The 61,666-nt window shown below is 34.1% G+C and overlaps 4 protein-coding genes and 1 pseudogene across 7 annotated transcripts; 4 read left to right on the top strand and 1 right to left on the bottom strand.

Moving 5' to 3' along the window:
- The first annotated feature begins 1,340 nt into the window (after positions 1-1,340).
- Positions 1,341-5,156, top strand: LOC132645548 (probable serine/threonine-protein kinase At1g01540). 2 transcript variants are annotated; one of them, XM_060362570.1, is made up of 8 exons: positions 1,341-2,004; positions 2,679-2,992; positions 3,504-3,608; positions 3,696-3,818; positions 3,902-4,072; positions 4,198-4,327; positions 4,423-4,623; positions 4,748-5,156. In XM_060362570.1, exons 1-8 carry the CDS (start codon positions 1,720-1,722, stop codon positions 4,913-4,915), a joined length of 1,497 nt encoding a protein of 498 aa, XP_060218553.1. In that variant the 5' UTR covers positions 1,341-1,719; the 3' UTR covers positions 4,916-5,156. The 2 variants fall into 2 exon arrangements, with proteins under 2 accessions (XP_060218553.1, XP_060218552.1); XM_060362569.1 differs by having other exon boundaries at positions 1,342-2,004; positions 4,423-4,632.
- A 19,253-nt stretch (positions 5,157-24,409) lies between these two features.
- Positions 24,410-27,148, top strand: LOC132645547 (protein BPS1, chloroplastic-like). 3 transcript variants are annotated; one of them, XM_060362567.1, is made up of 3 exons: positions 24,410-24,491; positions 24,572-24,635; positions 25,828-27,148. In XM_060362567.1, the coding sequence occupies exon 3, from the start codon at positions 25,843-25,845 to the stop codon at positions 26,899-26,901; it is 1,059 nt and encodes a 352-aa protein (XP_060218550.1). In that variant the 5' UTR covers positions 24,410-24,491; positions 24,572-24,635; positions 25,828-25,842; the 3' UTR covers positions 26,902-27,148. The 3 variants fall into 3 exon arrangements, with proteins under 3 accessions (XP_060218550.1, XP_060218551.1, XP_060218549.1); XM_060362568.1 differs by lacking the exon at positions 24,572-24,635 and having other exon boundaries at positions 24,468-24,491; XM_060362566.1 differs by lacking the exons at positions 24,410-24,491; positions 24,572-24,635 and adding an exon at positions 24,691-25,560.
- LOC132601025 (U6atac minor spliceosomal RNA) lies at positions 25,444-25,595 on the top strand (annotated as a pseudogene).
- Positions 27,149-32,051: 4,903 nt separating the features above from the next.
- Positions 32,052-37,980, top strand: LOC132645546 (mitogen-activated protein kinase homolog MMK2). Its single transcript, XM_060362565.1, has 6 exons — positions 32,052-32,419; positions 34,095-34,224; positions 35,408-35,545; positions 36,378-36,710; positions 36,979-37,162; positions 37,322-37,980. The coding sequence occupies exons 1-6, from the start codon at positions 32,256-32,258 to the stop codon at positions 37,492-37,494; spliced, it is 1,122 nt and encodes a 373-aa protein (XP_060218548.1). The 5' UTR covers positions 32,052-32,255; the 3' UTR covers positions 37,495-37,980.
- Positions 37,981-38,110: 130 nt separating this feature from the next.
- Positions 38,111-42,567, bottom strand: LOC132645544 (probable polygalacturonase). Its single transcript, XM_060362563.1, has 6 exons — positions 42,422-42,567; positions 41,712-42,065; positions 39,478-39,598; positions 39,190-39,364; positions 39,032-39,102; positions 38,111-38,933 (listed from the first exon to the last, which is right to left on the bottom strand). The coding sequence occupies exons 1-6, from the start codon at positions 42,422-42,424 to the stop codon at positions 38,227-38,229; spliced, it is 1,431 nt and encodes a 476-aa protein (XP_060218546.1). The 5' UTR covers positions 42,425-42,567; the 3' UTR covers positions 38,111-38,226.
- Between the last annotated feature and the right edge of the window lie 19,099 nt (positions 42,568-61,666).

Raw genomic sequence — 61,666 nt, 5'->3', positions numbered from 1 at the left:
AGCGAGTATTATTACTTTTCTAATTATCAAAATTAATAAATCAAAAAATAACATTTTAAGTGATTGATTGCACAAATACTTTTTTTCTTTCTTCATATTACTACTTTTTAAACTCAAGTAACTGATACGGCACATAATTTTAAGAATTCCAAATCGGGACACATACGTCATTTCTCATCATGAGCTGCCCATATTTTGTCTCAGCAATTATATGACCCCTTGACTTTTAGATATTGTATTTGGACCCTTCTTATAAATTTTGTAAGTATGTTTTACACTCACTTAAACTATTAGTGGTAGTTTCATTAGAACTGTCAATTTTACTTATGTTTTGAAAATAATAGCTGGCAAACCAACCTGCAATCTTAGGTTTCAAAATGTAGTTCAATTTGATACATCCATTTTAACTCAAAAATTGCACGGATGCTTCTATTGAGGTTAAGCTCGAGTTCTAAATTTGAAGTTAAATCTATGACATGTCTTTGTCTAACAATTTCAATTGTTATTTATTAGTGCTAAATTATTTTTTAAATTTACATTTAACTATTCTCTGGATAAGAAAAGGATAAAAGAATAAGAGCTCGCACGTCTTAGTCATTATTTCTCTACTCATAGATATTTTATTTATTAACATTTGAATGTGCGAGGATTTTATATGTATATATGTGTGTGTCAACTTTTTGAAATGGTTATCACTACAACAACACAAAAATAACAAATTCAGAGGGTCTGGAAAGGATAAGGTGTATGCAATTACCCCTACCTTTATGGGGTAGGGAAGTTTTTTCCTACTGACCATCGGCAATCCTACTCCTTTATTCGAATTTGAGATCGACAATGTGAACGAGTTCATACAGGCGGAGTTAAAGGTTGCTTTGGTTGGCTATAGGAAGAATTAACCATGGTATAAAATTCAACATCATTTCTATATACATCTGGAGCCACTAGGCACAGAAGCGGGTAACCCATATGCATTTTTTATTTAGTTGTAACGGAGGGTATTTTTAGCCTTTTTCCCAAAGTACAAGGGCATTTTTGACCCTTTTCCCTTACTAATATCTGCATTATACATTACATACATAACTAATTCATGTATAACTTGTACTTATACCAAACTTTCCCTAACTTCATTTTGAAGGATCACTTTAGGTGAGTGATTTATCCTTTCAAAGAGACGGATTCAGAGACTTTGGAAAAACCCAGATGGAACACTTTTTTCTTGAAAAGGGGTAGAGAGAAAACGACATTTTTCAAAAAGTAAGACACTAAATTAGAAGTTTCTTAAACCTAAGGGGGCTAATATAACAATCAGCCATACTGCTACCCAAGAAAAACAGACAATATTACTAGTTGCTAGGCTGGCTGAAAAAAACAAAAAAAGAGAAAAAGGGAGAGATTCTCACGCACTCTCCTGTCTCTTCTCACTTCTCTTTCTCTATACTCACCGGAAAACCAAGAATCCGACAGCATATCTCGCCGGAAAATCAAGAATCCGACCAGAATCTCACCGGAAAATCAAGAATCCAAGCATATATCACCCAAAAGTTGCCGGAAAACCCCCATTGTGCTTAAACATTCAAAAAACTATACTCATTGAATCTTCCCTTTTGTTAACTTTTACTCATCACAGAATAAAATATTCAAATACTAGTGTGAATTAGAAGTGATTGAAAATTGGAATATACACATGCAGTGAGGTGATTTTGATTACTGAGTAAGATGTCTATATACGATGCAGTGTTTGTGAACAATGAGTTATCGAAAACCACTTCTATTTTTGGATTGAAACTTGGGGTAGTAATTGGGATCTTTTGTGGAGTTGTATTTGTTCTCATACTCTTTCTACTATCATTGTGTATCACCGCCTCTCGCCGCCGCAATACCACCGGAAAAGGCAAACTCCACCGCCATGTCAATGGTGAGATGACACCTGTTGTATCTAAGGAAATCCAAGAGATTGTTCATCATGATCCAGCCCAAGATCACAGGCCCATTGTCCCTCAGGTGAATTCAAAAAAACAAGTTATCATTCATATTGATTAATGTTTCAATAAGGTCTTTTAGCTAGTTTTTAGGTTGTTATCATTGGAAAAATGTCATCTTTTGATAGCTTAGAGCTTTTCTGAATTGGGAGTTTTGCTTTATTTATGGACATAAATTTGATCTTTGATAGTTTCGAGATTTTTCAACTTGAGATTTTTGCTTTATGCTGAAACTAATGTTATAAATTAGGGACTCTTTGAACTGAGAATTTTGCGTTTTAATGAAAAGATGTAAACTTTGGTTCCTTAGATTGTTTTCAACTGGGAATTTTGAATTTTCTTTTTATTATGATCCCAAATTTTTTGCTTTGAATGTTCAGTTACAGTGGTTTTCTTATTTATTTACTATTTCAATGAGGTCTTTTAGCTTGTTTTTAAGATTGATATATGGTTAAATTTACATTTTCTTTGAAAAATTATAGTAATTAATTGATAGCTAAAATCTTTTTGGAATTGGGAGTTTTGTGGTATGTAGAAAAAAATGTAATCTTTGACAGCTTTTGAGATTTTCTGAATTGGGAATTTTGCATTTTATGGAAAAAGGATGAAAATTTTGTTATTTTAGATTATCTTCAATAAGGAATCTTAAGTTTTGTTAAAAACTGAAACTTGATTGGTATTATCTTTATGTATCAGGCAGTGCCAGAAATACAGATAGATATGGGGAAAGTGGAGCACAGAGTGGTGTATTCAGACAAGATGCCTGGGGCATCAAGTGGTGAGAGTAGGGCGACTAGTGGGGCTGAAACGGGTTCGTTAGGGAATAGTGGGCAATTGCCAGAAGTGTCACATTTAGGGTGGGGAAGGTGGTATACATTAAGAGAGCTCGAGGCTGCCACTAATTGCTTGTCTGATGAGAATGTGATAGGAGAAGGTGGGTATGGGATTGTGTATCAAGGTGTATTGGCTGATGGTACCAGAGTAGCTGTAAAAAATCTCTTGAATAACAGGTAAAAACCATTAATGCATGTTTTTATTATACAAAGATCTCTTTCAGTCTTTGCTGACTTTCTTTTTTTGATTTGCTTGTTTCCCATTTGGCTTTGCTAAAATTCTAAATAGTGTCTTCAACTTACATGCGATTAATGGCGCTTAGATTGTTGATCCTGTTAACAATTGTGATTTCTTCATGTGTACTCAATTCAATCCCCCTACCATTGTAAACGGAAGTACTTATTCGTTTCTTGGTTCTTCTGAATTAACATTGTTAAATTTAGGAAGAAACAGATTATAGTTGAACGCAACGTTCTCGTTTAATGCTTTTACCACATTCTCTTTGACAGGTGGAACCTTCCCTTTTTTTGTGTGTTTGGAGAACTTTTGAGCCTTCCAACTAAAACTGAAGATACTAATCTTATTTGTCAACAGCATTGTCACATCTTTCTAGTCTTTAGCTCATGATAGGAGCACTTATCTGGATAAATAATTTAGTGAAAGTTTAAATGGAATCAACAATCTCAGGGGTCAAGCAGAGAAAGAGTTTAAAGTGGAGGTGGAAGCTATTGGGCGTGTAAGACACAAGAATCTCGTGAGGCTGCTTGGTTACTGTGTTGAAGGAGCTTACAGGTACTGATTTCAACTCTATAATTTGAAGTCTGAATTGTAGTTTGCTTTGAAGGGTCAACAGACTGAGAGTGTCTTTCTGCTCTTTAGGATGCTTGTCTATGAGTATGTAGATAACGGAACTTTGGAGCAATGGCTTCACGGAGATGTTGGGGATGTTAGTCCTTTAACATGGGATATCAGAATGACTGTAATAGTGGGAACAGCGAAGGCGTACGTACTGTACTCAGAAACTTCTTGTACATACCAAGGTTTTAAAACATAACTTAACTGCTAGTTTTCTATGTATGCTGCAGTTTAGCCTATCTTCACGAAGGTCTGGAACCTAAAGTTGTTCATCGAGATGTAAAATCCAGCAACATACTCCTGGACCGCCAATGGCATACAAAGCTGTCAGACTTTGGGCTTGCTAAACTCCTCAATGCAGAGAGGAGTTATGTGACAACTCGTGTAATGGGAACATTTGGGTCAGTGAGTTCCTCCTTTGTTGCTTTTGATCCTTTTTGAACTGTGAATTGGGATTCTTCTATAGGATCAATCTAGTGATTGTCGTTAAGTGAAGCTATTACTTAACACATTATTTCTGTACCAGCTATGTTGCACCAGAATATGCTTGTACTGGCATGCTTAATGAGAAGAGTGACGTTTATAGCTTTGGAATACTTATCATGGAGATAATTACTGGGAGGACTCCTGTTGATTATGGTAGACCACAAGGCGAGGTAAGTTTTTCCCATCCTTTTATCAATTTATGAATATCATTATATCACTGAGTAACTGCTGTTTCATATAACTAACATTTGGAATACAATGGCAGACTAATTTGGTGGAGTGGTTAAAAATGATGGTTGGGAATCGAAAATCTGAGGAAGTGGTTGATCCTAAGTTGCCTGAAATGCCTTCTTCAAAAACACTCAAGCGTGCCCTTTTGGTTGCTCTTCGGTGTGTTGATCCTGATGCTCAAAAGAGGCCTAAAATGGGACACATTATCCACATGCTAGAGGCAGATGACCTGCTGGTTCGTGATGTATGTACCAAGTTCATTTTTTCAAAAAAATTAACAATCAGGATTTTGTTGCGTTGGCATTCCTTAAGTCTATCTTATGTTCATCTGTTAATCTGTCCCTTTCTACAATCTGTAGGAACGTCGTGTTGGGAGAGAAAGAGAATCGTCTAACTCCCACCATGACTACAAGCAAGACAACCAAGCTGGTCCCAAGTTATCCAGAAAACAATATGGTGAAGGAGCATTGGAAACTAGTGAAGGAGACAGTAGTAGAAACCATAATTTGCCGGCTAGTTGGAGATAAAATTATAATTGAAATATATGATCAATATTTATGTATTTAAATGCTTATGCAATTCCTTTCTGTACTTTGTGTAATTCTTTTTCACTAACCTGCGTATTACTTTTTCTATACTATTCTTTTTTCCCCTTGCAATTTTCTTGTTTAGGTCATTTAGGGTTTGTTGTTCACATACTGAAGTGCACTTATAATTTTCATCCTCATTATTTAATTTTTCTTTAATAGAAGTCACATATTTCAATTTCCCCTCGTGTATTTTTCTGTTTGGTTGTCTCAGTCCATTTAATAAAACTCTGGCCTGATTGCTAAACAGGTGTATACCAGAGGCCCACTGGCCAGCCATTACTATTCTTAAGGATAAGGATTCCTTCAGTGTACTTTTATAACTAGTGGACCCTGTTTTTTCCTTTGACAGCTAATTTTGCTGGATCAAAGCTCATTTGGGAACCCCTTATTGGCTTCTAGTTACTCTTTTTAATTGCTTTGATCTGTGTCTTGGCATGTTCTATATAGGGCATGGGGCCATTTGTTTGTTCTTGATTTCAGTGCATGAACATGTCAATTCACAGTATTAGAAAATGACACGTTGAAGTGATTTGGTGGTGTAGAGCTGGCAACTAGGAATCATTAGGGCTAACATGCTCACTATCATTAGTTGATGATACAGCTTTTACCATTTACAAAGTCCATGTGTTTTCTTGACATGTTCAAGTGTTATCTATCTTGGCTCTATTGTAACCCATTTTCTATAACCGAGAAATCTCCGAGGAGGCATGTGTTTGAAACTCGATGAATAATAGGCTCGTCTCTTTATTCTTGTGAAATGTTATTGTATGCGAGAATTAAGTATGGTGGTATGGGAAGGACATTATGGAATGGAATCTGCATGTCAGATTTTTGCTACTATATTGTTATTGCAAATTGAGATTGGCTTTTAATACTTTCTGGTGATTATTTAAGACATATTTTTGTCCTATGGGGTTGGTTGCTTGTTAGAGCAAGAATAGAGTAATGAATGGAGCAGGTCTGGGCTGGGGAAGAGACATTTATGAATTTGCAGCAAGATTGCTTCTTGCTGTTGGAAGTTAGTGTGCATTCATGTGATGCTTTTATTACGCTATTCTACTACGATGTTTTGATAGATAAATTTGAGGGGCCTTTTGTTCCTCACTTCCTCCCATTTTATGCTGCATCTGTTTATAGTTATTGTTTTTGTGTTTTTTCTGGTTACTTGTTTCTTTGGAAACATTATATTAGGCTCAGAGTATAATCTAAGGCATCTACCCCTGGCAGAAAAGAAGACGGAAAGAAAGCTTGGACCATGTCTCCCGAACAATCTCAGTACATATGGTGCGTGTGTTCAGTACGGAGGAAAATGTTTTTCAGGAAAATAAGTGAGTTTCGTACTTATTTTTTTGTGTTCGTTATGTGTAAGCAAAAGATATTATCCTAAAAACACTCGTATATAATCTAGTCAAATGGTATGGAAGGTTGGGGGGGGGGGGGGGTGGGGATGGGGGCTAGGGAGTGGGGGTGAAGATGAGGTGTGTTGGAGGGTGGGAAAGACACAATCAATGGGAATGCCACTTACGGTACATGTTTTTCCTACTTTCATTACAGAAGTTATTTTTCTCATTTTTAAGGAATTTTTTTTCGTAGAAAAAATATTTTCCAAAACTTTTGATCAGTCGAACATGGAAAAGGTGGTATGATTTCCTTCATAACAAACACACCCTTCGTTAATTTGGCAAGTAAGGACCAGATTGCCAAATCTGATGGTGAAATCTGGCCCAATATAAGGTTGGAGGCCCAACTATCCCTTTTTGGCCAAATCATACTTGCCAACTGAGGCTATTCAAGATTAAATGCGATGCTAATTTAGCCCACAGAAAAATATTGCGGGGTCAAAGGACTTGACGTGTTCGAGCAGAGCTCGGAGTCAAAATGGGTTTTTTTTGCATACATTGAACAAAAATGGTATGCTTTTTTTTTTTATAGACCCAAATGGGCAGTTCGTGATACAATCCACGAAAAATTGATTTATTATTTTTTTTCTTTGCATTTCGTGTATCAATTCACGAAATGCCTTTTTTTTTTATTTATTTATTTCCTGAATAAAAAAGAAAGTAATTTGTATATTTTTTTTGCATTTCGTGACACAAATCACGAAATAGGTTTTTTTTTTTTTTTTTTTTTTGCAATTCATGAAATAAACTAAAGGAACAATTTATTTATTTTTGGCATTTCGTTGCATGATTCACGAAATGACCCTTTTTTGTTTTTTTTTTGCAATTCTTCAAATTAAAGAACGAAACTGTTTTTTTTTTGCATTTCGTGTATCAATTCACGAAATGCCTTCTTTTTTTATTTTTTATTTCCTGAATAAAAAAGAAAGTAATTTGTAATTTTTTTATTTTTTTTTGCATTTCGTGACACAAATCACGAAATAGGTTTTTTTTTTTGCAATTCATGAAATAAATGAAAGAAACAATTTTATTTTTTTTGGCATTTCGTTGCATGATTCACGAAATGGCCCTTTTTTTTTTTTTTTTTTTGCAATTCTTCAAATTAAAGAACGAAACTGTTTTTTTTTTTTTTTTTTTTTTTGCATTTCGTGTATCAATTCACGAAATAACCTTTTTTGTTTTTTTTTTTTTATTTCCTGAATAAAAAAGAAAGTGATTTATATATTTTTTTTTATTTTTTTTTTGCATTTTGTGACAAAAATCACGAAATAGGTTAATTTTTTTTTGGCATTTCGTTGCATGATTCACGAAATGGCTTTTTTTTTTTAATTCATTTTTTTTTTCATTTCGTTGCCCAATTCACGAAATAGCCTTTTTTGTTTGTTTTTTTTTTTTGCATTTCGTGACACAATTCACGAAATAGCCTTTTTTTTTTTATTTCGTGAATATTAATTAACTTACCTGTTTTTTTTTGTTTTTTTTTTATTTTTTAGCATTTCGTGAAATAGTCAACGAAATGGGTGTTTTTATTTTTTTTATTTCTTGAATAAAAAAATAAATAGGAAATTATATTTTTTTTTTTGCATTTCGTGTATTAAAAAACGAAATAGGATAAATTTTTTTTTATTTTGTTCATATAAAAAGGAAATTAGAAAATATATATATATATATATATATTTTTTTTTTTTTTTTTTTTTGCATTTCGTGTATTAATGAACGAAATAGGTTTTTTTTTTTTTTTTTTGTATTTCGTGTATTAATGAAGGAAACTGATTTGTTTTTTTTGTTTTTTGCATTTCGTAATCTAATAAAAGAAATTGTTTTTTTTTTGTATTTCGTGAATAAAAAAATGAAATAGGAAATTATATATATATATATATATATATATATTTTTTTTTTTTTTTTTTTTTTTGCATTTCGTGTATTACAAAACGAAATAGGAAAATAATTTTAAAATAGGAATACATACATACATACATATATATATATATATATATATATATATATATATATATATATATATTTCATTCATATACCAATGAAATAGGATGAATATATATTTATTTTTTTGTATTTCATTTATATAAAAACGAAATAGGAAAATAATATTTTTTTTTCGTTTATATACCAACGAAATGTTTTGTTCCATTTCGCAGGTATATAACGAAACCTCCCCCCCCCCCCCCCCGTTTTTTTACCGTTTTTCTGCTCTCCATATCGCTATGGTTTTAATTTTATTTTTTTGTTTCATTTCTGTTGGTTCAATCAGTTTCAGACGAGCATTGAATACTTGTCAAAATAATATCTTTTACATTTCGTGACTTAATTTGCGAAATTTTTTACCTTTCTTCATTTATAAATATTGTCCTATCTTTACTTATGGTATATCCTTAGTCTTTCAATTTTCTTTTATCCATCTCATATCTTTCATCTATTGTTTTCTCTTATCTGTTTCATATCCTTCAACTTTTATTTTTTCCCTCATATATTTCATAAAATATGACGAAAACTCATGTTAAAGTGTATTTATTTTGGGGTGGTGAAGTTGTGTATGAAGCTGGTTCAGTTAGATACAACCGTGGTCCTCAAATAGGGCAAAGGTTTCCAATTTCCCTAAAATATGATCGTCTGCAACGCGTCTTAAGGAGTAAAATGTTCGTAAATGATCCTGAACTATCGGTGGTTATAACCGGACGATGTCCAAGTTCATTTACAGCCGATGGTTCACCAATTTATGGTGAGATGCCAATTACGGACGATGAATCTTTATCGTCATTTCTTCGTTGTCCTGAGATTTTTAAAAATCACATATGCATAGCGGCGCTTGACATGTATGCTACAGTTCAACGCTCTACCCAGGTTGAAGTACCGACCGACAATGAGTTCGATTTTGGAGGTACTACCTATCTCCCAAGTTTGAATATTGATTTTTCAAGGGGTGTAGTTCAACAACAAACAATTGTAGGATTTGGTAGTCAGTCAAATGATACAACTAATTATGGTACACAGTATGATGGTATGGCTTCAACGCATGATCATAACTTTGATTGGAGTGGACAGAATCGTGAGACGGGAGGACCAAATAATGCTACTACGCAGTTGCATAATTTAAATTGTAATGTACGACACCCTTCACATCCTGGTCCAAGTGAATTGGACAGTGATAGGTAAATATAATCATATTTTATTCACTTTATTCATGGATTGTATAATTGTATTTGACTCGTAAATTCTATGAATTTTTCTTATTTATAGGCATAACGATTTTGAAGATAACCCAACGTTGACTCAACTCACACAAATTGTGAGCAATAACGATTTAGCTAATGATATAATAAATGAGTTGGATAGCGATAGTCCATTAGATCATGACGAGACGGACGATGATCAATCGTCTGCTGACGGTGACGATTCTGATGAAGATGTTGCGGCCCCCAGTAATGTTAGTGATAATTATCATTCAAATGTGATCCCATATTTGGATAATACAGAAGAAGTAGAACCGGAAGATTTTGCATACATGAGAGATAATGGGTCTGTTCGGGCTGCACTTTGGAATTCTAGTAATCCTAAAGTTATCAAATCAGGTTAGTTTCGTGCGACTAATTTTTGTAATAATATATTATTTTTGAATTTTGTGATTTTAATTGGTGTAATTAGGAGTTGATATTTTTTCTTCGACATGCAAATAGGTATGTTATTTCACAGCAAGAAGCAAATGAAAGGTGCAGTGAGGCTCTATAATATAGCTCACAAAAAAAAATATAAAACAGATCAAGCCAAAGGTACGTTTTGGAAGGTTATTTGCAAGCGGCATGAAGAAGGTTGTAGTTGGATGATCCGTTTTTCGTTGATCGGAAGTGGTATGTGGAAAGCAGGAAAAATGATTGAGCCACATAATTGTGATACGGATGATTATACAGAGGATCATTTCAATTTGAATAGCAACATGATTGCTACTTCGTTGATACCATATGTTATGATCAATGCACAAATCAGTATTAAGTTTGTTCAGGAAACTATAAAAGGCATCCATCACTATACTCCTAGTTATAGAAAAGCGCAAAAAGGGCGTAAGAAAGCTTTTGAGATGGTGTATGGTGATTTCGAAGGTTCTTTTAGGGCATTGCCTCGATACATGGCTGCACTAGAACATTTCAATCCGGGCACTATTGTTGAGTGGACACACGAGTCAACTACAATGCAAGGCGAACACATCTTCAAGTATCTTTTCTGGGTCTTTAAACCAAGTATCGATGGATTCAAAAGTTGCAGGCCGGTCATCTCAATAGATGGCACCCATGTCTATGGTAAGTATGAGATGAAATTGTTGATTGCTGTTAGCATTGATGCAAACGGAAATATTTTTCCACTTGCATATGCTATAGTAGCACGTGAGAGCTATGAGTCATGGACTTGGTTTCTCAGTTTATTATGGAGACATGTTGTTTGTCATAGAAAAGGCATTGGACTAATTTCTGACCGTCACCAAGGGATCTTGCAATGTGTAATGACACATGAATGGTTACAGCCACCCACCACACATCATAGATTTTGTGTTCGACATTTAAAAAGCAACTTTAACAAAAAGTTTCTTAACTCTGATCTTGAGAAGCTAATGTGGTTGGCTGCTACAGAGCACCAGAAGAAGAAATACCAAATGAGGATGCAACAAATTAAAACTTTGTCACCTGCAGCGCATATGTGGTTAAGCGAGCTTCCGAAGGAAAAATGGACATTGTATAAGGACGGTGGTTATAGGTGGGGGGGGGGGGGGGGGGGGGGGGGCTATGACGACAAATGTCTCTGAGTTTTACAACGGTTTATTGAAGAAAGCCCGTGGATTGCCTGTTACTGCCATGGTTCGCTTGACCTTTAAAAATCTTATTGATCATTTTGTTAAAAGAAGCGCCCTTGCTGCTCTGCTAATGGTAAATAAGAAGACTTGGCCGCCCAGTGTTGATAAAAAGTTCCATGAATATTGGGATAGGGCCGCTATGCACACTGATATGATGAACTATAACATTGTGACTGGGGTCTTTGAGATTCTAACATTTGCACACGAAGGTAAGGGTGGAAATGTCCATAAAGTCTCTGACAATGGAAAAAAATGTTCGTGTGGGAAATGGAAAAACTACCACATGCCATGTTCCCATGCAATTAAATTTTGTCGGATCCGTAAAATTCAGCCTAAGGACTATGTTAGCAAGTACTACAGTTGTAGGTATTACAAGCAAACATACAGTGAAAAGTTTTCTCCCTTGGGTGATGAGGCATATTGGCCTGCAAGTCCCTTCTATTTAATTGCAAACACTGCATACGAGCGAACTTCTGGAGCCCAGAGAACAACTAGAAGGAGGAATGAAATGGATATTGCTCCTGGTCGCATGGCTAGGAGGTGTGGAACTTGCAGGCAAACCGGTCATAACAAAAATCGTTGTCCCAATCGTACTCAGCAGTTATTGTTGCTTGTTTACTGTTAAGTTTTTTCATGAGTTCTATGTTATTGTTATTTTTTGTAATCTTTGTTATCTTATGTAATCTTCAATAATATGTTGTCGTCCTTCAATAATATGTTGTCGTCCTTACTTTAAAATATAAACGGTTCGTATTGTAGAGTTTAATTTTGTCTTTAATTTAACAGTTATTGTTGGATAGAACTTACACAACACTTTATTGAATGAACATAAAATTACAATATAATTGAAAATTAAAAAACATAACATAGTTGGTATAAGGGAGTTCGTTAGGCATGTCATCATCCGATTTTGTAAAGTTCGTGTGCTAAAACACTTGCTCTTTCATGTTCTGTTAGCGTTCGATTTGTTGCTGCAGCTTGTTCTTCAGCGAGCTTAAGGATATAGTACCTACAACGTCTCACCAACATCCTATTATTCTCCTTTCAAATTTGTTTCACAGCTATCTCATATTCTACCATATCCCTGTGTTCCATCCACACAGAGAATCGACGTGGCTTGGGTGCCCCCAGTTGCTCAAGCTCATTCATGAGCATATTTGACTCATGGTACCTATGCTCCCATTCACGGCGTAATCCGCAGTGGTACTCACATGGATCTGATTTTTTCAGCATCCAAAAATCATCCTCTCGTTCGTCAAGCATGTGCGGGTTGTACATGTCCATCTCAAAATCATATGGATCCCATGTTCCCCAGTCGCTGGTGGGTGACTCTGAACTGGAGCTATCATTTCTGTTTTCCGGGAATGCCCAAGCAAAAGGTGAGGAAGAGCTTCCAGGAGTGTTCTTTTTTTTGTTCGACATTTTTTGGATAGTAAATGGATTTTTAAGTCTCAGTCGAAGATTTTGGATAATTTGCGAAATGCAAAATAAAAAAAAATGGCTCTTGCTTGTAAACGCTCACCTGAAGATAACAATGACCGGTTAGAGTTATTTATAATGTAAATTTTGTTGCATTTCGTTGCACATGCACCGAAAATGTAAAATAAAAAATTGGAGTAATCCAAGTTTATAAATAACTTTTCGTCATGGACTTGTCAAATTTAAGTTTTTTATATGATGATGCTAACCTTGCGAAATGCAAGGATAAAAAAATGTCAGAAGCTAGTCAATAGCTTTCAATTTTTTTTTTTACTTGGAAATTAGTTCTTTTCTTTTTACATGGACAAGTCAAATCCATTTTTTTTTAAGAATCTTGTCAGAAGCTCTTTTTCCAAGCTTTTATATTTCGTTACATACTTTGCGAAATGCAAATCTAAATAATTAGACAAGTCAGAAGCTAAAAAGGAAGCTAGTTAGTAGCTTTCAATTCATTTTAAGAATCTTGGCAGAAGCATTGTTGTTATATTTAATTTTCTCCAAGCATTATTGCATCCGTTCAGAAGAAGCTAAAAAGGAAGCTAGTTAGTAGCTTTCAATTCATTTTAAGAATCTTGGCAGAAGCATTGTTGTTATATTTAATTTTCTCCAAGCATTATTGCATCCGTTCAGAAGAAGATAAAAAGGAAGCTATTTAGTAGGTTTCAATTTATTTTAAGAATCTTGACAGAAGCATTGTACAACTTTAAGAATTATGTCCAAGCATTATTGCATCCTTCAGAAGAAGCTAAAAAGGAAGCTATTTAGTAGGTTTATTGTACACTTTAAGAATTATCTCCAAGCATTATTGCATCCTTCAGAAGAAGCTAAAAAGGAAGCTATTTAGTAGGTTTATTGTACACTTTAAGAATTATCTCCAAGCATTATTGCATTCTTCAGAAGAAGCTAAAAAGGAAGCTATTTAGTAGGTTTATTGTACACTTTAAGAATCATTGTTGTTATATATCTTTTATATTTCGTTGCATACTTTGCGAAATGCAGGGATAATTTTTTTAGCATGGGCAAGTCAAATCCCAATTTTCTTTACACGGATTCCTTGGTCCTGACAGTTGAAAGAGCTAACATTTTCTTACAATTGCATTCATCCAATTTATAAATAATCGGACTACATCCATTCTCCATTCTCCCTTCTCCATTTTCCGTTCTTCCTCTACCTCCATTCTTTCTCTTCTTCCGTTCTTGATTCTTTTCTTCTTCTTCTACTAATCCTATCACAAGGATTTCTCAACTTTTGCTCCATAATCTTCTTCAAATTGAGGTAATTTATTAATTTTATAAGTTTTTACATATATTTTTTGATTTAGTCATTATAAATTAGTTCACATTTATATTTTTGATTTATTTATATGTTATACTTAGTGTAGTAGACTGTAATAAAGAAAACAAAAGTTACAAGTTTAATTAATCAATAGTTGGTAATTTCAGTCGTTGCTTCAATTAAAAAAAGCTTTTAAAAAATGTTAGTAGAGTTTATTGGTTAACGAACTACAATTAAAATACTTAAAAAATCGTTGAAGCTACTGATTAAAAAGGTATAAATTTATATTATAAAATGTTCTTTTAGTTAGTCATTTTCATAGAACAACAGTTAAAAAAAAGATGAAAAAATTGTGAGGAAAGTAAGATTGTTAAATATAACATAAAGATATTTGTATCATTTGTTGGGTCATTTTCTATGTTCAAATTGTGAATAGTCGTTGGAGATTATTTTCTGTTAATAAGCATGAAGCATTTTTAATTTTCAAATTAAAAGTAGAAGATCAAGAAACTGTGAGGAAGTTGGAGTTGTTTTTTAAGCTAATAGACAAAAATAGCATGTCCTTTTTTTTTTTTAATACCAAAATGGGTATTTCGTTGGATAACTGACGAAATACTATTTCGATCCGTTAAAAAAAAATATATTTTCCTTGCATCCTCTCTCCAGTCATATGCTTTATTTTAAATAGAAAAGAAGTAGTTATATGTAAGATGAATACTATTATGACAATTAATTATGAGCTTAACCAAAAGTTTAATTACATTTCGTTCACCACATAGGGAACTGCAATTATTTTTTGACAGTTGTACTCTTATTAATTTTTTTTTCTTTTCTCACGTGATAATATATCTTATAGATTGACCTCTATTGACTTTCCTATTGAATATATAGTAAACAATTCTGTAATGTGTTGTCTATTATTCTAATAGCAGTGGCTTGGTGTTGCAATGTTATAGATATGGATCGCCCCAAAGTCACTGTACATCCAGGTCCAGAAAACTATGATTTATTAATACTCCAGCATGAGCATCGATCCCAGGTTGTGTGGGATGGAACATTGACTGGAAAGAACGCGTGTTTAACTATACGTCGTGCGGATCATGAATTCTGGAATCACGTGAGGCAATACCCTTTACATAATCGCATCCTTAATTACTTTGAGAGGTGTGGATTTGGGGGAGTTTTAGCAGTAGGTAATGTGCAGTATGATGAAGGAATCATCACTACACTTATTGAGAGATGGCGTCCAGAGACGCATACATTTCATATGCGGACTGGCGAATGTACTATCACACTGCAGGATGTCGAGGTGTTATATGGCATTCCCGTGGATGGCCACCCGTTGGTGCAGAGAAATGTTAAAGATATAACTAAATCAAGGTGGCGGGAATCGATGTACGACCTTACTGGTTGGTTGCCCGGAGAAGAATCAATTATAGGTAATAGCATGTTGGTAATAACACAATTATCTAATCATTTGGAAACCTTGATTGCCAATAATGATATTATTGATGAACACACTGATGAGGCTGAGGTACAAAAGAGGGTCAGGTTGTACCTGCTTTGGTTGATTGGTGGCAATATATTCCCTGATAATAGTGGTTCAAAGCTTAGTTTACACTTTTTGCTTGACATAGTAGACCTTGATGCAATAGGCGAGAAAGCTTGGGGAGCAGCAGTATTATCATACTTGTACAGTTGTTTATGCCGTGCTTCGATGGCCAATAGCCGTGATGTTTGTGGATTTATTGCTTTGTTACAGGTACGTGAATTTCAATAATATATTGCTCTACTTCAGTAGAAATAAGAGATGAAGCAACATTCTTATAACCACCATTACCCAAATTTTGAAAAATGAAATTAGGAATCGAAAGTCGAGCTTTATTATAAACACTAAATGTACCACTATATATAATGCAATCTGGATTATTAATATTTGTGTATAATTCTAAATGTCAGCTAACCATATTTCCTTGAGTTGTCACGCTAACAATTTTAAAGTATTGCTTGATACACGTTTAAATAGTCAACTTCTCTGCTATCTTTTAAATAATATTTTAGATTTCCTAGTGTTATAATTTGTATAATAAATCATTAAAAATTATAATATTGTCGAATAGCTTGCACAACAATATTAGCGCATTATCGGAACCCAACCATAACAACACAATTTTCATGTGTATTTTCGGGTTATTTTATTTAATTCAAAAAATATTTATATAGTTAAATTTACTTATACAGGTTTGGGCTTGAGAGCGAATAATCTCGATGCAGCCATTACTTCGTCCCCCAAGAGTAAACGAACGAGATATTGTATTTGCGCAGAAGTGGACTCGTCGTGGAGTTCGTGAAAGCGAGGCACGAGCTGTGCTAGTAGTTTGTAGGGATATTTTAGACAACCTAACTGATGATCAGGTATTTTTCCTTTTAAATTTTTTTGATAAGAAATGTGAAAAATATAACAACAACAATAGAGTTTTTATAGATTTGTTCATTTTTTGCTTAATCGTACTATGATAATGGGTTAATTTTATTTTAATTTGTTATAGCTAATTTGCTACAACTTGCTACTTGTTGTGATATTTTTTAGATCTCATTTATTCTTTTAGCATAATTAGTATTTTGTCTAGGTTTGTTTTAATGGCTAGAAGGTTACTAAAGTATTTTATTTTGTTTTTATTTCCATCAAAATTCATTATGGAATTTTCAAGTTAGTCTGTTCTTGTTATGCTTTGGAACTGAATAAAAAAGAAAGTACTCCTAACAAGGATTTGATCATGATACGCTTTCTACTATTGAGTATTTTTTATTCTTCATTTGCATGGTTTGGAAATGATGAAATTTTGTGTATTTAGAAGGAAGGAAATTGCTTGAATGTTCTAATCTTTACTTAACTGAAAATGCATAATGGATGTTTGTTGTAATGACAAAATTTATAATTTGTAATATAAATTATAAATGACTGTATAATATTTTTGCTATCGTAGTTTGTGTGGGAGCTTTATACACAGGCCATCAATGAAGGACTTCCGGAGTGGTGCCGACGTGGTCAAGACATTTCGACGGTGCAGTTGCCACTCATTTGTGGGATCTACCGAGAGTGGCACATGGCGGGTCGGGTCGGGTCAACAGACAATTTGGTAAGGAGCTGTTTGTTCCGGGACCAATCCCCCCACATAAACCATTTCATTTTTCACTGGACAAGCGATTTAAGATAAGTCAGGAGATGTGGCAAAAATTTGAGGAAGCTGAATATTTGTGGGAACGCCGTCGGGAACTAATAGTTGAAGCTCCATATACTACTGTAGCTCCCGGACCGGATTCTGAATATTTTAAATGGTACCGGAGGTACTCCCGCACCTTGATAGGAAATCCAGAACGTACCGTGGATAGGGGATACCAACACCTCGCAGGGAGGCATGAAGCACTGATACGTAACTTTTGGTGCATGTCAAGTTAAATAGACAGTTAATGATGTACTATATATTTTTCTAACATTTGAGTAGAAACAAAATTACTGGTAGTACTAATTTATATATCTTGAAAAATAGTCTAAGAATTTGACTTACTACACTCATCCAATGCCAGTATTCAGGCAAATTTACCATGAAAATCTTAACCTAGGTGCTTCGATTTTTATACTTTATCTCTTTTGTTATTTAGCAAAAAGATTGTATAATAATAAATTGACCATGATTATGAAAGTAATTTAATTATATTTTCTAACTAAATCATCATATGAAGGATTTGGAACCGATTTACATGCAAATACATGTGTATCATATGTATTAAATATTATAGTAATAGTAATAACTATATCGTATATGATACACATTAATTTCTTTTTGCCAATCAGTGGCTTTCTTACGTCACTGTTTGTTATATATTTTTTTGTAGGCTCGTGGAATTCATGGAGTTAGACATTTGGCTTACAGTGTTCAGGAAAGTCCGTTAGAGTGGCCTTCAGATTCTCAGGGTATGAATGCATTGATGCAAAGGTTTATTAACATGTCAACTGAGTCTTTGAATGCTGCTGCAATGGGGACGAGGTTGACATTTGATCCTGATTATGTACCACTAGCAGTTTATGAGGCACCGCCTAAGTTGCCAACTGGTCGTCGGGATCGTGCAAATGTACGTCGTGCTGGTAACCCACGGGATCGAGGTCAGGTGGCGCACCAGCTTATTGATGACGATCAAGTTGACGATCTAGAGCCACACCCAGACCCGGCTCATGCATTCTGTTGTAATGTCGGCCCATCTATGACTGCTTCCTCTCATCCACCTACGCATTTACCCACCCCACATCACCCATCCAGTCCACATGACCCACATACGAATTTATCTAGCCCATATTATCCGTCGATGGAATTTTCCGACCCATCTAATATGGTCACTCCACAAGGTTTCACCCCATTTAGACCTTCCTCACAACCTTGGAGCCAACAGGCTTTGGACAACCTCCTTTTCCAAGTTCCTCAGACTAGTACCTCATCTCGACCTCCAGCTAATTTTCCCTGTGATGGAAGGAGGCTCAGTTTTAATGATGCATATGCACCTACGCCAGATGTTCAGGACTTAGAGGCACAGGTTCGTTTTGAATTTAAATTTTTATATATATAATTTAAGTGTCGCATTAAAAAGTAACTTTTATTTTTGTATGATATTTATAGGGTGCGGAAGGGATGCATGAGGGGGTTCCTCCGCGCAGATCTCGTAGGGATCGCCGGCCAACACAATGTGGCACTGGTGGAAGGAAAAGATGCACACGTAGGGATGCATGAGGAGCTTTAACAACTTATTTTGAAAATTTATTGTGTATCTATGACTATATATGACTTATTATAGCGACATATATTCCGTCAATATGAATTATGGTGTATTTCTGACTAATTAGACTTCTATATGAATTGTTTTTTTAATAAATACGAAAATTGAATGTGGGGTTTAGACCTTTCTGCACCATGTATTTTTGTATAAATAGTCTTCCATAGTACCTTATTCATCTCACCACGCTAAAAAAAACTCTTTTAAAATGTCATCGTGGAATCCATTCTTCTGGCAACGCGGCCCAATGACATATCACCCAGGTGACATTTTTGAGTCAATGGGTAGGAAATGGGTTTTGGAACGTGAATTTGAGTACTCGCTTAATCCGAGCGAGCGCTACAATAAACAATACATTAGCAAAATGAGGAGAGAATGGAACTATCGCCTGGATGAAGCTCATAATATTGAGACCGATTTAAGAAGTCGTGGCCTGCACCGTCCAAAACGCCGTGCAGTAGGCATGCCGCTCACATCACCCCAAGAACTGAATGTTGCATTGAACCGCATTCGCGAAGAAAATAATAGGATGCGTTTGCGATGGTTGCGTTTGGAGGGACACAGATTGGGGTTAATAGTTACCCTTTATTGGAACTCAGACTGCGAAATGTCTGATGAAGATGATTTTCCATAAGCATTTTCTATTGTTATGTTGGCTAGTTAAGTATTGTATTTGTACCTTTTCAGTTTTCAATGTTATTTCAATTTGTATTTTATGCGAAATGCTATCGTATTCATCTTCATCTTCCTCTCCATCTCATCCATCTTCATTATCGAGTGAGCGATTTCCTCTCCTTTATGTTTTTTTTTTAAACCATCCGCTGAAAAAAGGTTTTTTAGACATTAATGAAGTTAGTTCGATTGAGATATAGATAATCGAATACGATGAATATTGGTTGAAAGTTTATATTTTTTTGGTTGAAATACTCCGATTATTTATAAATTGGATGAATGCAATTGTAAGAAAATGTTAGCTCTTTCAACAGCCAAGACCGAGGAATCCATGTAAAAAAAATTGGGATTTGACTTCTCCATGCTAAGAAAATTGTCCCTGCATTTCGCAAAGTATGCAACGAAATATAAAAGATATATAACAACAATGATTCTTAAAGTATGCAACAATGGAAAAGATAAGTGTAGCTTCTGCCAAGATTCTAAATGAATTGAAAGCTACTAACTAGCTTCCTTTTTAGCTTCTTCTTAATGTATGCAATAATGCTGAGAAAATTAAATAAGTGTACAATGCTTCTGCCAAGATTCTAAATGAATTGAAAGCTACTAACTAGCTTCCTTTTTAGCTTCCTCTTAACGTATGCAATAATGCTGAGAAAATTAAATAAGTGTACAATGCTTCTGCCAAGATTCTAAATGAATTGAAAGCTACTAACTAGCTTCCTTTTTAGCTTCCTCTTAACGTATGCAATAATGTTTGGACAAAATTAAATAAGTGTACAATGCTTCTGCCAAGATTCTAAATGAATTGAAAGCTACTAACTAGCTTCCTTTTTAGCTTCCTCTTAACGTATGCAATAATGTTTGGACAAAATTAAATAAGTGTACAATGCTTCTGCCAAGATTCTAAATGAATTGAAAGCTACTAACTAGCTTCCTTTTTAGCTTCTTCTTAACGTATGCAATAATGATTGGACAAAATTAAATAAGTGTACAATGCTTCTGCCAAGATTCTAAGGGGAGGGGGGGGGGGGGGGGGGGGGGGTTCGTTATATACGTGCAAAATGTAACAAAACATTTCGTTGGTATATAAAAGAAAAAAAATTATTTTCCTATTTCGTTTTTATATAAATGAAATACGAAAATATATATATATATTCATCATATTTCATTGTTATATGAATGAAATATATATATATATATATATATATATATATATATATGCATTCCTATTTCGTTTTTTTATTCACGAAATACAAAAAAAAAAAAAAAACCTATTTCGTTCATTAGATTACGAAATGCAAAAACAAAAAAAAAAACAAATAAGTTTCCTTCATTAATACACGAAATACAAAAAAAATAAACCTATTTTGTTCATTAATACACGAAAAGCAAAAAAAATAAAATAAAATATATATATATATATATATTCCAATTTCAATAAAAAAAATTATCCTATTTCGTTTTTTAATACACGAAATGCAATTTTTTTTTTATAATTTCCTATTTTTTTTTATTCAAGAAATACAAAAAAAAACCACCCATTTCGTTGACTATTTCACGAAATGCTAAAAAAAAATTAAGTTAATTAATATTCACGAAATTAAAAAAAAAAGAGGCTATTTCGTGAATTGTGTCACGAAATGCAAAAAACAAAAAAACAAAAAAGGCTATTTCGTGAATTGGGCAACGAAATGCAAAAAAAAAAAAAAAAACAGTTTCGTTCTTTAATTTCAAGAATTGCAAAAAAAAAAAAAAAAAAAAAAGGGCCATTTCGTGAATCATGCAACGAAATGTCAAAAAAAATAAATTGTTTCTTTCATTTATTTCATGAATTGCAAAAAAAAAAAAAAAAAAACCTATTTCGTGATTTGTGTCACGAAATGCAAAAAAAAAAAAAAATACAAATTATTTTCTTTTTTATTCAAGAAATAAAAAAAAAAGGCATTTCGTGAATTGATACACGAAATGCAAAGAACAAAAAATAATAAATCAATTTCTTCATTAATTCACGAAATAAAAAAAAAAAAAAAAGGGCCATTTCGTGAATCATGCAACGAAATGCCAAAAAAAAAATTGTTCCTTTCGTTTATTTCATGAATTGCAAAAAAACAAAAAAAACAAAAAACCTATTTCGTGATTTGTGTCACGAAATGCAAAAAAAAATAAATACAAATTACTTTCTTTTTTATTCAGGAAATAAAAAATAAATAAAAAAAGAAGGCATTTCGTGAATTGATCGAAATGCAAAGAAAAAAAAACAATAAATCAATTTCTTCATTTAATTCACGAAATAAAAAAAAAATCGCCCTATTTCGTGGATTGTATCACGAACTGCCCATTTGGGTCTATAAAAAAAAAAGCATACCATTTTTGTTCAATGTATGCAAAAAAAACCCATTTTGGCTCCGAGCTCTGTTCGAGCACGTAACCGAAATTGGCCTGCTTACTAGCAAATGTATATTTTGTATACTATGTATAACATATATATGAAATATACATATTTTATACATAATAGTATATATTTTTTTGTATAGTTGGCTAGCAAATGTAATTGTTTCTTGACCGACTGGCCAAATGTTTAGCTTGCCCAATTATACTACTTTACTATGGTTAAGTGATAAAATGAAGCGAGACATATTAATTAATCAAAATTAAGTTTTTTTTTTTTTTTTTTTTGGCAACTGATATATATATTGCTATAATATATACAAGTTCTCCTAACAATGTAAGCCTTACCATTATATTTGCTAAAGTGGTTATTTTAAGTTTCCAATGTCATCGAGATTTTGGATTTTGGTTGAAAAAAAAGTAGGGTTACATATCTTTGTATTTTTCTCCTTTTATGTTGACAACTTATAGTCATCTTCTACTTTGTAAATTTAAAATTACTTCATTTGATTTGTAATCTCCCAACCTCGTCTGTACATGCAAATAGTATAGTATGACATACAAAAAGTGTAATTTTTTAAAAAAGAATAACATGAATGGAAAGGTTCCTTGGTAGATGGATGGATCATAGAGCAATAGGAAGTTGTACTAATTGTTTATATTTTAAATAGACATAAATTAATTTTCAAACACATTACCATCACTTTCACTTAATCTGCAAGACATCTTGCACCCTTTGAATTCTTAAAAAAATTAAGCAAAGTTGTTACGCGTCCTTTGCTTGTGACCATTGGTCAAAACCTCATCCATTGCTTGCTGCCTTAAAATACTAAAAGTGCAAAACCTTAAAAGCAGCACCAATTAGGGCCTTTTAATAAGATTAGAAATTAGAAAATTTTACAAAGATTGCCAAAAAATAAAATAAGTGGGGCATGTATAGAGAAATCCGTACGGAGAAGTAAAAGCCAACTGGAGAGTAATGTGATGAAATGACGATCTCAACAAATTAAGAATGGGCTGTCGGCTGAAATCAGCAAAATATTAACCGTGCGATTCTTGTCGTGTCCAATCTTCTATACGCTTTCTCACAATTTCGCAATTAAAATTTGAGATATTTTGTTCAATTCTATACCAAGCAAAGTTGAGATATTTTAGAATGGTAAGTTTAATGATCAACTGTGCCAACAAGCCTAGTTTATGTACCAACAAAATATCTCAGTTTTATATAAGTGAATATCTCAAACATCTTAGATTGGTAGATTTACTTGTATTTGACGTTTGCCTCAAATTATATCAATTTATTACTGAATAATGATAAACTGAAGTAATCAATTGATGTAATAAATGATACAAATTTATGGGCGTTTATACCAAACTAATAGATGCATGACATGTGTATGAATATAAATAACTATCACTTAACCATGATTAATTAATGTATGTATTCATTTCATTAAATCACTTAACCATGATTAATTAATGCATGTATTCACTTAACCACAATAAGTTACATTTATTTGGTGTAAACACCCGGTGTGAGTAAGTATTTACCGTAATAAAGTGACGTGATAACGTGTACTCATAAATTATGGTCATTAATAATATATGCTCTTGAACGGTGAGAAGTGATCCAGATTTGTCCCTCAACTTTAAGAACAAGGTTACTATACTGGTGGCGGCATCACCATCTTCTTTAACACTCAGAACCTCCAACAACCAAGTCTCTATCCCCAAAGCTCAATAACCTTCTTAACCTTGAAATCAGCCTAAATAAAACTCAAACATGATCAGATGTACCAACAAGTTGAATTTCCACATCGTTTAGAACTTTATCAATACAACTTCATCACCAATCTTTCTCAGAGCGTCAATAGCAATCTCCTACATTGATGTTCCAAAGCTAAAACAATCTAATTTTACAAAAAAAAAATTGCCTTTTAATTTAATTACAAGAATAATATAGCAGCTAATATGAAATTATAGTGATTAACGGCTCAACGCAGGTGGGCATTAGTCTTCCAACAAAGGTAAAAACGATTTTCGGATAAATGTAATGATAAATATTTGAGAAGATCGTTTGACTAGGTAAATTTTATGCATTTTTTTTTTTGTAAGTGTTTTGAGAGTGAGAAGTGGTGGAATAATAACCTTTGATATTTTTAGAATAGAGAAAATCAATTGTTATCGTCTCAATATATGCATAGCATGATTTTTTCACATAAAACTTATTATTATTATTATTTATTATTTATTTAATTAATTTAAAAAATGATATTTCTTGTGCTGTTTTATTCTTTTTAAACTTATCTAGGAGTTTTCCTTTTTTGTTCTTTTTCTACCTGGGACCTAACTGAAGGTGGAGGGCCCCATGAGTCTACACTCCAATTAAGTTTCCCCCGAAATAAAAGAAAAGAAGTTGGCCACTGGATTGTGACACACACGTGGGGATAATGGAAAATCGAACGGCCAAATAGGTAAATGACGTTACTACCCCCATAAATAATACCAAACCTAATCGTCTCTCTCCATATACGACGCGTATCGCGAACTTTCCACGGCATCTTCTCTTTACCGTTTCGTCTCTCTACTCTTATTATTATTATATCACAGGTACCACAATTATTATCTCTCACAAATCATATGTGTCTGTGTAAACAACTTTTAAGGTTTGACTCAAATTTTTGATACAGCTTTGAGATAATAGGCGTTGACCGTTTTGGATTATCCCCGGATTTGAATTAATCCGTCTATCTGGTATGTGTTTACCATGTAATTGATGGTTTATTTGCTTTAATTTAGTTTTATCTGGGTTAGATCTATGTATTTTTTTTTGTGAAAAGAATGTATTTTTAGTTGCTTGAGATCTATTGATGTACCTGAGCTAGAAGCATGAGTTTCAATTTTTTTTTTTTATATAGATCTGTGTATATTTGTGTGCTTAAAAGCTTGGATTATGAGTTGGTTTTAGATCTATGGATAGATCTGTGATAAAAGCTTTGATTTTGACAAGATTATTTTGATTTTTATATTTGTGTGCTTAAAAAAGTTTTGATTTTGAGTTGGTTTTAGATCTATGGGGAGATCTGTGCTGAAAGCTTTGATTTTGACTAGATTATTGTGATTTTTCTTGTTTTGTGAGGATCTAAGGTAAGTATTGAGGTTCTCAAGCAGAGATTAGTTAGATCTGATCGTAGTTGTAATAAATTTTGATGAACGGAATTTATTATTCTTTAATAAGTGGGTGCTTGATAGGATATATGTTATTTTCTTTTGGAGGTGTATGAATTTGACTATTTGAGTTTCTTTACCAAGATTGGAGAGGTGACCTTTTTTGTAAATTAAGATGCGTGAGTTGACCCTTTTTTTGTTTCATTATAAACTCTCCAACTTCTATAACTTGGGTAAATGTTTGATTTGGTTGCTATCCAGTTACAAGTGCTAAGGTACTAAAGCTGGTTGTACTTGTTTTCCCTTTAATTTTTTAAAGTAGATTTCCAAGAAGACAGAATAACGTGGTTTTATTATCATGGTTGAGTGGATCTGCTGGGTCTGGCTGTGGCCCGTGTTCGTAAAGAGGAGAGGTGGTTGGCATCTCCTCCCCTAACAGTGACAGGAACAGCCTTCGGGCTTTACCTGTTACTACCAGACACATCCAGTGGATATGCTTGGTGTGGCTGTGGTATGCAGCTTCTCTCTTGTTTAGCAATCGTTTTTCTTTTCGAGTTGCGGCATGCATCTTTTTGGTTCTTTCAAGCTTGATTGTCAAGTAGTATTTACCGTTTGGTGTATATTGGTAATTGCATAGTTTGCCGGCCGTTGTCATGAGTGAATTGCATACATGGGGAAGCTTCCTTAAGTGTATGGGTGGTTTCTGGGGGGAAAACTAAAACTTTGTATGCTGAATTTACATTTTACTGATAGTGTCTTTTCCTCTGTTTCTCTGCAGTTTATCTATATTAAGATGAGTCTACCACAGGAACCACACCGCCCTTATCTCCGATTTGGAAATCCTTTCAAAATGATATTACCCAAGGGCTCATACTTGTCTCCCAAGCTTCTTGCTCTGTTGAATTCATTCGAGGAGACACTAGCAGGGAGGCTTAAGAGTCTTAAGCCTGGAGACATGGAAGATATCCTTAGCCTATCATGGATGAAACAAGCAATAAGCACGCTTTGTGCAATTCATACAGATGTGAAAACTCTTATTACTGATCTCGAGCTTCCTGTATCTGACTGGGATGAGAAGTGGATTGCTGTCTACTTGGACAATAGTTTGAAAATGCTGGATATGTGCGTTGCCTACAGCTCTGAGATTTCGAGGGTTAGCCAAGGCCACCTCTATCTTAAGTGCAGCTTGCACAACCTGGATGGCTCCTCAACACAGTTCATGAAGGCTCGTTCTTCGTTGGATGGATGGAAGCAGCATATTAATTCGAAGAACCAGAGACTGGAGAATTGCTTTGCCATCTTGGACAGCCTCACTGAATCACTGGACCTACCCAAGATCAAGAATTCTGCGAAAGGGAAAGTTCTGATGCACGGAATGTATGGGGTTAGGGTTGTAACTGTTTTCATATGTAGCATCTTCGCTGTCGCATTTTCAGGTTCTGCGGCGAAATTGAAGGATCTGCAGGTTCATGAGACTTGCTTGTGGACAGATGCTTTTGTTGATCTTCGTGATTTTATTAGTGGAGAGATTAGGAGCATATATTCTGGAGGAAAGTTCACAGCACTGAAGGAGCTTGAAGCGGTGGATGTTAGCGTGAAGAATTTATACCCAATCATACAGGATGGAATAGATCCTATTGACACAGAACAATTGGAACTTCTAACTTCAGATCTGACTGCAAAAACAGAAAAACTTTCGGAAGGACTAGATCTCCTAGCAAAGGAGGCAGATAAGTTCTTTCAAATCCTTCTAACCGGACGTGATGCTTTGCTTTGTAACCTTAGAGTTGGTAGTGCAGTCATTAAACCAGTGCAACCAAACAACAATGTACATAAACAAATGGTGAAGTGAAAGTTAGGAAATAAAATATCTTTTGTGTATACACATGGGTGCGGGTGCGGGTGTGGGTGTCAATGTGGAGTTTTGTGCTTTCTGGTTAAGTATGATGTACTGCTAAAGAATGCAATATATAGTAATTGTTGTAATCAAGGTTGTTTGTCGTGGCCATATAGTTGTCTTATGGTGGTTGATATATGTCTGTACTCTTCTTATAATATGTCAATGATGTATAAAAATGGTTTATGGGGTTCACTGAGAAGTTGCCATCCCTGCTGTCAGATCAAGTTATTACTTTTATGCTCTTATCTGTTCTTTGAAGTTATCATCCATGGTCTCATATCAAGTTTTTTCTTTTATGCTCTTATCTGTTCTTTTCTGGGACTAAATCTGTTTTTGTGTTTAAACTTGAAATAACGTTGGGAAAGGTTTACTGTCAGTGGATGCATGTTTTTAGGTTAAGGGTAACTGCCGTATGGAGAAAATTTCCTGGCGTTTGATTAAGCAAGTGGGTTGTTGGACAAACGTGTTTCCAACGTTGAAGACAGCTTAATTCCAATGTGGTACGCGAGAAAACAAAGGGAAAAAAATTAAGAGGGGGCGGCTGACAATTTCTTTTAAGAAAAATGATTCAGAGATTGCGCAAAGAGTGGGGGATTTTACTAGCGTCCAACTCCATTTACATTCAACTATTATTTCAGCAATTTAGCTTATCTACAGAGAGTCAGTATATTTTAAAGTGAACGTAAAAGTTATGGAATTAGTAGTATAATATAGTCCGCATTTGTCGAAATAAAGTTTACATATTCAAAATTACATAAAAAGTTTTAAAAATTTATGATTTCTTATATGACAAAAAAAAAGGTGGAATATACGACAATCTTTTAAACTTTTCCAGTGAATTTTATTTCGACATTATCCGAGCACTTGAATTGTTGATAAAATGTTTATATTAGACACTTTCGACTCAAATATTGTAAAAGTTTTTGTGCGTGTTATCAATCGCTTATTATATAGATAAGTTAATCACTTAAAATATGTTATATCATTTAATTATATATATCAGCCTAAATTGGAATAAGTTTGAGGTTTTACGGCTTACGCAGGTTAATCTGTATAATTAAAGAATGTGACATATTTTAAGTGATTAATTTATTTATGTAATCGGTGCTTGTAAACATGGTCGCAGACATATTTTGAGGTTTTACGGCTTATTGAAGTTAATTCGTATAAGATCACATAATTTATCGTGTGATTCAAGTGCTCAAAAGAAGTTGTAATTCGAGTGTATAAATAAAATTTAGTGGCAAGCTTAAGGAATTATTGATTTATTCGACAAAAAATATTCATAAAGAGATTGAAACTAAATATCTACAAACAATTTTTTTTTTTTTTGACTTTTCCGGTGCTAACAGTGCATATAAACGAGATAGAGATGATAAAAGTTGACATAACTCTTCTCTTTTCGTATAATATTAGATTTTGGTAGGTCGATTGAGAAATTTTACCTAACTATGATGTATCCCTTTGTATTATGAGACGAGTACTATGTAATTACTTGTCGTGGGAAATGGAGTAAAACTTAGCACGTCAACCGCTGGCTATACCAAATGTCATAGACTACTTGGCAGGGCCAAATTTTCTGTGGCCACCCACCTAATGAAGATAGATCCCTCTAGTTTATTGTAATTGGTACTCCACTATATTGGATGGATTAACAAGTGGGGTCTAATGGACGCAAGTTGGTGGCATCCCTCTCGGACTTAGAGCCTGTTTAAATGGACTTATGCCTATAAGATGCAAATAACTTATAAATTAAAAAAATAAGTTGAGATAGTCTAATTTATTTTTTTAGCTTATAAGCTGTTTTCAGCTTATAAGCTGCTTTAGATAAGCTAAGTCAAATGGGCTCAATTATTTTTTTGAACTTATTTTAAGCACAAAATGACTTTAAGCTTGTCAGCCAAACACTCAAAAAAGCTGAAAACAGCTTATAAGGAACTTAGAAGCCAATCCAAACGGGCTCTTAATTGTGTGTATACTGACAAGATGTTCCACGTTTTTAATTCATTTATTCATAACGACAGTTCCACACGTTAAGGTTGTAGATGTGCTAGGAGCCAGGAACTTTTTTAACCAAAAAATAATTTTTGGAATCAAACTAACTCTTTTAAAAAAAAAAGAATCAAACTAGGCTTCACGCACAAAATCTGTGCGTGAAAGGACCAAACGGTAACTTTTTGAGTTTGGTCCTTTCACGCACAGATTCTGTGCGTGAAAGGGGTTAATCCCCCCCCCCCCCCCCCCCCCCTTTTAAGCTATCAAAATCTCATTTTTTTAATACTTTGGGCAAAGATTAGTCATGTTTTAAAACCTCGAAATATTAATATTTTATATAGAACTTAATATATCCGATTTACGCGATTTTTTTAAATTTTGATCTAGGGTATTTTTTCGAGATCTACGCGGACAAAGAGCCGATTTTTCAAAAAACACCCGTTATCCCATTCAATTTGAATTTTTCCCCAAATTTGTAAAAATTTCATTCTTCTTTAGTAAAAATCTAATGATAAAAAATCTATTTCGAAATGCTAATCCCGTGGTAATGATGTTTTGAATGTCAATTTCGAGGTTCAAAATTCAATTCATGAAAACAAGTTAGATAGCATTAGTGAACATTATTTTGTTGCTTTCACCAACTTGGCTTGGTGGTTTAGCCTCTCTTTTCTACTTCTTTTTTATGCCAACAACATGGGATCAAACCTTGGTGGGAGCATTGAATGAGATATATTATACCTTGATTGAACCTCTCGTATAGGATGAATTATTTTTGAATATAATATTTTTATTTCAAAACCCTATAAAATATGACACTTAGATCTAAAGATTACAAGTTTCCAACCAAACAAAACTTACTTCGGGGCACTCTACAACCCCTAAAACGACGATCCAAACGTTTAAGTATACTTGATGTAATGAACCGATGTTATTGTACGCAAAAAAATATATGAAGTTCTATATAAAATATTGATATTTTCGGGGTTTTGAAACATGACTAATCTTTGCCCAAAGTATGAAAAAAACTTGATTTTGATAGCTTAAAAAAAAAAAATACCCTCCCTCTTTCACGCTCAGATCTGTGCGTGAAAGGACGAAACTCAAAAAGTTACAGTTTGGTCCTTTCACGTACAGATTCTGTGCGCGAAGCCTAATTTTTTTATTTTTATTTTTTTTAAAGGGTTAGTTTAATTCCAAAAATTATTTTTTGGGTTAAAAAAGTTTCGGGTCCATGTGCCAGCGATTGACACATAAGAGAATGGTAGCCCAAGTTTCTCGACTTGATGTCCTGAACTTCACATTTAATATTTGCATTCAACTGTGTCCCAAGAATACACTCAAGGAACACTAGTCCATTATACTTTTTTCACAACATGTTATAGTTTTGAGTGTCGTCCAATGATTTTTTAGCCTTAAAACTTTATTCGCCCCAGGCATGTACTTTAAAATAGTATTCAATTCTATGTTGATAATATGTTCTGTCGTCTTTCAAATTGTAAAATACTGAAGCCAAATCTATCTTTTGATCAGAGGACAATGATCAAAATCTCACGTAAGCCAAATATTCAATACTTGTTTACTTTGATCCATTTGTTGATCATGCAAGATCGCAATGAGATCGAAAACACCGACAGAATTCTCTCCTACGCCCACACTGACTCGCTAGTGTACAACAATGACTCGTCTCAAGCTACATGTCATAAACAAAGTCTTGAAAATATTTGTTAGAACTTCTAATTCCAAATATTTTTTTTTGGATGGTACATGTTCGGTTCATTTTGTGCAACTAATCCACCGAGTAATATATCATCTTTCACCAATACGCGTGGATAACTTTTTATCAATTTAAACTTAGAAGATATGAAGAAGTCACTTAAAAATGTTTTTTTCTTCTTCTTTTCTAGCATCCACTGTTTTACCACTGTATATAAAGGAAACAGAAGAGCCTCTAGTATTACCACGGAAAGGTTCTGTGAACTTCAGTAACGAACTTACATTTGATAAATGGTAGTCATATTATCATTCTCATATTAGGTTGCCATCTTCTTATTGCTGATGTACCCAAACAAAAAATTACTCATTAATGGGAAAATGGTTAGAGTGGAAATGGAATCTTACATCCCGGATGTGAAATACGAGATCCCGAATTAGCTATTACTCACTGGTATGCCTCGAGACTAACTAATTTTTTAGCCCATTTCATGCGTTATTATTATTAGTGAATCTTTGAAGAAATGGTACAAATAATATAAACTAAAATAAAATGCAAAAGTTTGTGAACAAAATATTTGCTCAATAGTTAAGAGAAACATGAATGGAGCATGTGAATTGTTCTACTTTCAACTCTATTGGGTAGACCAAAAAAAAAAAAGAAAAAGAAAAAAAATCTTGCACTAGTCAAACAAAACGAGGTTAGGATGACCAACTTGACTGGATTAAAAAGAATCCAAATAAAAAACCAAAATTTCTCCAACTGCTCATAGTTTTCCAAGAATAAAACATGAGAGTCTTCATAGAAAATCTGTAGAGCAACCAACCATATGTACGTAAATTAGTCAAATGATTAGAATTCCAAGCTGCCACGATTTAAATATATTATTGGAGAGGAATGACCAATGTGATGCATTAAAAAATCAACACGATTGTAGGTAAAAAGCTGGACCATAATTTTCCTACGCTATTAACAAAACTGATTTCAATTTGAAATAACTAGCTAATAAATTAAACCTAATGACAAATAAAACCACCAAATACATTTTCCTGGTTTGCATTCACCATATAATTTCTTTTCCAAATGAATAGCAAAATAAAATAAGTCATCATATATTCCCAGCAAAAACAATTGTCACCACCTAAAGAAATTAAAAAAAATAAAATACTTTGCATGGTATTACGAAAAGTTTAAAGTGTTAGAAAAATCAAATGTAAAAACACTTGTACGGTGAAGAATTTAAGAAAATTATTCCAAAGAGAAAAGAAAGGACAAGAAAAAAGAAAGCAAAAAAAATCCACCAGTTGACGAAAAGTAAATTTTTTCTCTGGAAAAGTTGTTACATATAAAATATAATATAGGAAAGAAAAAGGAAAAAGAAAACAAAAGAAAGTAAAAAAGAAAAGACGAAGGTGACAACATAAAGAAATGTCAAAAGAGCTCTTCACATCTTCTTCTTGAAAGGCTACCGACATAAATTAGCCCTTCAAATTCACTACAACTTGGACACAACACTCTATTGAACTGGCTTTTGGCCAAGATTTCATTTTCTTTTAAAAAAAAAAAATTAGTTTTTTCTAAGTTCTTGGGTTGATTCTTTATGGAGCCAAGTTCAGGTGATCATGGTGTGCAAAGTAATTTCAAAGGAGTTCCATCACATGGTGGTCGTTATGTACAGTATAATGTGTATGGTAATCTTTTTGAAGTTTCCAAAAAGTATGTTCCTCTTAGACCTGTTGGTCGTGGAGCTTATGGCATCGTTTGGTAAGAACATTTCAAGAATTTATCCCCTTTTGAACTGTTCTTGGGTTCAAGAACTTTAAATTTGAATTACTTCTTTATTTCTTTTTGTAATAGTTTATGGGTGTGGAAGTTTATGTGTGTTTAAGTGTATTACCACCTGGTTTAGGTCATAGTGAATTAGTTGATATGCTGGCAAGCTGGCCAAGACACCATCTTGATTGAAAATTGATTGTGTTTTCTGGGTACCCTTTTTGGGCTGAGGGTCTATTGGAAACAGCCTCTCTACCCCACAAAGGTAGGGATAAGGTCTGCGTACATCCTACCCTTCTCAGACCCACCGACTAGGTCATCATAAGTGACTATACTGGGCATGTTGTTGTTTATTGTTGTTGTTGTTGTTGTTTTGGTTTCAATTTGCTTTCATTTGGTATAATGTGGAACTTTTGCGAACCATCAAAAAATTAAAGTGGGTTATGAGTTTCCTAGGTTGTGTTTGGTAAGTAAGTAAATGTGGGTTCACATCATTCTTAGTTCTGTGTTTTCTCAACAATAACTATCAGTGCAAATCCTATAAGTATATCCTAAACTGAATAGCTGTGGCACTGTGAAATCTGATATCTAGTCAACTGGTGTAGTTTCTTTGGGTCTAAATAGAAGTTAATTTCAGGAAACTAGGAGTACAACACTTACTACTGCATGACAGAAGGGTTTGCACAAGTTTATAGGACGAGCAGTTGCATCTTTAATTCGTTATGCTATCAATGGCCTCTCTAATCAGTTCACTTACTTTGGTGCAAATTTAGCTCATAACTAGGCTAATATGGTATTAATGGAATAAGCGAACTACTTTGTGAAGCTTGGCAATTTTAGCCAGCTAGGTATCTTGTGAAAATGCTAGTTCGGATATTTGAAAAAAACTAACTAGGTGATAGTTACCCGAGTGAACTAAAAATTACGTGATTAAATATGATTTTAATATCTTAGAAGTCCAAAGGTCTCAAATTGAATTGTATTAGGATAGAAGACTTGGAAGAATAAAAAAAGTCTAATGGTATTAAAGCAAGAGTGGTGTGAACCTGAAAAAAATGGAAATGACCTCCTTGATGTGAAGAAAGGTTTGACTAGTTGAATTTGGTCTTTGCTTGGAAAGCTACTAAGTGATGTGTTAAGAAGAGTGGCAGAGTTATTCTGAATCCTGATGAAGTTTTCTTATATTGATCATTTCCTGATGCAAGACAGCCACTAGGTATCTTATGATGAATCTGGTGGCGTTAAACTTACAACTTTTTGCTGCTGAAGACTGGCATGCATACTTACCCATGTGCTGTACTGTCATACAGAGAAATGGATTTCATGTATCTATGTAACTTTCATTCTTAGTTTCAATATGTCCCATGGAGCACAACTATTTCCAATTGTCATGCGTTCGAGTGACTTCATGGGATGTATTGCTGCTTCTGTTCGCATGAAATTATCTGCTCAAATTAGTTTGGCTTGCATCTTTCTCTTACCAATTTGATTAGAATTTTAGAAGTTCTCTCTAATCACTTTACTCTTAACTGCCTATCTTGTTGGAGTCTTAGCAAGAGAACTAAAAGTTTTGGTTTTTGCTTTTCCGAGGAGCTTAATGTTGTCCTTTGTTCTCTATTTAACGTCTTTCCTAAAGGAAAAATGTGATTTTTTTAATTTCCTTCAGTGCCGCTATGAATTCGGAAACACGTGAGGAAGTAGCTATTAAGAAGATTGGCAATGCATTTGACAATAGAATTGATGCGAAAAGGACACTACGAGAGATAAAGCTTCTTCGTCACATGGATCATGACAATGTGAGTATTGATATTGCTTCACAAATTCGAAGATTGACCCTACTCCTTAGATTGATCCATCACCTTGTCGTGTTAGCTTGTGCATTTACTTGCAAGAAACCGACTTATCTGTTACCTTTGTGCTGGTCATTTTCTGTTTTCTGTTTTCTGTTCAGTATCATTACATATAAGTTAGGTATGCGTTGCAGTTTATAGGTGGCAGCATTATTGTTCCCTAGCCACTTGCAAGGAGCAATGCTTGTATATGTCTTTTTGTTTTTGATTCCCTCTTTGCTCTTTGGTTCGTACAAGATGTAATGAGCTGTTGTTTCCCTTTCCTTTCTCTTTCTTTGGGGATGAGGTGGGTGTTCGGGGTTGTGAACTGCTTGACAAATAACTAGAGTAGGCTGAAGACAGGGTTATGGACCAGAGATGGTTGATCTGAGAGAGATTTGAGGCCTTCAGAGCTACTATCTTGCTTTACTGAAATAATTATTTACACCACAAAAATTTCCAAAAGGTGGTGACACTAGTTGTATTCACCTTTAGAAACACCCCCGCCTTTGAAAAATAAAAATAAAAAATGAACTGTTGGATACCTTGCCTGTATAACTTGAGAAAAGAAATTGCTAGAAAGATGAGCACAATGGAGATCAGATTTTCAAATAGTAGAGATTTTCTTGATGATAGAAATTGATTGTTTAGAGGGATTTTTTCAATGAGTCCTGGCAATGTAGGCGATAATAGTGAAGCATGCCTAAGAGTAAGTTTAATGTGAATACTTTCAGTATTTCGTAGTAACGAATAACGATTAACCCATGACTAAGAGTAAGATGATCTGCTTACTCCTACAGTTAGTATCTGCTGTAAAGAAATTGGAAGCTTGTGCATATATGGTTAACTAGATCCATGCTCTTTAGGTGGTCAAATAGCCTTTCCTCCTTAAATATTCGAGAATGCTTTCTTTCATAATCTCTTCCTTGTTTATTTTAGAATAAGTAATTATTGAAAAGTTTACTTTCCAGTCCATTTGTCACGTGTTCAATATTTTTGTTCAATGCGTTCTTCAAGAGAATTTTATTAGATGGAGTTATTCTTGTATTATTGGTATACGTATTATTTTCTGGTCTTGGAATATTTATTCTACGTATCAGTTTTGTACTTCTGTTAGAACCATAACATTTACCTTTTATAATTACCACAGGTGGTAGCCATTAAAGATATTATAAGGCCTCCACAAACTGAGAATTTCAATGATGTATACATTATTTATGAACTGATGGACACTGATCTTCATCAGATAATTCGTTCCAACCAACAATTGACTGATGATCACTGTCGGGTAAGCTAGACTTTCTCATGTGTACTGAAGACTCCATTTTATGTCGCCAGAACTAGGCAATCAGATATGTGTTGCCCATTCCATCTATCTTACCCTTGCTCTAGCAGAAAGCTGGTTCTGGATCTGTAAGAGGGAGATTATTTGTCATTTTTGCAAAAATATTCCACTTGCATTTTTGCCAAAACTTTCCACTTATAACGCAATCATCCATGTTTTTTCCCCTTGCAGTATGTAAATCATCGATGCTTTATCTCATACTTCCCTTGGTACAAAGCATATGACTTACCCTTTCTCTCTGTGTCATATTATGTTTTGTACTTGGAAAGCCCTCCAACACTTAACTAATAGTATATGGACTCCATTGAGGTAGTGATATTCACTGCATCCACATGACGCTCAGTGTGAAGCTCGCTCATACCACAAACCACACTTGTTTACAGAGAATGCTTATAAAACACTGCTTTATACGATATTACAAAAAGATCCACTCTGAGGCCAAATTGTGAGGAAAAGGTTAAACTAGTTTTATGATTATTCAGAATTGAGTGTTCAAAAGTCCAAAGTTTTTTTTTTCTCCCTGTTATTAAATGATTAAAAAAATAGGTTAGAAGGTTATTTTCCCTAAGCGTGACAGGATGAACAATCATCTTAGCTATCTGGATAACTATGCTTGTCCAGATCTATAATCTGCTATCTGTTTTACGACTATTTAAGCTACAGTTGTTCATATTGATGTTTCCTTAAAGAAGTCTATTTGTTTGGGATTTATCTACATTTTCCATATCGCGTACTTCCTGTGCATGAGTGGTCTTCTTCTTGGTGCTTTTTGTAGTATTTCCTATACCAAATATTACGAGGACTCAAGTACATTCACTCTGCCAATGTCCTTCATCGTGATCTAAAACCCAGCAATTTGCTTCTCAATGCGAATTGTGACCTAAAAGTTGGAGATTTCGGGCTTGCAAGGACAACATCTGAGACAGATTTCATGACGGAATATGTCGTAACACGTTGGTATCGTGCACCGGAGTTGCTCCTTAATTGTTCAGAATATACAGCAGCAATTGATATCTGGTCAGTAGGTTGCATACTGGGTGAGATGATGACAAGACAACCTCTCTTTCCCGGCAAGGATTACGTTCACCAGTTGAGACTTATCACAGAGGTATATATGCATTACGTGTGTTTGTCTACCTCCAAACTCTATCCTGACAAATTGCACAAGTTATAATGAAAAAGTAACGATGAATACGGACTGCTGTCTTCAATGCTTTAACATGGATCGTGTGATATATAGCCTATCCAAGTGTATTTTGTTTAGAATTTTCTTCATGTACGTGTTTATTTAGTTGTTAATTTGCCCAAAAAGAGGTTCACTTTTGTTAATTCAGTCTGTTCAGTCCTGATATGACCCCTTTACTTGTTTAAAATAGCTCATAGGATCACCTGATGATGCCAGTCTTGGATTTCTCCGGAGTGATAATGCTCGGAGATATGTTAGACAGCTCCCGCAGTACCCAAGGCAACAATTTGCTGCTAGATTCCCCAATTCATCTCCTGGAGCTGTTGATTTGCTTGAAAAAATGCTCGTCTTTGATCCAAGCAGGCGTGTTACAGGTAAAGATGATTCATGAGAACTTCTTTTTGAGTCAATTCTAACTTATAAGGTGGTGAGATACTTTTATGTTTCTGGAAAACATTCATATAACGAAAAAATATATGTTTAACCTGGAAATAATTTTTTCATTGCTAATCCTCATTATTGATCTTTTGCAGTTGATGAAGCTCTCTGCCACCCCTACTTGGCACCTCTTCATGATATCAATGAGGAGCCTGTTTGTCCTAGGCCTTTCAGTTTTGACTTTGAGCAGCCATCTTTTACTGAAGAAAATATCAAGGAACTCATCTGGAGGGAATCCGTGAACTTTAATCCAGATCCAACTCACTGAGAGAGATTCTGTTTTATTTCTGCTGTTAAGGGTTCGGTGACATAACTTTGTAGGATACTGTGTCAAAATTTGTAACGATCTTAGTAAAAATAGATCAAATGCAGTGGAGGTGAGTTCATGGCTCTATTAGTAGCTTATGTTAGATTTGTCCTATTAATCTTTTAAGGTGATCAATGCTGTGCAAGGAAAGCTAAAACCAAACTTGAATGGTAGTCCCTGATCAGTACGTTCCATGTACCAATTCCTTCTTGTTACCAGATTCTCTCTGGCTGGTAGAACTAGGAAATGCTGAGTGATTACAGCTTGTTATCCTGAAAATTTGAACTATCTTTGCTTTCAAGTGGTTTGACAGTAATTGTATGTATTTTTCAGTCTGGATGACCTATGTGATTGTATATCTGTATGCCTATAAACAGTCAAGTTTTCTTGAATTGCTCTTTGTTCTTTCTCACCTACAAGGTGATATCCAGAAGTGAGAATTTGCTATCTTGCACGTGTTGATCACAATTCCTCCCTGGTGCATGATCTTAAGATTTGTCTTTCTTAGATGTGTTAATAATCATAGTGAAGGTAAAACCATAGTTTTGCTTCTTATAGTGTAACATAAAATCCTCCATAAAAGAACATGAAATCCTTAATTATATTTGTAGCATGCTATTGAGAGTATTCTGAAGTAGCTATGAAGAGTACCGATACTTCAGTAATAGAACTATTACACGTAAGGAAAGCTTATCAGTAATTCAATCTATAAGAACATCTTTGCATCCGTATGTTATCTATGGGTAAACTTTCTATAGGAAAATCACACATCCCACTCTTCTTTAGGCCCTGATCTGCCAGCAACTGACAAGGTGGAGGTTGCACACTAGTGCTAATTCCTTCAATATTAGTGCAATTCCATGGATATTTCTCGGACTTCTTTGCTAAACCAATTGTCACATTGGACATGCAGATTCCAGTGAAAGGATGCCCGGATATCCCATCTAACTGCCCGGCCATTGACACGTTCTCAGCCACCACATCCCGGTAATTGATCCCTTTTATCTCTGGTATAGCTTTAGGATCCCAGTGAGTGTCAGCATGTGAACCATAGTTGCCTGTCATCCAAAATACCCATTTCATAGTGTGCAGTTTCATCCCCTTGACATATACATCTTTGACAAAGCCGCCTCTACCTATGGCAGTCTTGATCCTTATCCCTGATTCTGTGTGGATGGCTGTAATGTCTTGAATTCTCACATCTTGAATTCCACCTGACATTTCACTTCCTAATGCTATTGCTGCACTGGAAGGTGAAATGCAAGTGAGACGTCTGATGATCAGATGACTCGTTGGCATTCCATATTTTATACCATACTCATCCCAGCCACTTTTAACTGCTACACAGTCATCTCCAGATACAATGTAGTTGTCCTCCAGTCTTATATTTGTGCAAGAATCTGAAAATTTGGAGAACAAGAAGAATTGACTAGATGAACCGGCTTCTTTGACTTCTTATATTAAATGCTTCTAGAAAAGGTAACAAGAAAAAACAGACCTGGGTCAATTCCATCAGTATTTGGAGATGTTACAGGTGCTAAAATAGTGATGCCTTGGATAATGATATTGCTGAAAATTCAGATGCATGAAGATTGTGATAAACTAGAAAAAAGTAAATGGTATATTAAATAATGTTGATTTAGCTGATAAATTCACCTGCTATAAACAGGATGGATATTCCAAGAAGGAGAGTTAACAAGGGTTAGATTTGATATCTGAATCTTATTAGAATGCATGAGTTCAATCAAGTAAGGTCTTGTGTATTTTAGCTTTTCCTTGTGAAATTGTTGCCACCACAGGGCACCCTGCCCATCTATCGTCCCATTCTCACCTAATCATGCAGGAAAGACAAGTCTCTGTTTAAACTGTTGAAAAATAGAACAAAACATCATCATATTCAAGGTGGATGTAAGTGTTTGGTCTATAGTAAGACTAGTTAGTTACCTGTGATGATGACATCTGTGAGGTTAGTACCAAAAATGAGACTGATATACCTGCCTCCTGGTGCATCCCTCCCACGACCATAGGATGGTAAGGGGTCTATCAGAGGCCACTGGTTTATTTCCTGAACCAATATAATTACACTCATTAATAGCAACTAGCAAGTACAATTATGAATTGCTATGACTACAAAACCATGCATGTCTCTTGGAGTGAACTGAATAATCGGGTCGAGGGCTGCCCCTTATAATATGAACCTTTAGTCCTCAAAAGGTTTTTTTTTGGGTTGGGTTGGCCCTATTGCCTTACCCGTGATTCAAAAGGCGAAACTCTTAGTCCTAATTTGGCAACCTATATCCTGGGCTTTGTTTTTTTGTTAGGGAAAGTCACACAAATATAACTTTTTGAAATGGTAATTAAAAAGATTACAACTAGTTTCTAAAATTACATAAATACCACTAATTCAAAATTTTAACTTTTTAATTACAAATATACAACTTTTTACATTCTTAAAATATCAATAATACTTAATTTTAGAAGTTACTACCATTAATGCATATCCACTTTTTACCTAAAAAGGTACATGGTATATTCAAATTGGCAAATTTAACTGAAAAGATGATAACAAAATATTTGCGGATATAATAGTAGAAATTAGTATATTTAAATTTGTATATTATATATTGTATATAATATAAGGATACCTTTTGTGTATATAGTATATAATATTACAATATACCTAATATTTTGAATATATTACTATATGTGCCCAATTCTACTCTAAAATAACATATATAGTATACAATATATAATAATAATAAAAAAAAGTTAATTCATGAACAAGTATATTACTGTATCCGTTATAATATATATATATATATATTATAACGGATACAGTAATATACTTGTTCATGAATTAACTTCTTTTTTTTTTTGGTTAAAATTTATGAATTAGCTTGCTAGTAGATTGTGCTGGAGCTTTTTAAGGTAAGCAATTATTATGTTTTTATATGCATTTAATTATGTTTTCACTAATATAGGGTATCTCCTTATTTTTAGCTTTTCATTCATGACAATAATCTCCTTGTTTTTAGCTTTAAGTTGTATAAATTGTAATATCTAAATTAGTTGTATATTAATAATAAAGGCTAAACTCATGGACAAACAGTTGTGGTCGTCCACTTCTTTCACTTGAACACCTCAAGTGCCCTTGTTACATTTAGACACCTGAAGTAGGGCTAGACTGTGTTATTTAGACACTTTTTGTACACCTGGCAACTTGGATGAATTGCACAGCAAACAAGCGCGTGAAGACCTTAAATTTTACAATTTTTTATTTTTTTTTAATCTTTTCTTCTTCCTTCTCTCTCCTTCCAACCTTTCATCCACCTTAAACGACCACCTTCTAGAAGAAATCTCCATTAACAAGAAAAAGAAGAATATAAGATTCTTTGATCCTGTTATTTTTTTAGTTCTTTGGGACCCGCTTTATCTCGCACTTCTCCCAACTTTTCCCCTTTACTTGAATCTTTGAAATCTCCATTAACAAGAGAACAAAGAACAAATGATTCTTGTGTACATCTACTAATTTTGGCCAACTTTTCACCAATCTCGTTATTTACTCCCACCATTTATTGGAAAAAAGTTATTCAAGGAAGGAGATGGAGAACAAATTAGCCAAATTCGGTTCAACAATGGAGATGAGGAAGAGTAGAAAGGGCTGGGGTGGAAATTTATCGGGAAGAAGAAGAAGAGGAGATGGGTGGGTGGGTAAGAGGGGCTTAGAAAATAGTTTAATTTTTTATTTTTTATTTATTTAACTATATAGTTCTAAAATGATTTATCTACTCATATTTTATTTTTAATAATTATTTTTGGTATATATGCCACATGTCTTCATTTGATTCGCCGTTTTGACACAGTCTAGTCCTATCTCAAGTGTCGAAATGAAACAAGGGACACTTGAGGTGTTCAAGTGAAAGAAGTGGACGACTCTACGAGTTTTGTCAATAGGTTTGGCCTATAATTAACTCTTACATATGATGTAAGTATGAAAGTTCCCCTTTTGTTAGTGTAGGGGTTGAGAGAAAGTAGAGTGTACGGCCCTGAGGCTCTTCAATATATAATTATTCTTTTTCACATTAAAGTTCCTTGTCTAGCTGAGAACTTTGAGTTACCAATGCAACAAGTAAATTGAAATTGATATGTTGAAGTTGAATTGGAAAAAAAACTAGTACCTGAGAAGCAAGAAGAACAGCATCCTTGTGAAGAAAAAGAGTGAAATGGCTAGTAAGATTGAAACTACCAGTGAGCCAGTGACCGGCAGGGACAACTAATTGAGCTCCACCATCTGATGCATATTTACTCAGTTGATTTACTGCTTTCTGAAATGCCTTTGTGTTGAGTGTTTTTCCATCTCCAACCCCTCCAAAATCTTTTATGGATGCACTGTGCCTTCTGCAGCTTATTGCTGAGTATGTCAACTCATAGGAGGACCCTTCAAGAATTCTTCCTTTTCTTCCCTCTGCTCCTTCTAGAGTTGAAAACACCAGTCCTAGAATGACTAACAACAACCAACCTGTCTTCACCATCTGCAGGAATATGATAAAGCAAGATATGATTTCAAATCGTAGCGAGACAAAGAGAAAACACTAGTTAGCAGGTATTCAGTGGATTAGTCGAGGTGTGCATAAGCTGCACTAGGCACCCCTATTGTTTATAAAGAAAAAAAAAAGCAAAATATGATTTTTCACATTTTTTAATCATAACCGCATAACAGTAACGAATTAAGGAGAAACCAACAAAGTAAAAGGCAATTTCTAGAGACTGGACTCTTTGGGTGAACATTGTTTAGGACAGTCCCACAAGAGAACAACAGTTTGAATTGTTTTTTTAGAGAATAAAATCTGATAGAAAAGAGTAAATGCATTATAACTCTGCACTTTACCATAGAAGACAGTTGTGAAGTAAAAGTTTTGGTAGCCCACTTGAGCTCTGTACAATCACTTTATTATTCAGTTGGACTATGGTGTATCGAGTTGATTTGTTGTTTAGATACAAATACAAACAAGTGGTATATATAGGCAAAGCAAAGTTTGAACCATAACACTTCTAGGTAAAATTGCAATTTTTTTCTGAACATACAGTTTTTCCTGAATATAGACTTCTTTTTTCTTAGTTTTATTTGCCTTTTGATCTACACGCGAAACAAAACTCCCAAGGCAATGACAAATTCATTCTCAATTTTTTTTTTCTTTATATAATTTTGAGATATGAATTCATATCATTTTTTTTTTGGTTTCCCAATTCGGAGCTCGCATTGGATCCGTCTAAATCCGGGTTTGTGTCAGGAAGCCCACTTTGGAGGACAAAGTGCTCCTAATAAAAGCAACTCCATACTCAGGACGATTCGAACCCGAGACCTCTAGTTAAGGTTTAATAATTTCCACTAGTGTTTTATAAGCTTAATTCTGTATTAGTTTTAGTATTTATGTCTACTTTTGTAGTGTCTAACATATTTTCACTTGTAAGCAAAACTCTCTTTTGGATTTTCAAACTTGGATTGATGAAGAATCCGCGACTTTAGTAGGACAAAAAAAAATGTTGAATCAAACTAACACAAAAAAAAAAAAAAAAAAAACATAAATAATTAGTGCGTGAAAGGACCAAACTGCAAAAATAAAAGTTTGGCGTGCGTGGCAGCAATTGGCTTTAATCTTTGGTCCTTTTCAGAATAGTGAATAGTGTACTACTCCTGCTTGGGCCCATCATAATTGGTGTGCATTGTATTTTGTTCAAGGATTTCTTCTTGGCCTTTGCGTACATTAGAATCATTTTTTTGCGCGAATTGCCTTGCTTTTGGCGTGGTCTTTAGATTTTGCCCCTTATATTTGTGGTCTTTAAGTTTTACCCTTTGGCAGAAAGCAAGATTCAATAGTCTAACACTCTTACGTCTAAAATCTATTCGGGTAAAACCTGTTTTACCCTTCGCGTAGACGTAACAATGCTATTCTGTAGGTTGTAGGTGGAAGCTAACTCAAAATGCAGTGGCTCCGAATAGATTTTAGACGTAAGAGTGTTAGACTATTGAATCTTGCTTTCTGCCAAAGGGTAAAACTTAAAGATCACAAATATAAGAGGCAAAATCTAAAGACCACGCCAAAAGCAGGGCAATTCGCGCAAAAAAATGAATCTAATGTACGTGAAAGCCAAGAAGAAATCTTTGAACAAAATACAATGCACACCAATTATGATGGGCCCAAGCAGGAGTAGTACACTATTCACTAATCAGAAAAGGACCAAAGATTAAAGCCAATTGCTGCCAGAGCAGGAGTAGTACACTATTCACGCATGGCCAAACTTTTATTTTTACAGTTTGGTCTTTTCACGCATTAAATTAGTGCGGAAAATCTACTTGTATTTTTTTTTTATGTTAATTTAATTTAACTTTTTTTTTATTTTACAAAAATCGCGGAATCATTGACGAAGCATTCTGAATGAGTCTCTAAAGTTACCAGACAGGAACTGACTCCCAGTCAAAAAAGGTACAGTGTATAAGATTGGTACACTTTTTATCTTTTTGTTTTTGTTTTTGGTAACGGACTGGTCCATTAGATTTAATATATCAACTTCAACATGATGAATCATGATACGACACAAGATCGAAAATATAACATAGGATTGTCCGCCATGTTAGGTGCATATATTTATCATCATATCAGGTATATACTGTTTACATTTTTCATGTTGGAGAAAACGTTAAATGGATAATGCTCCCTCTGCTACTTTTACTTGTGCATTATTCAATTTTTTTTAGTTGTTCACTTTAGCATTTTAAAATAAAGATAAAGTTTTTTTTCTTGTTTTACATCTTAACATTAATTATTTATTTTTAAATTTATTAAAAATATACATCAATTAATTTGAGTATTATTATAAAATACATATTTAATTTATTATTATTTTTTAAATATTATGTAAAATTAATAGTGAATAAGAGCGGCTAAAATTGAGGGGAGAAAGTCAAAAAGATCGGTCATTTCTGTTAGGAAATAGTTTGTGAGGGTCCGACGTATATTCAACTTTTGTTTGTTGAAAGATATACCCTCCTAAATCAATCTTGTGGGCTCACATAAAAGAAAATTCTCAATATATACAGGCCTAATTGCCACTCCAACTGCCCAAAAGAATCTGTGCTCATTTTTTTTTTAATTTTTTTTTTAACCTCGCAAGAGTTAACGGGATACATTATAAGCCAACTAGGAACTATGTGGTTTACGGTTAATATATACCTAAACACCTTAATTTGATCTTAGTTGACCCCGTACAATCAGTTTTAAAATATATCGCTTATCGTACTTAATTCGTTATTCTAAATCAGTTTAACTTAATAGCGTTGAAAAATGAACAAAGCTTGGGAAATGAATTGAATTTCAAACGAACTTCTTTTTTTTTTCTCCTAATATTCTTTACTTGTTTGGGTGGGTTACATTTTGACTCGCCAGATCTGATTGTTTTAATGGTTCAATCCGTTGGGTCAACTCAACAAACGACCGGTTATGACCGAACCGCAAAAACACCAGACGGGTTGGGTGGATTAGGGTTGATTTTATCACCCCTAAATAAACCTATGTTGCAAAAATATATCAACGGAAGCAGTCATTTATTATTCTTTAAGAACGTGATATCTCTAAAGGAACATACAACATCATTTACTACCCATCTCAGGAACATAATTTCCCAAGAAAAATCATTTACCAAAGAGATAAATTTTTTTAGCTAAGTTATGTATGACGATATTAAAAGTCCTAGGAATATGTACAAAATCAACTTGATCTAAGTACGAGAGTTCCAAATATCTTCACAAGTTGCATTCACGTCCTAGGTAGCCTTCATATTTTTCTTCAGCATGTGTACTACACCTTTCAAATCTGAGAAATGTATTAAATCTCCATCCGTTGTGTATGCTTTTTCCACAACACGTGGTTACAAGAAAATCAACATAAGAAAGTCGGGATATTACACATTGGGTTAATCTCAAAGGTCTTCTACGTACATTTTTATGTTGGATGATTTCGACTGAAGATTTTAATAGATATGTTACTTCTAATATAGGGTGACATTGTTTAATCAAGCTCTAATATAGGGTGACACGTTGTTTAATCAAGCTCTAATATAGGGTGATACATTGTTTAATCAAGCTTTACTAATTCTTCCTAATGTAGAAGAAATATTGCCAGCAAGTAGTTGACCTATCTCACAAATTCAACTATGTAGTTGAACTATCATGCCAATTGTCTATATCCTTGTTTCAGAGAAAGAACAACAAAAGCTGCTGCCATTTTTGGAGATCAGAATCTTCACTATTCCTGTATTGCCAGGCTGCTAGCTTTGTTGAGTACTCGAAAAATAATGTTTAGCTTTGTTGAAACTTGCAAGGCAATTGATGGACAAAATTACCTTGTTTCCTAATTCCTCTGATCAGTGAATTGTTTTGGAAGTGTATGTAAGCGGAAGCTTTTACATGAAAAGGGTGGTATATTATATTCGATAAGTTTACTACCTTATTTTTGCTTACCAAGATGTATATTATGAGCCTGTTTGGATGAGTTTATGCCTATAAGTTGCAAACAACTTATAAGCTAAAAAAATAAGTTGGGGTTGTAGCACCCCACTTTGGGAGGACACCATTACAAAACAAAAGTCAATTTTACACTTACACCGTTTAAAAGGAACTTATGCCAAAAGATATTCACAATTATATTTAATAGCGGAAAAAGGCTCATGCGGAAATATTTGAAAGTACGGCATTTTTTTTTTCATTGCGCTCTCCGAAAAATTCTTAGATGAAATACAATAACAGAGTGTCATTTTAAAACGGTAATTCCCTTCTCAAATAATCAACACATTTAAGAAACTTCGTTTTTGAAATTTTATTTTCAAATCAACACCATTGCGGGTCCATAAGATACACAAAACTCAAACTAGTGATTTTCACAAAACTATTATCATCCTTTGTACATAATTACAAGACAAAATATAAACCCAATACATGGCATGACTTGGGTTAAAATCACACTCTAAAATAGCAAAGCAAGTCACCAAGTTTAAGTTACAAGCACATGGTCTTGTTTTTCACAAGCCTTCAAAATTTCATACATAAGTGCCACACATATATCATGTACAAGTCCCAAAAAATTTACAAAAACTAGATGCATATGCAGATGTGATCTTCACAAGGGCTCCCAAAAAGTCTACTAGAAGTAGAAGATGCCACGACTTGATTCCTACATAAGGGAAGATCACACTGCATTAGGGACATGTACATGATGCATATGCGCTATATACTAAAAAAAACATGTGACAAAAAGGAACAGTATACCAACAAGTCACAACAAAAGTCCTAGAATCACAAACCTAGGCTCTGATACCAACACTATAATAACATAAAATAAATCTTATACATACCTTAGCAGTAGCTCAACCACGAAAATATCCTTCCTCAAGGTCAATATTTAGCTTAAAATGACGATGACAACTCGTACTATACTTTTCTCTTCACGAGCTTTGGGATTCAGAGCTCCGATTTTGGTCAAAAATGGCTTTTCTTAGCCTAGGAGTTCTCTCTCTCTTTCTCTAAAATGTTCTGGATATTTCTTGGTCTGGAAATGAAGAAGGGAGGCTAAAAATATCCCTTAAATGTCAAGGAAATGGGCTTGACCCGACTTGAAATCGGGTTGGGCCGAATTCACTGCCCAGCTTGACCTTTCTGCCTTAAAATGTACATAACTCTTTATCCAGATGTTACCTATAAGCCCATAATATATGGTTGGAAAGGTACTTCAATTATCTACAACTTTCATTTTATGAGTTTTCCCAAATTCCCAAATTCGGATGGTGTTACGACCTCCAGAAGTCAGATCACCCGAAACATAACTAAAAAAAAAGTATTTTTTTTTCTTCTAAAAAAAATTTGAGGCGTTACTTTCAAAAAAGAAAATTTTGGGGTGTTACAGGGGTAGTCTAACTTATTTTTTTTGGCTTATAAGCTGCTTTAGATAAGCTAAGTCAAATAGACCCAATTATTTTTTTGAGCTTATTTTAAGCACAAAATGACATTAAGCTGGTCAGCCAAACACTCAAAAAAGCTGAAAACAGCTTATAAGCAATTTATAAGCAACTTATAAGCCAATTCAAACGGGCTCTATGTACTACTCCCTATAACTGTATTGTGTTTACTGTATTGTAACTTTTTTTTTTTTTTTATGCCTAACTAAGGTTTGTAGAATAATTTTATTATTTTGATCACTTATTGTCGTCCATATAAGTGAAGTGATTAAAACCGGGCAATTTGCACGATTGTCCTTCATACGCAGTGGTCTTTAATTTTTTCTCTTCGCTTAAAAAAGTGGCCGAAAATATCTCTAGATTTTGGGTTCGAAACCCAACAAAGTCGAAAATAATAATAATTTCACAAGGTATAGGTTTAAACCTATGCCTATTTGGACGAAGTTATATAGAACCTATGTCGGAGATGACAAACTTTGCTTGTGCGGAAAACTTTTAGTTATGCCTTAAGACAAAGCCTGCTGCATAAGAAGACTTTTTGCAAAAGTCTTACCTTGCGATATTTTTATTCATTTTTTTGACTGAGCGGGGGTTTCAAACCCAGATTCTCGAAATATTTTCGGCCACCTTTTTAAGCGAAGGGCAAAAATTAAAGACCAACAATTTGAGGGAGAAAAATTAAAGACCGCCCCAAAAGAAGTACAATCCGCGCAACCAACATGGTCCAAAACCGTAAATCTTAATCCTTCAATTGTTAGCAGTATATTACTATCAGTTTTCCTAAGGCGCCAATTAATGTTTTAGAAGTACCTCTGTAGCCTCGAACCAAAATCTACTCACAAGTCAGAGTTATGACAATAGATTGACATCGCTAATGCAAAATCCTTATGCTAGAAATTATAGGGAGAAATAGTTATTTGGCCCTTTATAAAAAAAAAATTAATTTTATGACAATTTTACAAGAGAGTTTTATTTTTTACACACAAGTACATAAGTGATGTAGTAACTTAAACTCACAAAATAAATGTTATCGAATACACTTAAATGCTAGTAATAGTTACTTTTCTCACTTGAATCTGAACTAGGAGTTTATTTAATTAAATTATATTTCATATAGTTTAATCATGATGCCAATATGGGGCATTACTTCTTTTGTGTATGTGAAAACTAGTGACAAAGGCTGCGCTTCAATCGGTTACTAACAGCATTAATAAATTTATACTACTGTAGTAAATATTGTTGCAAATTATTAGAAAGAGAATGGATTTTTTCTATATGCATATGATAATTAATTGTATATATTTGATTAAATTATAGGTCTTTACTTGTGTTTAAGTATTTTGTTAGATAATAGTAGAACTTTTGTTTCTCTATAATTTTCTTCGATTTAAATAACATGAAAAGACAAAATAAAAGGTAAAGAAATTTATAACATACAAAATGCAAATTAAAAAAGGAATTACATTTTTGTTAAGACTTTCGGTCTTTCAACTCTCGCGCATCAAGAATAGTTTATAAGTCTAGATAATATCTTTAATCCCGCCACACAATTATCAGCTTAGAATGAGCCTATTTTTGTCAATCTTTTATTCTAGTTAATTGCAATAAGCTTTTTATTGTTTTGTATTTTGTATCTAGACATGTCAATCGATCAGATCTTGATTATGTATAAGCATAAGCATTCTCATACAAAAGAAATGTTAAAGGAATAAAAAATTGACTTAGTACAAACACTAAACTTTAATACTGTAAAAAGTTTCTTTTGCTAATAATTACAAGGAAGCAAATAGAGTCACTAATTTGTCCACGTAAAACAAAAAATGGTAATCAAAATCAGTTTTTAATTGTTTGCGATTTTTTGCCTACCATAATGGTAATCCACAATTATTATTATTATTATTATTATTATTATTATTATTATTATTATTATTAAGTTAATAGGATCTCTTAGTCCTAACGTATTCATTAGTTTAAAGAATTTGATGCAAATAACAACTAACATTGCTTCTATTTTGAATGTTCTAGCTCAGAAAGAAAGAGGCTACGAATAACAAAACACTTTTATACTTCTACTCTCAACTGCTGGTTGCTGCCCTTGTAAGAATTAAGAAGGATCCATCAGCCCATTCGAGAAGTTCAGAAAAGTTAGATAGCGGAAAAAAAAAAAATAGCAGTCCGGTGCACTAAGCAATCTCTAAAGCGAATTCGGAAATTTTGGAAGAACCAATCTCGAGAGGCTGCATTGGGTGGGCGATAGGGACTCTGCATTTCTTTCTGCTAGCTAGACATCTATATCGTAGATGTGCCGCGGAATCACCAATGAATCTAAGGCCGCTATGCGCGGGGTCTGAGAAAAAACCGGACCACAAGAGTTTATTGTACGCAGTCTTACCCTGCATTTCTAAAAAATGTGCAGTATAGTTAGGAGAAAACAAAATGGAGAAGATATATAGATCATAAAAGAATAAATGCATATCTATTAGAAGCGGAAGTCAAATTCAATACCTAGAGAAGAAACAAGTTACCTATATTATGAGAAAACACATAAATGTAAAGAGAGAAGTGAATAATGAGAAGCTAAAACGAGAAAACATACAAAATTATCGAAGACAAGTCAGCATTTATCTACTTCTCTTCCATCCTCTTCCATGGTTACAATGTGAGGTCTATATGTTTTGTGCTCCACTTTCACAAAACCAAGGAAACAAACTACTACTATATAAGAACTGCTAAAAAATGAACCGTTCTGTGTAAAATGGAAGGTCTTCAAAACGGCTCGGTGTACTTAAGTCTCCCCCTTTAATGCATTTATTAGATTATTTCTTTAATATATTTTTGTGAGGCTTTTTTAAGTCATTTAGCTAATAGATTGTGTATAAAAAATCAAAAAAAGGAGAAAAGATAAATAGGAATGGTGGCCATAGAGAGGTGTCACATCACCTTGTCTATGTCTAACTTTATATTATATATAAACTAGTATACGTACCCGCACGATGCACGATTGATATAGAAGAAATTGATTATGTAAAATCATTATCTTGTCTGTTTGACTACATTAAATCTAATAATTTATATAAAAATTGCAAGTGTAATTTTGCTTCCTATGCAATATATCTCAGGAAAAAAAATTATGAAATCAAAGATGATAACAATTCACACTGAACTAATATATATATATATATATATATATATATATATATATGACACGTCTTCATATACATTCTTATCACTAAACAATAATTAATTGCTATTTCCTCATTTTATAACTTAACCATAATCATTGTATGATTTAGTTTAAGCAGGAAACATGGATATCAAAGACTAACTTAACAACGACATTCAACTATACATAATGCTAGAATTACTTCTATCATTGTAAAAAGTTATTTTGATGACCGATATCTTTTGTTGAAATAGACTTATAATTTGAATACTTTATACGTAAATCTCATGTATAAATGAGTACTTGTCTTGAATTTCTTAACATAACATGTTATTTAAATTTGACTGTAGAAGAAAAATCAAATGTTGGCCTTGCAATATTCATTCAAAGAAATCTTAATTACGCCATGTCCTTCTGCAGTTTGGGATGGTACCTTATTTTTATTATCTATTCTGTCAAAAAGAAGAATATTGATATGCTTTGGATTAAAATTTTGCCATCAAGGGAGTAACAGTAAAAACTTTTGCCTTTAAATGAATACCCTTGTAGGGGCTTGGTGAACCACTTTTTGTTTCTTTAAATAAGCAACATTGTTTAGCTAAGTTCACAGCGATAGTTAATCAGTTAAAGAAACTCTTGGCAACATTTGACCCAAAAGCTAAACGATGGTCAAACATTATGTTTCAATTAATGTTGGAAAACTAAAACTTTCAATTGAAATTTTGCCATCAAAAGAGTAATAGTAAAAACTTTTGCCTTTAAATCAATAACCTTGTAGGGGCTTGGTGAACCAGTTTTTGTTTCTTTAAATAAGTAACATTGTTTTGCTAATTTCACAGCGATAGTTAATCAGTTAAAGAAACTCTCCGCAACATTTGAACCAAAATCTAAAAGATGGTCAAATATTATGTTTCAATTAATGTTGGAAAACTAAAACTTCCATCTGTATACCAAACATTTAAAAATAAGGGATTTATTCAAATATAACAGTATTCTATCCCCATCTATATATATATTCCACTTGGAACTAAAAGAAAAAGATCACGAAAATCTTATGAGAAGATAAATCAATATAGAAGGCATAGCAGATATAAAATCCATGAAAAAAAAAGACTCTAAATTGGAATAGATGAGCTCAAAATCTACCATACAAATCATCTCATAGGTATATCTTCATTATCACTCCCAAGCAGTCATAAAGGCCCCTTAAAACCACTAAAGTTTTCACCAAGAAACTCACGGAAAGCTTTCTCAAGGAACTCCTCAGCAGCAGCTTGAACATACTTAACCCTTGTCCCTCACTTATTTCGCTCAGGCTTTTCCTCTGCTTTTCCCCTGCTCTGCAAGACATGATTGATTTTAAAAAATACACGCAATGTGACTTGCATGCATTTTGAAGTAGTTAAGCAGTTACCACATACCAAGTATAAGATTAGGCAAAGAATGATCCATAGACTGAGTTGCAGCCTGTGGATCTATAGTAGGTGATGGTCGAAATGACCAGGACAAATAGAGAATAGTTAATATTTCATGTTTGTCACTGAAAGAATGACTAATGTCATATCGAAATCAAGTGAGAGGTTTCTAAATAGCTCATCTAATACACTAACTATTGTATGCCGAACATGGATATTATTTCAAGCTCTACTCCAGCATCCCTTCTTCAAAATCAAGATGATCATTGAAAAGTGATAATAATGTTATGGGAAGTAAGCATGATACGTTTTTCTTTTATTCATCAAAAACAATAATATCAAAGAGAGGACATTGTAAATTATAGTTTTAGCAGATCGTTAACTTTTTCTAGCAAATTTTGGTTTTATTCCATAATCACCCAATTTCATAGAAAGATTCAAATTTAACTTTATTCAAGTCCAAGCATTGCTGCAGTTAATCTTGAATCAAGTTCAGACGTTCCTCTATTAGTCAAAAGGACCAAGAAACAATAGAAGAAAGTAAGAGATTAAATGTAGACATTCATCAAGTCAACTAACTGTTGTAAGAGTTCCTAACGTAGAACTTAGGCTTAAACCATCACAACCAAAATAGGCAAATCAAAAATAAAATATGAAATGAATCAAGACCTTTCAAGCAACAAAAAAAAAAATAGAACCTTCAACCCGTTTTGATGCAAGAGAATATTTGCATACCTGATATTATTCCTCTTCTGCTTCCTTGAAACATTTATAGATTGTACGAAGCTGAGATATGGCATACATGAAAAAGGAAAATATAAGGTCGAAGAAACTATTTAATGGCAATAGAATTGATATGTGCTTGTGCAAGAACTGCTGCATACATGGTAACTTCGAGAAAATATTTAACAGATTGGCGACAAAAATGATAAAGAAAATATGGAAAAAAATGCATATATGCACTGGTCTATACTATTTCAGGATCCAAATAATGTTAATTATAAGATAGATCCTACCATAAATTCCAAGATATATGGTAAGTAACACGTTTGAGTTGAACTCTTAAAATATAGGACAAAGAGTCTGTCTTTCACATCTACCAGTAGTATTTGTTGGTAGTGAAGATGACAAAGATGCAATAAGAAGAAATATTCTCTTGAATCCGACCACTTCTGCTGGCAATCCTTTTTGATGAAAAGGCAGATATAATAAAAACTTATAAGACACCAAACTCTATAAGTTAGCAAGTTAACTTGAGGTGATTGTTCTTATGTATTAGGAAAATATAATCGTAACAGTTTCACAGCAAGGTAGTATTTAAAAGTTTACCATACGTGCAGAATGCATATAGCTTTGAGAAACATATAGCAAAGGTACCAATGTACCATTCTGTCTGCCCATGCCCATAAAAACTCTATTCTGCTACTTAGATGCATGTAAATGATATACCATAAACTCATGAACCCATGGGCCAAACATCTGATAAGCTAATCTCAGAAAATTATATGAAATCCTCATTTATTATAGAAAACTGATAAGCTAATTGAAACAGACAATACCAAAGTTGACTATAGACCCAAATGCCCTAAGCAAGAATAGAGTTTAGTTTAACAGACGTTAGTTCAATTGTGTCATTTTCATGCCATTTTACCTGCTCAAATGCATCAAAGCATGCTGTGACCGCCCTTATTACATGTCATCAGTAGTTCATTTTTTTTCTGCAACCATTGACAAATGTAATATTTGTTGGTTACTGATTTAATGCAAACACATGACAATTTACTTGCCATATGGACTCGAGCAATAAGTCCTAAGCAAGAAATGTTATATTTTTGCTAATTAAAACCTCTTAAGTCAGCCATCAACACGTGGATTTTTCTCTAATTCATAGTACCTGCATTGCAATATAATTCGGCAAAAGCCATGGCTTTTGCTCTTTCTTCCGACTTCATAGTTACTTCAGATTTATTCCCTCTTTGACGGCACTGTTCGACACCTCTTACTGCAATTAACAGTTAACACATAGTGTTTGAAGTAGGTCCAGCTTGATGGTGTCATTGGCCTTGATGAGGGGATCAGGTTAGCCGATTGTTCTTCATCATAAGTAGTGAGATACGGGATCCCCTTCTGTCCGAACAGCACCGATCAAACTTTACAGATTAGTTTCTGCAAAGAGCAGAAACTAATGTGACTACTCTAACAACGCAGCATCCCAAAGAAGACAACAAAAAAAAGCAGGAAACAGGTTCAGATGTTCTAAACGTTTACAATTATCTACTCAGATTCATCAATGCAAAATGAAGAGCATAAAAATCTAACCTTGGCTTCCTCATCCGTGATTGAGTGGAGACGGAAGCGGCATAAAGAAGTCGGAAGTTCTCATTTGACTTTGGAATCGAAACTACACCTATATAAAGGAAATATCAAAATTTCTAATTCTAATTTGTCAATGGATTCAACAAAAATAGCAGCAAGGATACAAAGGAAACATGAGGAAAAAGGATTTTAAATGAGAAACCGGTAGACAAAGAGACCAAAATTTGGTACTATCTAAGCAGCACAGTAACGATCTCCTGAAACCCCAACATCAAAAAGGTTCTATAAAAGCGAACCACTCTTCTATACCCTTTTAATTTTATGTGAAGCATTGTAGGGCACCATTATTAAGGCCGTTAAACAGACAGATTTCAAACATATATGCCAAAGATTCTCAAAGGTAGTAAGACTGCGTAATAGAAGTTTTTTGTCACACCCCAACCTCGGGGGTGTGGCCGGCACCCGGCACCCGAAGGGCCGAGCGAATCAACTGTGATATCTGAACTCTGTAACGTGGATCATAGGCCAACAAGGCCGCTGAATAACAATTGTAAGAAGTAAATCATGACAACCTGCAAGCAGAAAAGGCCCAACGACACATATATGCATAACTAGGGACGAAAAGGCCACAACCAACAAAGACAACTAGTGATAAGTTGGTATTTTACCAACTTATCTCTTCTTTAATCTTATATTTTTGTTATATTTGCTTGAGAAAATAGTGTATTTAATATCATTTACATCTATATACAGGTCTTATGTGATTTAGAAGTGATCAGAAGAAACCAACTGAAAATTAAGTCAAAAAGAGGCCAAATGGGACAGTTTTGCAAAAACGGGCCAGATCTGCAATTCCGAAATTCAGTGGGTATTTGTCATTCTTTGAACTTGAATAAAATTAGGTTACTATAAGATGATAACTTGGGAGAAAATATGAGGATCTTTGGCTCAACACAAGTGCTTGGAGGCTAGGGTTTCACACCAACACATTGGAGGAGAAGATTGGAAGCACTTTAATGAGATATTCTTAATCCTTTCTTCTACTCTTGTTTTGTATTGAATATTTATGTGTGTAGTATTTCATTTCAATACTTGAACCTTGTTTATGGAAGTATATATTGTTTAAGTTTGGATTGAATCTCTTGTTTTGCTTATGTGTTGAATGATTTTATTCCTAATGAAGTGAGTTATTGTTTCTTTAATTAATCTCATTTTGAATGATTCTTAAGGGAGTAGCTAACCCTAAGACTTGCCCATTTATTTCGGTTTAAACTTGGAAGAGGCAAACTCGGGATTGGGAAAGATTAATTAACAAGAATTTGAGGCGTTAACCCTCATCTAATGGAAATCGACCTAGGGATAGGCGACACCACTTGTAGCCATATTCGGGTGTTCTTAATGCTCCTAATTGCTTTAGGAATATTCAATTAGGTAGTCTAGTTAGTCTTCGGAAGAAGCTAATTTAGAGTCATTATCCGAGGCTAAGTAATATAAACTCACCATTATTTGTAAATCATGAAGTACATTGAATCGTTACTTGAGCGTAGTTTCTCTTGTATCCATGCTTGTGGCCATTGATCATTTTACTTGCTTTCTAGGTTAGTTTACATTTTTGCATTAGTTATAATTTTCTCCAAAAACCAAAATATTATCTATCGTTTGGCTTTAGCGTAGTTGGTGAAAATTCCTACTTTTCCTAATCGCCTACATATTGTTCTCTGTGGGATTCGACCCCGACTCATAGTTGGGTAAATATATTTGCATACGACCGTGCCCATTCTAATTAATAGGGTGGATTTGGACGTTATCAAAAATGGCGCCGCTGCCGGGGAACAATTTGGCGTATTTGGGTTAGTTTGGGATTTAAGCTAACTTGCTTTGGTCCAAACTTTCTTTGCTTTATTTTATCTTTATAAAAAAAAAAAAAATTGTCCAGTTCTGAAAAACTGTCCAGTTTTTGCTTCTGCAGAAACTGTCCAGTTCTGAAAAACTGTCCAGTTTTTGCTTCTGCAAAACAGTCCAGTTTTTGCTTTTGCTAAAAAAAATGGCATCATATAATGAAAATTGGTTGGATGGTAGTTGTTCATACTTTGATGACCCATGTCCATATTGTGGAGGACCTCACTTTTGGCAAGATTGTGAAAATGCTCCCGGGAGAGAGATGTGTGCACCGTCTCAATCCTATGGTGGGAATATTTGTAATATATGTGGTGGTCAAAATGGACATTGGAGTGATTGTCCTAATTATTTTCCTTCCCCTCCCCCAAGTTGTTCTAATGAAAATACTAGTTGTGCTTTTGAGTTTGATAGGAACAATGATATGGCAAACGAAGGGCAAAGTACCGGATATGAAGGTATCATGGAATTGCTCCAAGCATACTTTGACCGGGAAAGGGAGGAGGAGCGAGAACTCGTCGGGCAATCCATTTTAGAAATGAACAAATCACTTAAGGATGAAAATTTTTCAATTTCCATGAATGTGTCTATTCCTCAAAATGAAGTAGTTGAAGAAGAGATTTCAAATTTACAAAATGAGCCCGAAAATTCTTGTGACCCCAACAAGAGTTGTGAAATTGAAGAAGTGGTTCAACTTGAAGAAAATGAGCCAAGTCATAAAGAAGAAATCTCCAATACTCAAAAAGAGGAAATTGAGGAAATGTTGAGTGACATTATGGGGAGAAATGAAAAATATGGGAAAATTGTGGCCAAATGGTGGGAAGTAGTTCAATATGGAGATGATGAAACTATCCAAAACATGGATTTCACCACGTTAGGATTTTTACAAGCTTTGGACGATTCTCACCATGAAGACAAACTTAACAAAGTGGATATTGTGAGCCAAGATTGACTAATGAATCAAGCTCAAAAACTTGAAATCTATGGGGATCACCGTAAAAGCTTTTCACGGATGATGGAAGAATATCTAAAAATGCATGTTGAGCAGAGTCAAGAAATGGAGCTAATTGAAATTGCTATCCAAAAATTGGAGGCCGAATTAAATGCAAAGATTGAGGCATGTGATGCTCAATATCAAAGGGCCATGGATTGTAGTTTTGAGTTGGTTTCCAATGAAGTAGAGGTCAAGATTGATTTTCATGAGCTAATGGTAAATTGCCAACCTACCAACCCAAAAATAGTGAATGATGCCGAAGTTGAAGAAATGATACTAGAGTTGCATAAAAAAGTTCATACAATAATTTTTGAAGACTCTAGTTCATTTTTGGGTGAGGATGTCAAAATTCATGCAAATTTGGTATTTGAGCGCGTTGGACCTCATTCCAACCATTTTTCAACATTATGCTTGGTTAGTGAAATGGAAGTTGAACTAACCGAGCCTATGGAGAATTTTGGAGATGAAGATCAAAGCGTTTTCATTTTGAAGTTTGCTATGCCAAGAAGATAAAATGGCACGCCTCACTTAAGGGCCAAGAAGTGCAAAATGCGACACCCGAGAGTTGGCCTCTTTGCTTTCCTACCACCGCCTCATGCGCATCACCGGAATCTTGATTCAAAGTTGGGGCGCAAATTCATATCTTCCAAATGGAAGGAAAAGTGGTAAAGGTAACTGTCGTGCTGCGACGTTAAATCAAGCGCTTGGTGGGAGGTAACCCATCGTTTTAAAAGTTTTAAATCATTTTTGAAATTTTATTTTTTAGAATAGTTTAGTTTATGATTTTTGACTAATCTGCAAAGTTTCAGAATTTTTGGAGTTGTTTTGAGCATATCGGATATCCGGACAGCCCCCAAAACCAGTAAAAGCTGCAAAAAAAAAATGTTTTCTGGTGTCATAACATGCGATTCGCATGTCACACCTGCGAATCGCAGGTCGGGTCGCACATGGTGACAGAGACCAAAAAAAAAAAAATCGGGTGACATAACCTGCGAATCGCAGGTCATGCTTGCGAATCGCGGGTACTGTCGCAGGTCGTGACAGTAAGTAAAAAAAAAAAAAATTTAAATTTTTTCTTTATGTTTTGTTTTGATTATGTGCAGTGAGGACACTGCAATGTTTGTAGTTGGGGGTGGCATGTGGTAGCACATTATATTTTGGATATGCATAAATTGTGCCCTTGCCGGGCTTTTATCTTATATATGGATATTGTGTGCCTTTGCCGGGTTTGTTTTGTGACTGTTGGTGTGGCTGTAGAAAGACGTTGTTGCAAATGGAACTTGCTCAAACTTTTGAAGATTTTGTTTTGTTGGCGTGTTGTGGATTAGTCACTTTTATTATTTTATTTTCTTTCGTAGATTCTTTCATTAGTCGTGTAGTTTAGGTGTAGGTGCTCCTTTGAGGAAAAATGTGGAAACTCTTGACTTGTTTGGTACTAATAGAGTTAGTCTCTTGCATGTGAAATTGAAATGCGAATACCCCTCCAAATTGTTTTGTGAAAGTTAAAAAGCAAGATGCATAGGAAAGAATGATCTTTGTGACAACTTTTTGGCTCATTTGGTGACTCTTTACCTACTAGTTGTGTTTACTTGGGATGATGAGATATTGCTCTATTTGTTCTTGCTTAGGAAGTAAAATTGATCTATCTTGACTAGTTCATATGCCATGTGTGGTGAGTGTTTGTTGAATAATTCTTGTGTTTACTTTTATCATCTAGAACTTGCCCGGTTAGTCTTGCAATGCTAATTTTGATTATGTTGGTTGGAGAGATGACCTTGGGCTATCTTTGTGATTTTTGAAAAAGCCTCTTTAGCCTTTCTAGCATACCATTGCATAAATAATATCGCTAGTAACCCCATTTGAGCCCATGACCTTTTCTTTGATTGCCACATTATAAGCCTTTTCCCTTTTTGATGAAAAAGTCTCTCTTTTGAACCTTTCCCTCCCTGAACATGAAATTGTGAATTTGAGGCCGAAAGCCTAAGTTGGGGGTGTTAGTGTTGCCTGAGAGTGATGAAGGTTGGTATTGTGGAAAAGTCAAAAGAAAGGAAGAAAATTTGAAAAATACAAAAAGGTTGCAAACTTTTTGAGCAAAAAAAAAATAAAAATAAAAATATATATATATATATATATATATATATATATATATATATATATATATATATATATGGGGAAACTAGTATGCAAAGGAAGAAGTGATGTTTTGAAATGAAGAGGAAAGTTTGTGTAGTGTTCAAGGAGGGCGTAGTCACTTATATCTCAAATACTTATCCTACCCTTCCCTAAGCCTACATTACGAGCTTAAAAAGTCCCTATGTGATCTCCAACTGAATGATCTTGAGTTAGTGATGATTGAAAATAAGGGCAAGCTTATGGTGTGATATTTGTAAGCACTAGAATTTCTTTGTTGAGTGTGAGTGACTTTGTATATTTGTCCCTTGCGTTATTGTTGTGAATATAGTGATTTTGGACTTTCTTTCTTGTGAGGGCATATGGATTATGATAGAGTGGTGATGTTCAAAAATTTCAAGTTGAGTCAATTGAGCATATCTAGTAAACTAGTGGTTTTGAGTCATTTATTGAGACTTGAGTGTTGTTGCTTGATAGTTTTATATTTTTATTGCATTCTTGAAATTGTATTTTGAAATGAGGGAGTTATTTGGTTGAAGTTTCACATGCTTGTATCCTAATTGTTGGTACCAACCAAAGTCATGTTTTTGTGCTTAAAGTAGACTTTTTAACTTGGTATGATGTTGGTGCACTATTGAGTCAATTCCTTAGAAAGAGATTTTATGTTTTGAATTGCTTGAGGACAAGCAATAGTTTAAGTTTGGGGGTTTGATAAGTTGGTATTTTACCAACTTATCTCTTCTTTAATCTTATATTTTTGCTATATTTGCTTGAGAAAATAGTGTATTTAATATCATTTACATCTATTTTACAGGTCTTATGTGATTTAGAAGTGATCAGAAGAAACCAAGTGAAAATTAAGTCAAAAAGAGGCCAAATGGAGGCCAGATCTGCAATTCCGAAATTCAGTGGGTATTTGTCATTCTTTGAACTTGAATAAAATTAGGTTACTATAAGATGATAACTTGGGAGAAAATATGAGGATCTTTGGCTCAACACAAGTCCTTGGAGGCTAGGGTTTCACACCAACACATTGGAGGAGAAGATTGGAAGCACTTTAATAAGATATTCTTAATCCTTTCTTCTACTCTTGTTTTGTATTGAATATTTATGTGTGTAGTATTTCATTTCAATACTTGAACCTTGTTTATGGAAGTATATATTGTTTAAGTTTGGATTGAATCTCTTGTTTTGCTTATGTGTTGAATGATTTTATTCCTAATGAAGTGAGTTATTGTTTCTTTAATTAATCTCATTTTGAATGATTCTTAAGGGAGTAGCTAACCCTAAGACTTCCCCATTTATTTCGGTTTAAACTTGGAAGAGGCAAACTCGGGATTGGGGAAGATTAATTAACAAGAATTTGGGGCGTTAACCCTCATTTAATGGAAATCGACCTAGGGATAGGCGACACCACTTGTAGCCATATTCGGGTGTTCTTAATGCTCCTAATTGCTTTAGGAATATTCAATTAGGTAGTCTAGTTAGTCTTCGGAAGAAGCTAATTTAGAGTCATTATCCGAGGCTAAGTAATATAAACTTACCATTATTTGTAAATCATGAAGTACATTGGATCGTTACTTGAGCGTAGTTTCTCTTGTATCCATGCTTGTGGCCATTGATCATTTTACTTGCTTTCTAGGTTAGTTTACATTTTTGCATTAGTTATAATTTTCTCCAAAAACCAAAATATTATCTATCGTTTGGCTTTAGCGTAGTTGGTGAAAATTCCTACTTTTCCTAATCGCCTACATATTGTTCTCTGTGGGATTCGACCCCGACTCATAGTTGGGTAAATATATTTGCATACGACCGTGCCCATTCTAATTAATAGGGTGGATTTGGACGTTATCAGCCGTCAAGGACAAACACAATACATGTATACTGATTGATAGTCTGTAAGCGTCTAAGAGCACTAATATGCATCAACTGGTCGGGACAGTGGCCCCAGCGTACCCATAGGCCAAACTCATAATATATATATATATATATATATATATATATATATATATATATATATATATATATATATATATATATATACACACACACACACATGCATGCATCCTATTTAATGACTCTGACTAGGAATTCCGGAGAATGGAGTTGGAACATCCCTGCTGAACTCTGGTATCCTACTGAGAAAGGTACACCAATCTGTCTACCATACATGTGGGCATGATCACAGCGCACAAAATGCGTCAGTACGAA

This window comes from Lycium barbarum, chromosome 6 (genome assembly GCF_019175385.1).
Source record: "Lycium barbarum isolate Lr01 chromosome 6, ASM1917538v2, whole genome shotgun sequence".
Taxonomy (NCBI): Eukaryota; Viridiplantae; Streptophyta; class Magnoliopsida; order Solanales; family Solanaceae; genus Lycium; species Lycium barbarum.
The sequence above is the reverse complement of the archived record's forward strand: the minus strand, read 5'-3'. Positions and strand labels throughout refer to the sequence as shown.

What these genes read in the sequence shown, in the direction of transcription:
- LOC132645548 (XM_060362569.1), top strand. Translation starts at nt 1,720, where the DNA reads ATGTCTATATACGATGCAGTGTTTGTGAACAATGAGTTATCGAAAACC. An exon ending in ATAGTGGGAACAGCGAAGGC is followed by an intron (nt 3,819 to 3,901) that starts GTACGTACTGTA and finishes TGTATGCTGCAG; the next exon opens with TTTAGCCTATCTTCACGAAG. An exon ending in CGTGTAATGGGAACATTTGG is followed by an intron (nt 4,073 to 4,197) that starts GTCAGTGAGTTC and finishes TTTCTGTACCAG; the next exon opens with CTATGTTGCACCAGAATATG.
- LOC132645546 (XM_060362565.1), top strand. Translation starts at nt 32,256, where the DNA reads ATGGAGCCAAGTTCAGGTGATCATGGTGTGCAAAGTAATTTCAAAGGA. An exon ending in TGACTGATGATCACTGTCGG is followed by an intron (nt 35,546 to 36,377) that starts GTAAGCTAGACT and finishes TGCTTTTTGTAG; the next exon opens with TATTTCCTATACCAAATATT. An exon ending in TCCAAGCAGGCGTGTTACAG is followed by an intron (nt 37,163 to 37,321) that starts GTAAAGATGATT and finishes GATCTTTTGCAG; the next exon opens with TTGATGAAGCTCTCTGCCAC.
- LOC132645544 (XM_060362563.1), bottom strand. An exon ending in CTGTTCTTCTTGCTTCTCAG is followed by an intron (nt 39,599 to 41,711) that starts GTACTAGTTTTT and finishes ATATTGGTTCAG; the next exon opens with GAAATAAACCAGTGGCCTCT. An exon ending in CACAGATGTCATCATCACAG is followed by an intron (nt 39,365 to 39,477) that starts GTAACTAACTAG and finishes CTGCATGATTAG; the next exon opens with GTGAGAATGGGACGATAGAT.